The sequence below is a fragment of the Boleophthalmus pectinirostris genome, unplaced genomic scaffold, assembly GCF_026225935.1.
Source record: "Boleophthalmus pectinirostris isolate CB_2022bp ecotype Guang Dong unplaced genomic scaffold, ASM2622593v1 HiC_scaffold_2823, whole genome shotgun sequence".
NCBI classification, from domain to species: Eukaryota; Metazoa; Chordata; class Actinopteri; order Gobiiformes; family Gobiidae; genus Boleophthalmus; species Boleophthalmus pectinirostris.
The window spans coordinates 1,496,184-1,566,518 of NW_026571288.1; the positions used below are offsets into that span (position 1 = coordinate 1,496,184).

General features: G+C 41.2%; 5 protein-coding genes and 2 non-coding genes across 8 annotated transcripts in view; 5 read left to right on the forward strand and 2 right to left on the reverse strand.

Moving 5' to 3' along the window:
- The first annotated feature begins 12,146 nt into the window (after nt 1-12,146).
- On the forward strand, nt 12,147-16,317 carry rpl10 (ribosomal protein L10). The gene is made up of 6 exons (XM_020932442.2): nt 12,147-12,249; nt 13,267-13,325; nt 13,827-13,934; nt 14,193-14,331; nt 14,898-15,060; nt 16,112-16,317. The coding sequence occupies exons 1-6, from the start codon at nt 12,227-12,229 to the stop codon at nt 16,265-16,267; spliced, it is 648 nt and encodes a 215-aa protein (XP_020788101.1). The 5' UTR covers nt 12,147-12,226; the 3' UTR covers nt 16,268-16,317.
- LOC129410879 (small nucleolar RNA SNORA70) lies at nt 13,379-13,510 on the forward strand. Its single transcript, XR_008633032.1, has one exon. It is a non-coding gene; the product is annotated as a small nucleolar RNA SNORA70 (small nucleolar RNA).
- On the forward strand, nt 15,619-15,752 carry LOC129410878 (small nucleolar RNA SNORA70). The gene has a single exon (XR_008633031.1). It is a non-coding gene; the product is annotated as a small nucleolar RNA SNORA70 (small nucleolar RNA).
- Nucleotides 16,318-19,836: 3,519 nt separating the features above from the next.
- Nucleotides 19,837-30,615, forward strand: dnase1l1 (deoxyribonuclease I-like 1). Of its 2 annotated transcripts, XM_055159827.1 has the most exons (10): nt 19,837-19,992; nt 22,426-22,598; nt 22,890-22,978; nt 23,761-23,847; nt 24,084-24,196; nt 24,624-24,736; nt 24,899-25,056; nt 25,926-26,022; nt 26,742-26,835; nt 29,264-30,615. In XM_055159827.1, the coding sequence occupies exons 2-10, from the start codon at nt 22,449-22,451 to the stop codon at nt 29,275-29,277; spliced, it is 915 nt and encodes a 304-aa protein (XP_055015802.1). In that variant the 5' UTR covers nt 19,837-19,992; nt 22,426-22,448; the 3' UTR covers nt 29,278-30,615. The 2 variants fall into 2 exon arrangements, with proteins under 2 accessions (XP_055015802.1, XP_055015801.1); XM_055159826.1 differs by having other exon boundaries at nt 26,742-30,615.
- Nucleotides 30,616-31,211: 596 nt separating this feature from the next.
- Nucleotides 31,212-40,616, reverse strand: LOC129410867 (L-rhamnose-binding lectin SML-like). Its single transcript, XM_055159811.1, has 8 exons — nt 40,592-40,616; nt 39,992-40,024; nt 39,290-39,346; nt 38,820-38,955; nt 34,279-34,385; nt 34,121-34,165; nt 32,228-32,360; nt 31,212-31,317 (listed from the first exon to the last, which is right to left on the reverse strand). The coding sequence occupies exons 1-8, from the start codon at nt 40,614-40,616 to the stop codon at nt 31,212-31,214; spliced, it is 642 nt and encodes a 213-aa protein (XP_055015786.1).
- Nucleotides 40,617-43,149: 2,533 nt separating this feature from the next.
- Nucleotides 43,150-54,341, forward strand: LOC110167147 (L-rhamnose-binding lectin SML-like). The gene is made up of 9 exons (XM_020932452.2): nt 43,150-43,199; nt 43,580-43,612; nt 43,731-43,787; nt 44,777-44,912; nt 45,515-45,621; nt 51,096-51,140; nt 51,211-51,343; nt 52,940-53,054; nt 54,276-54,341. The coding sequence occupies exons 1-8, from the start codon at nt 43,175-43,177 to the stop codon at nt 53,043-53,045; spliced, it is 642 nt and encodes a 213-aa protein (XP_020788111.1). The 5' UTR covers nt 43,150-43,174; the 3' UTR covers nt 53,046-53,054; nt 54,276-54,341.
- A 5,687-nt stretch (nt 54,342-60,028) lies between these two features.
- The window catches only part of dnajc16 (DnaJ (Hsp40) homolog, subfamily C, member 16), an 18,160-nt gene continuing 7,853 nt past the window's right edge, over nt 60,029-70,335 (reverse strand). The window contains exons 8-16 of the mRNA XM_020932440.2: nt 70,296-70,335; nt 68,970-69,141; nt 67,746-67,922; nt 67,193-67,269; nt 66,129-66,209; nt 65,953-66,021; nt 64,006-64,176; nt 62,646-62,867; nt 60,029-60,432 (exon numbers count right to left, since the gene is read on the reverse strand). The exon at nt 70,296-70,335 is cut by the window's right edge and continues 91 nt beyond it. Coding sequence (XP_020788099.2) covers nt 60,225-60,432; nt 62,646-62,867; nt 64,006-64,176; nt 65,953-66,021; nt 66,129-66,209; nt 67,193-67,269; nt 67,746-67,922; nt 68,970-69,141; nt 70,296-70,335 — 1,217 coding nt within the window. The 3' untranslated portion in view covers nt 60,029-60,224. The remainder of the gene's footprint in view (nt 60,433-62,645; nt 62,868-64,005; nt 64,177-65,952; nt 66,022-66,128; nt 66,210-67,192; nt 67,270-67,745; nt 67,923-68,969; nt 69,142-70,295) is intronic.

The window sequence follows — 70,335 nt, forward strand, 5'->3', positions numbered from 1 at the left end:
GGATCTCTTGGACAAATGTTGGACTAAATGGGACTCACGCTGGACATGATGTGACATAACATTATTTACATTTAAATGGAATCTATAACGTAGGACGCAACTTGTCCTGAGTCATGTTTGATGTCTGTGTTAACTGTTTATTTTTTCAGAAATACTGAAAAAAAAAAAAAAAAAAGACATTACTCAAGTATGAAAAAGTATTTGAGGAACTACTAAGAGTATTTGTATGAGTCAGTGTCTGGATGTAACATCTGATCTGAAGCTGGAAATGGAAGAAAAAATGTTTTTTCTTTTTTCTTTTATTTTATTCTCCCCATAGGGAAATGTGTCCTCTGCATTTGACCCATCCTCCAGTGCCTCTAGAATAAACCTGCATTTGACCCATCATTCAGTATCTCTTGAGATTAACCTGCATTTGACCCATCCTCTTCAGTGCCTCTGGAATAAACCTGCATTTGACCCATACTTCAGTCTGAGTTACATTTTCATTTGACCCATCCTTCACTGTCACTGGGGTAAACCTGCATTTGATCCATCCTTCACTGTCACTGGGGTAAACCTGCATTTGACCCATCCTTCAGTGCCTCTGGAATAAACCTGCATGTGACCCATCCTTCAGTGTCTCTGGAATAAACCTACATTTGACCCATACTTCAGTCTCTCTGAGTTACATTTTCATTTGACCCATCCTTCCCATCCATCCTTCACTGTCACTGGGGTAAACCTGCATTTGACCCATCCTTCAGTGTCCCTGGGTTAAACCTGTCAGGAGCAGTGGGTTTAATCTCCAGATCTTGAGTTGGTCTTGGTCAGCTCACCCGTAGCTGGAGGATTTGACCCAGTGTGCATGTTTTGGGTTGATGGGAGTAAAGCAGACACAGGTAGAACATGCAGAGTCCACACAGACACAGGCAGAACATGCAGAGTCCACACAGACACAGGCAGAACATGCAGAGTCCACACAGACAGACCCGGGAGCTGAAGCTGGGCGCTCGTTGCGGAGTTTGTTTTCTAGAACATATTTAGACGTGACTGCTTCAGTTTGGAGAAACACGTCCCTGTTTTCAGTCGAGTCCAAAATGGCGTCTGACTCATCACATCTGTGGGCGGCAACTTCCCATTGTGGTTTTTCGAACGATTTAAGACGTGACATTATTTTTATAGAACAAAGATCAGTATAAACACGAGTACAAATACTGGTAGCAGAGTGGTTAGCTTCACAGCGAGATGGTCCTGGGTTCTATTCTTGAGCAGGTGGAGTTCTCTTACTGCTCAGTGCTTATTATTGCCATTTTAGATGACACTTTTTGACAGAGTCTGATTTTGATTTATTTATTATTATGGGGCGGCAGTAGACAGTGTTGGGAATGTTACTTTTAAAATGTATTCCCTTACACATTACAGATTACATACCCCAAAATGTAGTTTGTAACATAATCCATTAAATTACTTCAAGTGAGTAACGTAATCTGAATACTTTGGATTACTTGATTTGCTGTAGAGAAACAAAGACGAGGAAATTTTCACATAAATTGTGTCTGATAAAAGAAAATGAAAAGCCCAAACTTTACTGAACCAAATTAAAAATATTATTGATAGAAAACAAGGAGACACGTCCACACAGTATGATTTAGTCCTGTTAAATCTTGTTTTAGTCCTGTTTTAGTCCTGGTTTAGACCTGGTTTAATCCTGGTTTAGTCCTGGTTTAGACCTGGTTTAGTTTCTGGCAATGAGTGGAATTATGGAAAAAAAAAAAAAAAAAGAAAAAGGGATATAGCCCAAAATGTGAAAACAGGAAAATACCTCTGTGTAATCCATTTATTTCAACAAAGTAACTGTAATCCCATTATCACTCTCTGAAACAGTAACTGTAACTGAATACAGTTACTCATAATTTGTACTCTGATTACATAACTCCGGTACATGTAATCTGTTACTCCCCAACACTGGCAGTAGCTCAGCTGGTAGAGCATTTGCCCACTGATCTAAAGGTTGGTGGTTCGAATCCAGCTCTTGACATAAAAACATCACAGGTTGAGTGGTCAGATCCACTGACCCACAGGTTGGCTCTCTTGTTGTATCCTTGGGCAAGACACTTAACTGGGAAATATTTTGGTCTGAGGCAAGAAACACGATAGCGTCAAACACAGTGTGTAACCTCGTGTATTTCTCCCCGATAATGGTAAATTCCTGCTGCATTATCGGATGCACAAATAGAAGCACGGAAGAAGGAAAATGTCTTTTTCGTATTCTGAGTGAAAAGAACCACTAACGATGAATTAAACGTCTTTCAAACATCCACAGAGCAAACGTAGAAGATCCTAACAAACAGTGGACTCCAACAAGTTCAACAACACATCGAGACTCTTGGAGGTTTTCATCTTTTCTGCTGTGAATGGCCCAGGAGTTTCCACCAAGTCATTGTGGATATCACCAAAGTGAATATTTGTCCAGGTAGTTGGCGATTCAGACCAGAAATTTGGTTTGTTCCACCTTTTGTCGGGGTTGAAAAGGGTGATTTGTCGTCCGTCGATGCTTATGACCAATTTCTGGTCAAATGGTCTTGGATCCTCTGCCGTTAGAGTGGATAAATAACCGGGATCAATACCCTTTACGTGTTTTCTCGCTCCGTCCTTCATGTTGAATTAGTGTTTCTTGCTGCCGACCAAAATAATTCCCAGCATGCAACGCACGCTTTTGTCAACAATGAAACTGTGAATGTGTGTGAATGATCACAGAACTTATCTACAACTTGACTCACGTATGCAGCATGTTTAAGCACACGCTGACAAACGTCTGGAAATTTTCAGCATGTTCAATATTTTTCGACGACCTTGCCGTATGTGGATGTCTTCCAGTGTGCTTCAGCGTGCTCAGAACTTATACAAAACTCACCTATAACTTATCTCATGTACGCCAGAGTATTTGCCACATTTTTCATCTTCAAGGTGTGACAGCCTCCTAAGGTCTGGAAGCTCAGCTCTTTTAACGTCATCTAACATTTTAAATCATTGTATCATTCCTTTATCAAATGTTTTCTGACTTTTTCTTTTATTTGCTGTTTTTTATGGGTTATCTGTGGAAGATAAGAACAGTCTGAACGAGAGAGTAAAAGTGTGTGGATAAATCTGTGGTGTTCAGATGGAGGATTTGGTGTCTGTGTGGAGACATCGGGTCGTCCAGAAGACTAAAGCCACACTGACTCAGCCTAACCATGTCCTACACTCACAGTTTATGCAAATGCTCTCTGGGAGATGATATGTCCCCCCACAACAACAGACCAACCTCTGCATGAAATCTTTTATTCCCCGGAGGAGCCATTTCTGATTATGTATTTGATTTTTGATTTTATTTATTTATGGATCGTGCTCGACCAGAGATGTGTGAGCTGAATTGCCCTTTGGGATTAATAAAGTTATTGATTGTCAGACTTGTGTGAATGCTTGTAATTAACACAAGAACGGCGTGGCTGGCTGCTCTTGTGGCTGCATGGCTCACACACTGAGCAGTTTTTGGAACTTTTTATTTTTTGAGCTCAGTTTTTCACATCATATCATGGAATTTTAAGAAGTGCAGCAAGTGCAGTTCAAATGACACAAGTACGAGACTCTTGGATTTTGTGAAATGAGCTGTTTGTTTTCTCGTATCCATGGAGACCGAGGCTTGAGGCTAGCTGTGGACATCTGAGATGCTACAGGCTTTTTACACCATATGTGGCAGCAAATGTGGCAGGAGACCTTCCAGAAGAAACACTTTGAGGGAATGAACTATTTGTCACCAACTGAAACACCAGAGCGAAGTAATAACAGCTCCTTTCCTGTTGTTGTGTTCACCTGGCGCCCCCTGGAGGCTGCTGTGATGCTGCAGGACACAGAGGACGGACACTTTTGTCTCTTCCACAGGATCTGCTGACCCTTCATGACCACTGCTCCTGTTACACTGACCTCAGACCTTTGACAGAGACACAAAAGACACTGAGATGTGCAGTGGAAATGTTGCTGCAAAATGTTGCTTTAAGCAGTTTGTCTATTTGTGACAAAGAGGGCCTTTGTCCCAATTTTTTTCACTTTATTTCATTTATATCTATATCAACTAAACAGCTAAATGAGACTATCCCGGGTTTCTTTTACTTAGTCTTTGTTTAGTTTAATTGATCACATTCACACAGTTACTTTAAATTCATTTTATTTGGTTATATCTATTCATTTGTTTAACTTACCACCTTTACCTGTGACTGCACATGGTCTGGGAACAAAATAGGGGGCGTGTCTTTCGGCAGCCATATTTATAGGCTCTGGGGGAGGTGTTGGCCCAGACCATGTGGAGGGAAGCCTCAGATTCGGTTCTTTTGTTTTATCAAATTGGTTTGTAGGATTTTGGTTTCAGTGGTTCTACTTGAGTTGGAGCACTGTTTAGTTTAAAGGGGGATTTAGGCCTCTGATAAGAAACGAATGTAGCACACCAGGAAAACAGGGAAGTTGCAAGAATCTAACCTGTGAGTTGGTGCAAACCCAGAGGGAGGGACTTCCTCTCTGGGCGTTATAAAAGTGGAAGCGGTGTAATCAGTCGGGGGATCACCATCAGTGCAGCCGGGTGCCTGTGGGTTATTTTCTTTTGTTGTGTTACTTTCTGTTGCTTTTGTTTTAGTTAAGCACAGTTATTTTTGTAAATATGTATTTAAATTTGCCCACAACTCTAAGGATGCAATAAATATTTTGTTTAGTGAAGGTAAATTTTTTCACTTGACTCTTACTTTGACCACTTGGGCCAGCTTCCCCACACTATTTTACTGTGTTTTTATTCCATTATTTTTATTCTGTACTTTAGTTTATTTTGTCATGTAGCACATGTTTAAATGGCCTGTATCACTCTGTTTTCTGATCTCTGTTCTGATGTCGTTTCCTCATCACACACAGACCTGGACTGTGTTTTGTTTCATTCACACATGTTTATCACACACACCTGCACATTTAGCCCGAGTTCTTCTCTCAAACAGAAAACACTCTGTTCCACCTTGTGATGTCATGTGGTAATACAGGAAGTGCTCCACTGTTTTTTTAAACAGCAAAAGGTAAAAGGAGCTGTTAACATGAAAACGAACACTAGAGGTTTACTGTCTAAATCAGACTTGGAGAAACTTATCCATGCGTTTGTCTCCAGTAGATTAGATACTGTAATGTTCTGCTCACTGGTGTCTCCAAACGATCTGTGAGACGCTGCAGAACATCCAGAACATCCAGAATGCTGCAGCTCGGGTCCTGACTCGAACTCGGAAGTACGAGCACATAAGTCCTGGTCTCAGGTCTCTGCTCTGGCTCCTGTGGCTCAGAGACTTTAAAGCAGCTCTGTTTGTACAAGTCTCTCCATGGCCGAGCATCAAAGTCCATCTGTGACATGTTAGTGTCATATGAACCATCTCACACTCTGAGGAGCTCAGGGACCGGCCTCCTGCTGGTGCCCAGAGTCACGACTAAACAAGGGGAGTCAGAGTTTCAGGTTCATGCAGCTAAAACCTGGAACAGTCTGAACATGTGAGACAGACTCTTCTGTGACGCTGTTTAAATCCAGACTCTAAACATTTCTGTTTAACTGTGCATATGACTGAAAGGTTTTCATTCCGCACTCTTCTCTCCAATTTATGTCTCTCTTTTTAAATTTTAATCTTCATGATTATTTATGTTTTGATTTGTTTTGATTATGATTTTAATGTATTTCTTATTCTGTAAAGCACTTTGAATTACTTTGTGTACGAATTGTGCTATACAAATAAACTTGCCTTGCCTTGAGGTCTGCACGGGACAGAATTTTGAGTCCCGCTCCCGCCCACTCCTGCACTGTAGAGTCCCGCACCTGCAAAGAATTGTAATTTTCAGTCCCGCTCCTGCCCGCATCTGCAATATTTTGTCCCGCGCCCGCCCGTATGTCCCGCAGGATGGGAACCTTTGCTTTCTTAAACTCTATCAAACACGGAGAAGCAAAAGAAATGAGAGGAGGCGCGGTGGGAGTCCTGGCTAAATCCTGTTTTAGTCCTGGTTTTAGAGCTGTTTTTAGACCTGGTTTAGTCCTGGTTTTAGAGCTGTTTTTAGACCTGGTTTAGTCCTGGTTTAGTTCTGGTTGAGTTCTGGTTTTGTTGCGCAGGCAGCACGACGATGCGGGTGGACTGTTTGCGTGGCGTATGGGACGGGTGGGTCGGTCTGCTGCTTAAAATGTTTTTATTAATGCTAAATAAAATCTCCAGCACAAATTATGTATGATATACTTACATTCATCTTTTTTATACTTTACTTTATACTCATATTTAGTTTGCGGGACTGCAGTTTATCATCCCTCCCACCTGCTCCCACATTGTTTAGCCCCATTCCCGCCCGCGCCAGCAGCGAGCTTTCAAAATATGTCCTGCGTCGCAGTGGTGTGCGTCGGGTCCTGCAGGGCTCTAACGAACACTTCATGACATCACAGAGCATTTTGACCTTTGGAGATGTAGACAGACTGATAATAAAGGATTACTTAAACATGTCTGAATGAAACAAAACACAACTCCAGGTCTGTTTTTGTTTTTATCCATCCATCCTTACATTTTCTTCCACTTATCCGGGGCTGGGCTGATTCTAAACAGGGACTCCGAGAACTCCTTAACATTTAAACATGACTTAAAGCTCACAAGTCAATAGGACCTTTAATAAATACTACAGATGTTGGATTGGTTGAAATAGTCACTTAGATTTATAATTATATTTCCATAACTTCTGTTTTTATATTATATCTGCTTTGTCAGTCTCTTTGTCAGCCCCGCCCTGCACCAGCCTCAACACAAAGGTCAGATTTGGGCCATTGTGATGAGGCATCTGTACTGCAGGGTGTTATAGGACCCCACCCTCACACACACATACAGCACACACACACACACACAGTTCTATTTGTAGAGATGGGTTTGGGGTTGTGCAGGGTGTGAAGTTATGTGTCATCCGTCTCTAAAAGTATGAAGACATGGGCTGATAGCTGTTAGTAAACTGTGTTGTAAAAACTTGATGATTTCGTAATTTCAGAGAGTCCAGAGAGCAGGGGCCAGAAACATTTACTACACACTACTGCACATTCTAGAATCTGAAAACCATCAGAACTCTGGGGAGATTCACTGTTTTTGAAAGAAATGTGCTGATCCTTCTCATTATTTGTTTGGGATGGCTCTGCAGACTCGTCATGTTGCTGTAGGCTGCATGCAAAAAGGAAAACAGAAGAAGCACTGGGGTAAACTCAAACCAATGCCACTTGATTTCTATAGAACATTTCCTAAACAAAACAGTTCCCAAATTGCTGCACAATACAGATTAAACAATGCAATAGAAATCTAAAATAAAACACAACTCGTAAAATCAAGAGCAAAAAGAGCAGACCACACAAAATGAACGACTGATGAACAGTCAAAAAAGCATTTTGTCAAAATGCTGTGTTGTTTGGTTTTCTCAGATCATATTTTAGTGACAAAGTCCATTATCCTGCTGTATTTATCAAAGCACACCTGTACCTGGTTTGTTAAAGAGCCCACACTCTGTTTTCTGATCTCTCTTCTAATGTTTCTTCATCACAAACAGACCCAGAGTTGTGTTTTGTTTTATTCATACATGTTTAACACACAAACCCTACATACTGTATTTAGTTCTTCTTTCAAAGTAAAAAACAAACAAAAACACACAAAAAAAAACACTCTGTTCCACCTTGTGATGTCATGTGGTAATACAGGAAATGCTTCACTGTGTTCTTAAACTCCACACACCTTCACTAGAATCATCTAGATCAGGGGTCTCCAGACTTTTTCCTTCAATGATCTACTTTTACAAAATGAAAATGCCATTGAGCTACAAGTTTTAGTGATCACAAGAACCTGAGCAAATAAAAGAGCCACGGCAAGTCTTAGATGAGGTGCATTAACTGCAGGGCTTGTTGCTCAATTTAGATTTTTTTTGTGTGAAATCTGATGTTTTTTCGAGGTCGTTCACATTTCCAATTAAATGGGACTTGTATGTGACTCCAGTGTGAACATTAAACGGCCCAAAAGTGTCCCACATGTGCACTGGAGACACGACGACGTCAACCTCAGCGAGCGTCTCTGTGGTTACAGAAGTTGTCCAAACATGGACGCAGCAACGAGCACGTGAAGATTTTAAAGTTCCTCTCGTACCAGAGCCAGAACATGAACAACTTACTTGTTTTAAGGAGGAGATTGAGAAGGAGAAGGACGAGGTTTTTGGCCGTGGTGTTTTGTGGTTCAGTCCGTTGAAAGGAACGTGTGGATGTGGAGACGGAGCCAAGAGTGGTGAGTGGAGATGTGCTTCACTTCAGTGACACAGAGTTCATTAACAATTTTCGTATGACAAGAAGAACGTTTGTGTACATTTGTGTAGGTGGATGAATGCGCCTTGGCCGTTCACACTGAAGTCACATGTCAAAAGATCAGATATGTAACGGTTTCAGGAGCACATATCCAAGTGTCCTGGGTCACATTTGAAAAAATTGGATCTGTGTCATTCAGACTGTCATTAAAAGATCAGATACAGGTCACACAGGGGCCAAAAAATCAGATTTGGGTCACTTCAGGCTGCAGTGTGAACGTAGTCTTTGATGCCTATAAAACATAAACCATTATCCATTTATTAGTGCACAAACTTAGGCATCAAAGTGATACATGTACAATGGCAAAAGGCATTTAATTCATCACATTTTATTTATTCAGTACAATATGTAATGATTCAGAAATCCCTTGGCGAGCTGCTTGGAAGGGGGTGAGAGAGTAGCTCCCAAGCTGCAGATTGGAGACTCCTAATTTCGATGATTTCAGATCTAGAATTGTCGATCTCTGAACTAAAGGTAAAAGGAGCTTCGTGACATCACAAGGTGGAACAGAGCATTCTGAGCTTTGGAGATGTAGACAGACTAATAATAAAATAATAGTAAAGGGTATTGTAGTACTGGAGACCGGTTTTGATCTTGAGACCGGACTCGAGACTGTTTTTCTATGGTCTTGGTCTCGAACTCTAGTGCGTTTGGACTTGGTCTCGTCTCGGTCTTGAAGGTGCTTGGACTCGGTCTTCTCACGGACTCGAGGTCTGACACTGGTCGAGCGTGATCACACTTCATTACAGCTGCTACTGCAACAAACTTGTACCGGTGTGTGGGCCCGTGTGGGGCTTATCACTGTAGCTTGTGTGTTTGTATGAAGCCAGCGCGCGGGAGATAGATTTATAAAAACATTGATATCTGTGCCAAAATAACGGTAAAATAGAAATAAATGTAGAAAATTATAAATGTGGTCTTGATTTGGTCTCATTGGGCCGTGGTCTCCGTCTTGTTTCAGTCTTGACCTTTAAAAGTCTCGGTCTTGTCTCGCTCTCGACCTCCAGACGTCTTGGCCTTGTCCTGGTCTCGGGACCCTGTGGTCTCAGACAGGTCTTGGTCTCGCCTAGTGCAGTCTTGACTCGTCTACAACATTACAAACATGTGTGAATGAAACAAAACACAACTCCAGGTCTGTTTTTGAGGAGGTGACAACATTCTTAACTTGGCTTAAATCACACAGGAGTGCATTTTGGGCATATGGGAGCTTTAAAGTGTCCTAACTCCACCTCTGCTCTTCCTCCATGAGCTCATCAGGAAAGTCTGACTCCACAAAGTCAAACACACACACACACACAGACACACACACACACACACACAGACACACACACACACACACACACACACACACACACACAGACTGACGGAGCTGATAAGAGACCAGGGCGCCTGATGGACTTTTAATGGGGACTGTAAACAATATCACAATACGGAGACAATATTTCTCAACCTTAGGATGTGGTGTCATCTACGCTCTATCCATGACAGTATTTTTCCATTTCCCATGACTTATTGATAACTAGGGTTGTCAAAAGTAATAGTAAAATGTAAATGTAAAAGTAAATGAAAATCACATTCTGTTGTCTAAGAAAGTGTTTTGTTTTTTTATTATCATCATACTATTGGAATTAGTATTGTGACTGATCCACCCTCTCTTTGTGAAGGAGACGAGATTGTGCAGCTCTTTCCTTCCTGCTGCTGTCAGACTGTACACTGCACACTGCCCTGTACTACTATGTTCCACCTGTACTTATCACGTACAATACTGGAACACAATGGGAGTCTTTACTGCACTGTTGTTTTTATTCTACTTTGTGGTTTTGTTCACTGTGTTAAATACTTTGGAAACTACTTTTGTTTGTAAAATGTCCAGAAATCGCAGCTCATGGAGGACTTTGTGGTGTGGTGCAGGGCTGACCACCTTTAACTGAACACTGCAAAGACCTAAGAGATGGTTTTGGACTTCAGGAGGAGCAGGACCACTGAGAGGGACACTGTGGACGTTGTAGAAAGTTAGAAGTATCTGGGTTTACATCTCGACCACAGACTGGACTGGTCTGAGAATACAGAAAGGGACAGAGCAGACTGTACTATCTCAAAAGGCTGAAGTCCTTTAACATCTGCCAGAAGATCCTGCTGATGTTCTACCATCTCCCTGTCATCTTCAAAAAGTATCTATCAATCTTTCCATCTAGAAATAGGATTCGAGCAGATGATGCCATTTATGTATTTTATTGAAGTATGTCATGTACTTACAACTTCAAAAAATACTACATAAAATCTTTCCACATTCAGGCAGTCCTCATATGTTCACCACGACTCACTCACAGCTTTATCCACTAGACTGTTAGGATGCTGAACTCTCTCCCCTCTGTAACCACCAGGCAGACAGGAAGCTACGAATCTGTGTCTCCCTAAAGAAGAACTTTGGACTTTTCCTTTTATTTTATTATTATTTAATTTAAAAGATTGAGAGTGAGAACATCATTTAAATTTTTCATATGTTCATGTATGCGTTACAAATAAATGTTTTGAACTGAACTGAATGTCTTGTTTTGGACACATGGACATGCAGTCATTATAAAGTGGGTGATCCCACTGCCCCGTACTCACAGTTAAAACCATTTTGGGACTTTTTTCTGACCAGACGATAATTTTCACTCTTAATGTGTTAAATAAGCATATTATTTCTCTTTGGTTCAAAGAGAAGATAACGTTAGACCTGGATTTATGAGGTCCAAAAACACAGTCTAGACTCGTCAGACAGCTCAGATCATGAAGGTGAGCTCGTATTAATCTGGTAACAGATGAGAGAGCAGATTAAATCTGAGTCCAGATTAAATTCCAAACATGCTTCAACATAAAGACATTTGTTTTGTGTTAACACGAGCCGCTCCAATGACATCACTGCACTTTTAGGGAATGGTTCATGTTTAGGCCCAGTCAAGACAAAAATTATACAATACTGACCCCCAGCGCACAATCTAGGAAGTGCACCTCAATGGTAAATAATTATGAAAAAACAAAAGAACAAAACAGAACAGTAATCTGAACAAAATGCATTTTTCTTATATAAAGATAGCAAATTGTAAATGCTGTGAATCTTTTAATATTGTACTTATTATAAAAAATTAAATAATATATAAAAAATAATATTTATAACATATCTTGTGTATCATTGTGATTAATATCCATTATAAGCCTATTATACTTTCATTTATGCATTTCTGTTTTATTTAACACACTTACCTTGGGTTATAATGGTCTGGTAAAATTTTTATTTTAATTTTTTTTATTTTTTTAAAGCCACAGGAAGTAAATTTTTAGCTAAAAATGATTGATTAAACAAAAAACTGTATTAATATTAATATTAATTATTAATATTAATATTAATGTATGGCATCAAAAATTTCTATCTCCATGAGGAATGTTCCGAAGTATGGTTTTAATGTTTTCAATGACTCGCGCGCGTCCCGCGAGTCAGTGTCCCACTGTACCTTTAAAGAATCACGCTTTGAAAATATGCAAAAATACAAAACCTTATATAAAAATAAATATTAAACAATGGTATGTTATCAATTATAGACTTTTATTTAGCATTTTATATATTTATTTATTTATTTTTTATTGAACATTTTTTTCCCAGCATTCATCCGGGGCTTATGACGCGGCGGAAGTCCATCGCACTTCCTTTCCTCCATTAGGTGAGTGCGTGGTCGGAGCGCTTTTTCCCTGCTCTGTTAAAACTTCATTTTTCTCACATTAAACGCGCTCTTTTACCCGTTTTCTCACCTTATTTCCGTGTTTGTGTGTTTTATTCTGCAGATCGCAAAAATGGGCCGCCGTCCCGCCCGTTGGTGAGTCTAAAATCTGAGTTTAATCTTTAGGCCGGAGCTGCGGGGAAAATGGCAGCGGCGGAGTTCACCATGTGCGCTGGAGCCGGCCCCGACACTGCGATAACACACTAAATCTACAACATGCCCCTGTCTCTAAGCGTTCAAATGTGTTGTTATTTAGAGGCAGTCGTTCTAGCCGTGATTTGCACTGTTTAACTAATGATCTGCGTGACGTTGTGCAAAGCTGAACTGTCAGATCCTCCGCACGTATTTCACATGAGCAGCACTCACGTTCAGCATCATTTATATGATATCTGTTGCATTAAGACTATCGATCGCGATTATCTCAAGTTATGGTGCGTTGTATTCACTATGCTTAGTCATGCTTTGTCATTCGGTGTTCCAGAATGATGAGGCTAAATACACGCTGGTCATTTGTAGGAGTTTAATTTTGCTCAGGGGTGACCAGAATACCCCGTTTACCCGGGACAGTCCCAGTTTTGATCCCTGCTTACCCCTGTTCCAGTGGATTTATTTAAAATCGGTGATATATCCCAGTCTTGTACATGAGATGTCCCAGGTGTAGCTTTCAACAAATGTGACACCCACCAACATTAAAGAAGAGCATAAATTGCCATTTGTCAAAATACTGAAACATGCTTGAATAACCAGAACATACAAATGTGCTCAGTTGGATTGACTGAAGTCTATTTACTAAGATACAAGTGAGTCGTGAAGGATGTGATTGTCATGAAATTACAGGGTGCATAATCTTAGTAATGTCCCAGATTGATAAAAAAAAAAAAAACTCTTTTACATGCAACTCAGTGAAATGAAATTGGTCCCCAGGACCAGCAGCAGCCACACCGGGTCATTGCATTATTTTGAAAGCTTAGTTTATGAAGTTAAACACTTTAAATAAGGAGTAAACAGTGAACAATGCAGCAAAGTAAACATGTTATTAATTTAAACGTGTACTGCAGTTTAGTAGTCTTACTAGTTTTTCTTGTGTCACTAACACTTGATTCTCTCCTTCAGTTACAGATACTGTAAGAACAAGCCCTACCCCAAGTCCCGCTTCTGTCGGGGTGTTCCTGGTGAGTTTTCTGGACTTTTCAGTCATGAAGTGTCTTAGAATAAATGACAAACACTGCAGTCTATTAAGCCGACCAGTCTCGGTGTGTGTGAGGGTGGTGTGCAAAGGCTGCAGACAGAGACTCTCTGGTTGTGTACGACCTCAGCTGTGAGGTGCTGGGGCCTTTAAGGGACCATTGATACAAATCTACAGTGTTTCCCAAAGACATATCCTAAAGCTCTGGTGGCATAAATGATCCATGTTTGAATCATTTTATTGACTGATATTTTGGTCTGTAAATGTATCACTGACTAAGCATAGTTGTACATGTTTAACACCTACAAGCTTGAAGTATTTGTTTTACCAGTTCTTTCCTCAGTTGTAATTAAACTGTGGGGGTCACCATAGTGTATTAAAGGGAAATTAATCTATTTAAATGCTGAAAAAGCTTATTTTAACATTCTGTGTTTCTATTGGTCCATCTTAGACACAGTCCAGTCCTGATTGGTTTGTCTCTGTGCAGATCCTAAGATCAGGATCTTCGACTTGGGCAGGAAGAAGGCCAAAGTGGACGAGTTTCCTCTGTGCGGTCACATGGTCTCTGACGAGTACGAGCAGCTCTCCTCTGAAGGTAGAGTTTTGGGGTTATTGTGATTGAAAATTTAAATGTTACAAATGGGTAAATGTTCAGCTGTCACTTATGAGTGATATTTTACAGCCAAAACAGCTGATAAAATGTTTAATCTATCAAACTAATGTGTGAAGTAGAATTTCTAAACTTTAGTGGAGAATTTATTTGCTAAAAAAACTGTTCATAAAGCATGACTTCATCTATCAAGTTTCTCTTCTGCTCTTCAAAGTATTTGAGAACATTTGTTTCTCTCCTCAGCCCTGGAGGCGGCTCGTATCTGTGCTAACAAGTACATGGTGAAGACCTGTGGTAAAGATGGCTTCCACATCCGCATGAGGCTCCACCCCTTCCATGTCATCCGCATCAACAAAATGTTATCCTGCGCTGGGGCTGATAGGTGAGGAGCTGTTTCTTAATATAATGAAGGTCTTCCTTCTGTCTGGGATGCTGTGTGAGTAGTGCTTCTGATCTGGTGACAGCATCAGTCTGAAGAGTGTACTCTATCATCAACTCACTGTAGACTGTTTCTTTGAGGCAGTGGAAAGATTTTGTTTTAACAAATGTAGCGTTAAAGTCTGGTCTATCTATGTGATCGATAGATAGAATATATATATATATATTTTTTTTAATGCATTGTGTAACCTAGTGTGTCTCGTATGGGTCTGCTCATGTTTGCACTGTCAGCTGCCTCACAAGGGAAACAGAAGAAAATGTATTTGAATTCTACAGCACTTCACGGGCTTTGACTTCATAAAGACTGCTCCAGTATGTCGAGCTCTTTACATCTAAAATCCTGTCTTGTGTGTTCATCACATTGATTAGAAATGGAGCCTGTTTTTTTACACTCATTACAAGTGTGCACTACCACAAAACTGACTAGAGCTTAAGTTTGCGTCAGTCTCTGGTTCTAAAGCTAACATTAGTCTTCAGCCTGAGATTCTAAAGCTGTTTCTTGTGTTCCAGGCTCCAGACTGGTATGCGCGGTGCTTTTGGTAAACCCCAGGGCACTGTGGCTCGTGTGCACATCGGGCAGGTCATCATGTCTGTGCGCACAAAGGCCCAGAACAAGGAGCACGTGGTGGAGGCTCTGCGCAGAGCCAAGTTCAAGTTCCCCGGCCGCCAGAAGGTAAAACGCTACCAAACACTAGAGGAATGACCTCACAGAATAGTGTGGGGATGTCTTCTTCTGATGGGCAGGCTCTTTATCATATCACCTGGACAGATGGAAGTCCTGCACCATTTGGGTACTTTTCAAAGTCATTCAGGCCCAAGCTGAGACCAGAATCCATCTCAACATATCTCAAAGATGACCTGGTTATCTGATTTATTTCTAAATCTCAGCATATGGCTGAGTTGCTGGTCAAATTATTTTTAAAATGACAATCCTTGATTAGATTTTGTGGATACCTTTGTCTAAAGGCATTTTGTAATTGGAATCTTTAAATCATCATCAGTTATTCCAGACATTTTACCTTTTGCCTTTCTACATTCAGCTTTATTAAGACCTAAACAATCTGTAGTGCTGTAGTTTTAAGTGATAGTTTTAAGTCAAACTTCATTCTGTCCAGACATGTCATATTAACACAATAATGCAGGACTATGGAATAAACGATTATACATTTTAATTGCACTAAATCTTGTGACACACTCTAACATTAGTTCTTGTACAGTGTAAATCATGTATTTGCAGTCTATTAAGCCGACCAGCCTCAGTGTGTGTGTGAGGGTGGTGTGCAAAGGCTGCAGACAGAGACTCTCTGGTTGTGTACGGCCTCAGCTGTGAGGTGCTGGGGCCTTTAAGGGACCATTGAGACAAAACACATGTCAAATCTTAAAACTGACTTGCATTTTCTTCTATGTAAAATTGAATGCGTTCACTTCAAATTTTTTCTGCATTATAAAAAAATGTAGAGTTGCCAGTGTTGAAAAGACATCACTGGCAACCACTGAAAAGAACCAAATTAAGTTCCATTTAGTTTGAACAAAATTGCAGTGATTTCAGAGTTCTTTAATGTATAAATGCCTGAGGGAAAATGTCACTTGTTTGATTTTCTTGAGTTCAGTACTATATTTTATGTAAACGCTTGTTTCCAAAAGTCTCTAGGAAGTTTTCTTTGTCTTGCCTCTGGACTTGCTGCCACACATGCTTCAATCAGTTGTATGACTTTTGTTTCCAGATCCACATCTCAAAGAAGTACGGCTTCACCAAGTTCAACGCCTGTGACTTTGACGACATGCTGGCTGAGAAGAGGCTCATCCCTGACGGCTGTGGGGTCAAATACATCCCAAACCGCGGCCCCCTGACCCGCTGGAAGGCCCTGCATGCCAACTGAGCTCACAGCGCCACCTACAGGCAAACAATAAATGTTTGGTTATAAAAGTACACTGGGAGTCTGTGTATTATGTTGAATTCAGCATGCCCCATGCACTGTGTGGACTTTTCATAAATATAAGTAACTACCGTACGCCCTGAATTTAAGTTTTCAGGTCAGTGGTTTGTTTTAAAGCTCTACATTGTAAGACTCATCATGCATCTTAACTCCTTACTGTGAATGAGCTTGCCTCTCCATGTACTTGACCTGTAACTTGGCCCCTTGTTCCATATAAAATTGAATGGCTTAAGTTTGGCCAAACATTTGATCTCCATGGTTTTGTAAAGTGTTTTAGATTTGCTTCAGAGCACTACTATGTGATGTCTCTATGGTCCTCAATATGCTCCTTATAAAATTTACAATCTGAACACTTCCTGTACAAAATATTTATGCACAAACTGCCTCTTGATTGGTGTAAAAGTGATAGTGGAGGTTTTTTCCCAATGGTAAATATGAACTTTAAACAGGAACACTGGGTGGGTGTGTGGCAGGTGCAACGTTTCCATTTCTCTGAATGAGATCTGAAACTTTCAATTTGAAACACTCATGTATGCACTGGTAAAGTATGGATTTCCACTCAGCCTCTTTCACTTTTTCAATGCATTTTCTTGTTTGGAAATATTAGGCTCTGTATTCCGCAAAATTGACACTTGAGCTTTAAGTCTGGAGTTGTTGTTTCGTACATGTGTTTGGAGATGCAGACATGATGGAGGGTTACTCAAAGCACAAAATGCTCTGTTCCATCTTGATGTCATGAAGTGTTTTCAGTTTAAGATGGTCAATTCCAGGGCTCAGTATAAAGGATTAGTGTTAATTGTGTGAATGAAAAACAACAACTCTAGGTACGTTTGTGATGGAAATGACTATCAGTCTTTAACAGATCAGAAAATGTCAAAATATGGACCCTTTAAGTGTTTAATTTCCCAGTGTGTTTCAGATGCTAGGACCACAAGCCATGTTTTACAGGTACATTTTTAAAGATTGTCCATGGGATAATGACTAAGGTTGAGATACATGATCAAATTTCCACCATACAAAACGAGACATGAGGTTGCAACTGGGTCCAGTCAAGTGGTAACGGAGGGAAACAGGCAGATTTTTGACATTCAAATGTCTCTTATTCAGAAACTAGAGGGACTATTGAAATAAGTAAAGTATCAGAATGTAGGAAAGAGTTACACTCCAACAGGGTCAAGTTAAACCTGTGATATTCTTTCAAGTTGTTGACAAAAAAATTTAGAAACTCATGTCGGTAACGGAGGGAATGAAATATGCAGCACTTTTTGGGCAATAAATCCAAACAGTGATAACTCTTGGTTCTCACTTCCATATCCTTAACAAACTGGTTTGAATATTTGCTTCATATAGTTTTCTACCATATGGTACAAGATTAGGTTGAAAAACCTCTTACTTTTTGACTCATGAGAATTTTTATTAAGAAAGGTCATGGTAACGGAGGGAAAAGTAACAGAGGGAAAATTGTGCAAACAAGTAGAAGGTGCAGGATTTTACATCATTTGTCGCTTTTTTCTTCTGAATACTTGAATATTACTTCAAAATGAAACTATTTCTATGAAATATGTCAATCCTTCCAAGAATATTTTTATCATTTAAATTTTTTTTTTCTTTTTGAGAAATCATGAACCTTCAACAGTTCAAAGATGGAATAACACAAGATATGATGAAATACATCCATTTATTTACATGATTTGCAGGTCTTTGAAATTTGGGAAATAATTTTTGTTCCATGTTTCATACATGGTCTGTTTAAAACATATGGAACTTTAGAACCAAAAATGGTACAGAAAAAAGGTCAGCAGTTTCATAAACTAGAGTACATATGTATCTGTTCAATACAGTTTTATATCAGATGCATTCACTTGAATTTTTGGTCTTGCTGTTTACTTCTGCTTGACCAGGACCAACTAAGAACAAGATGATTTTGACATTCTTTATAATAAACAATACAGTTCAGTACCCAGTTTATTTTATTTCTTAGATTTTAGCAGACTTTGATCCACAAGGGAAATTACATTAAAATTTTTTTATTTCATATTTTTGCTGTCATTGTAGCAGTGCTTTTTGGACTACAGCATTTACAAAACGAAAATGCCAGAAAGGAGCTAGTTTTAGAGGTCACAAGAAATGGAGTAAATCTAAGAGCCACGGTGAAACTTAGAAGGGTACATTTTTCTATTGGCTAATGTTGAGCTGGCCTCAGCACGTCCACAGTTGATGGATTTTTATTCCTTTTGGTCATTATAATTACAAGGCTGCTGCATCTCTATAAATCTAGTTTGAACTTTCATTGACAATTTGAAACTAAAAAAAAAAATTGGCTGAGGATTGGCTGTGGAGCTCTCGATCAAACAGACAAAGCTGATCATAGACTTTTGAGAATTTAATCTTAATCTTGATTAAATGTGATTAATTGCACAGTTCTTGTAAATAAAAAGTTACAATAAACTCTTATATTCTTGTCTACATTAAAGGGCCCATATTACGGTATTTTCACATCTGTTATGTTGTTCCCTCATTAAAAACATACCTGTACCTATACATTTACAATGGTAATGGGCATTTAATTAAAATGACCAGATTTTCAAAATCAAAACCTAGGACATCCTGGTGACTTGTGAATCAAGTGTAATTAAGGAGAATTGTTCTGGACTTGGCCCATTCATGATTAACATATGAGTCAGTATAGTCACGTTTTCTTTGGTTTTGGTCGTTTTAAAGCAGCTTTTCTCTATTTTCCCTAAACAAGTGACAGTGTATGTCTCTCTTTACTGTTGACAGGCATCAAATTGGTCAAGAATATGGACATCTGGGACATTTCTTGTATAAAACTGGGACAAATCAATGGTTTGGATAAATCTGCTGGGACAGGGGACACAGGGCTCAAAACTGGGACTGTCCCAGGTCAACAGGGACATTTGGTCACCCTACATTTAATCAGTCAAATTTTACTAATTGAGCACAATGCGTAAAATTCAGAAATCCTTTGGTGAGCTCCTTGGAAGGGAGAAGAGAGCTACTGGTACCTCCCGAGCTACAGGTTGGAGACCCCTGCACAACAGCTTCAAATCATTGAAGATTTTTCAGCCCTAGAATTGCCAATCTCTACTGAATAAAAGGTAAAAGGAGCTGTTCACTTAAACTACTGTTTCATGACATCACAAGGTGGAATAATAAAGAATTACTCAAACGTGTGTAAATGGAATAAAACACAACTCGGTCTATTTCTCAGGTGGTAACAACATTATAATATGTCTTAAAACTCATCAGAATCCATTTTGTGTCATAAAGGATCTTTAATGTCATTCCAGACAAAAAACAAATGACATCTATGCAGACAATTCGTGACAAGACGCGCTTTTCGTTGAACGCTCAGTGAAATTATTCCACTAAATGATAAATAATTTCTTGGAACATGCAGAAAACAAAGAACTGGCAACAGCAAGCACTGCCCATGACGAGTGAGTAACGGAGACCCGCCCACAGACCGTATAACGACTTTATACTTATATACACACGCCCACAGAAGAAGTTGGTTTTATATATAAACGGTCTACGGTCCCGCCCCGAGATATGAATCGTCGGCGCGCCTCGGGTTTCCGTTTTCAGAGGCGGTCCGAGTCGCGTGAACGCACCACAGATGTAGGAAAGAACCCAAGAAACACACGGTAAGTTACGTTTTTTACACTACGTTTTGACTGATCGTAAAATCTTAAACGCACATTGAGAGAAAGTAAAGGTTACAGGCGCGCGTAATGTCCGTGCGTAAAGCTGCCGTGTTCCTAACGGGAGTTGTTTTGCCATTTTAGTTTGGGGTTGGCGACAGTGACAGCCAAAAGACAAACACTGGACAAATGATTAAACCGCCACCGGAAAATCAAGTTAATCAGGCTCCACATTAGAAAATACGTTTTTTAAAGTCATGTTGTTGTGTTTGTGAAACGTGTCTGGGCATGTTTGACATTTTCACGCGTAATTTTGCAATTCAACGTTTCATAAATTCATTACTTCTCTTTTGTCAGCTGTCAGTCTAAAATTAGAAGTTTTGGCAGTCAGAGATGGTAGAGGAGCCAGTGGTCCAATAGTGGTCCAAAAATCATACTCAAGATAATGAATAAATAAATAAATAATAAAATAAATAAATAAAATAGGCTTACTTGGGAAAATTACTTAAGTAAAGTAAAAGTGAAAGTAATTGTCTGGATATAAGATCTGATATGTAATTTGAAGGTCAACACGTGAAATATTTCTCAAAATCTGGTTGACAGACACAAAATGAGACACAATAAAACACTGCAAGAAACTCAAATGTTCAACTCATTTCATATTGTCACATAAAGATTTTGTGACTTTAGACTTACTCAGTGGGAAGAGGAAGACCAACTTTTACTTAAGTAAGAGTGAAAAATATAAATATTGACTCTAGTAACGCTCTGGTTCCAGGTAATGTCTTCAACTTGAATGAAAAATGAAAATCACCAAGTCCAGTTAAAGATTTTATTCATGGGGTTGTTGGTGAATATGAATTGTGATGGATTATGGAGCCGTGTTTTTCAAAAAGGGCAAGAACAAAGGAATTAGTCCAGTAAATGAAAGTGGCAAATAATAAGTGCAACATCATGGTTAAAAAGAATATAAATGTAATGAACTAAATTAAAACTCAACCCAGCTCACTTTCGTTTACACACAATCCATGAGGCAGGTAAGAAACTCCACAAACAGTTTCCTTCAGCTCAGGACCACACAAAGACAAAGAGAAAGAACAGGTGTAATTATAGGCTTGGGGGCAAAGTCTGGACAACAGGAGGGAAGGAAGCAGGAGTGGGAAGGGGGATATTCTACAAAGAGTAAGGAATACAAATCTTACTCAAGTAGGAGTAAAAGTGTACTGCTAGAAGTACAATTTCATTTAAATTAGTCAAGTAAATATAACTGAGTACTACCTACCTCTGGGCTGGTGCAGTGGATGTGTGTGTGTGCGTGTGTGTGTGTGTGTGTGTGTGTGTGTGTGTGTGTGTGTGTGTGTGTGTGTGCGTGTGTGTGTGCGTGTGTGTGCGTGTGCGTGTGTGTGTGTGTGTGTGTGTGTGTGTGTGCGTGTGTGTGTGTCTTACTCTGGGCAGGTTTGCATCCCCACAGACCTGACTCTTATTTCTCCTGTTTATTTCCATGGAAACATTCTGTATGTTTCCATGGGATGTTTTTTTTTTCTAATAAAAATCTTACTCAAGCAGAAGTAAAAGTATGCTGCTTGAAAAGTACTCGGAAGTAGAATTTCTTCCTGATCTCTGTTGTTGACTCATGAGCTTTAAGACATATTGTAATGTAACGACATTATGACATGACTTAAAGTTCTAAAGAGTTAATTTTGTGTTACATAGGACCCTTACATAAAAATAATAAATAAAAAAAACAGTATATGAAGTCAAGTTCTATGAAATACTGCAGAGTTACAAAGAACCAAAACCAAAAGTAGTTTTAACGACCTAAACATAGAGTGAAGAGAGAGAACACACAAGAACATCAGAGCTCTTCCTCAGGACACATGTTCAGGACAGAGGTCAGAGCGATTAGGAGCTCTAACACTATTCATCCATACAGGAGCTTGTAGAAGTTCCTCTCCACACTATTTTCAGAATCCATTCTTTCCAGAGTTTATTATAGAATAATGTCCACCTTTATTAGGAACGATACATCAAATATCAAGGTTTATCACAGTTTATTATTTTGATTACAAACTGTGGAGACTTTCCTGACACAGGACATGCTACCCTTCAACTGCTCTCCTTTTTATGCAAAATTATTATTTTTTTGTTTTTCCCTCATCAAAAACCCAAAGAAGTTTTAGATGCCATTGGTGCATGTTTGAGTAATCTAGTGATCTCTCCTGGGCCCCTCCTTACAGTTAGCAGTAAGACTGTGTGCAGTGCTCTCCCCATAGGACTATGTCAGTCATGCTCCCACACGACACTTCTCCATAAATATACAAAAACACGATCCAACTGGTCCAGCAGTGCATAGATCAGAACACACAGACCATCACTCTTGAATCTTCTGTCACTGCCCAAATGCCTGTGACCCTCATGAGTTGTATTTCTTTTCAGGAGTCTGTTTTGGCGTTGGTGAGATGGCTCCTCTTCCTTCTCTCCTCCTCGTCTTCCTCTTCTCTCTGTGTAACCTCCACCTGACCGTGGCTTTCAGGATCTGTGCTTTTAACGCTTATCATTTCGGAGAATCCAAGTCCAAAAACGGACAGGTGATGAAGACTCTAGTACAGGTAAGAACAAGCTGTTTAGTCGTATATTACTGTGTTATAAGAATATCAGAAGAATATTAGAAGCCTCCGTTCAAGTTAAGCATGTGGGGGACTTTGTGTTAGTGGTGGAGACTTTCAGACCCTAAGATTTATGAACTAAACCAGGTCTAAGACAGACCTGAACCAGGACCATTAACCATGCCATGGTCTAAACTAGGGTTAAACCAGAGACTAAACCAGGTCTAGAGTTCAGCACACAAATTGTGTATTAAAAAAAGATCTGATTTAAATATCTCTTTGTCTCTGTTTCAGATCGTGTCTCGCTGTGACGTGTGCCTACTGCAGGAAGTGAGGGACAGTAAAAAGAAGGCTCTGCCTGCACTGCTCAACCAACTCAACAGGTGTGTGCACTTTAACACAGGGGCAAGAGCTTCACAGGTGTCATCTGGACCATTTTCGAAATCAAGATGTTTTGGCTTCATCCAGAAGCCGTTTCCTATTTATATCTTTTCTATCATATCTTATATGTCCTCCTGGACAAACATGAGATTACATCATCTCACCCTTTTACATAAAAGAAAGTGTGCGTATGATAGATGCTTGTATAAACTGTACTTTCTGTCATAGACAAGGTTCCACTTGCACATATGTGGGGAGACTTTTTAGTAACACTTTCACATCCACTTTAGCCAGGTGTGCTCTGTCTGTAAATATATGTGCACTTCTAAAAAAAAAAAAAAGAAGTGACCCACCCTGGCCACATTTAGATAAATTTTGGTGGTTTTCAGATTGTAGAAAGTGATGATGTCATAGTTCAGTACAGATTTATTTTCCTGTTGATTACACTGTACTTTGCCATGAAATATCGGGAAGGTATGGAACCTGATCATTTCTATTATGGGTTAGAACCAAGACCGTGCTGTATCAAGAATCTGCAGTTGATCAATATTCGTTTTAGCTTCCTCCAATCTGTTTGAATTACTACTGGCCTGTAGAATGTTGTGATGTCATCTGAAACCAGCATCTGATTTGATATCTGTGAGCCTGGAAGTACAAGTAGATTTTCAACGTTGTGCATCGTACATTTTCATTCATTTCTTGGTGGTGGTAAGATGTGGCTGTCTTGCCTCAGATGCCCTGCAGACTGTCTAACCCGAGTCTAACCTCAGTGTGTCTCCCTCAGAGGCAGAGGAGCAGATTATGACTATGTGGCCAGTGAGAGGCTGGGACGCAGTGAGGCGTATCAGGAGCAGTACGTCTTTGTCTACAAGTATGTTTAACCATGTTTGTTCATTTAAGGATTATTAATATAGGGCTGGGACATATATATTTGTGTTTTAACAGTATGTGGAATGTGCTGAATGTGCAGAATGTGCCTGTGAATGTCTTGGTTGAGGTTCAGTATCATACAAAACCTGAATGGAGCAGAATATGTATAGAACAAAATGTAGAAATATGATAATGGTCTGTGTATGACTCTCACACTACATGTTCTGATGTACACAGGACGAGCTCGGCGTCCGTCACAGGGACGTACCAGTATCCTGACAATCGCCCTGGAGACCAAGACGCCTTCGCCCGAGAGCCGTTTGTTGTCCGGTTCAGAGCCCCAAAAACAGGTGTGCTTCCTAAAGTAACCACATATAACCACAGGGGGCAGTACTGAGCTACAGTGTAATCTGACCTGAGTCCTGAAAACTCACTTCATATTATAAATACTGCATATATGGGGCAGTAAGGACACAGATTTACTTAAAGAACACAGTGGGGGTTTTTTTTTCTTCTTTTAGTTTTAATCTAAAACTATACAACTATTGCATTTTGTTCTTTGTAAACCTCAATATTGATCTAAAACAGCTTAATAGAAATGAGATCACAGACTTCCTTCTCAAACGTGCAGAGCTCATAGACCACTCCTCTTCATCCACATTTAACCAGAGCCAGCTGCAGAATACTGAACAGAAGATTTTTGGACCTATATCAAATAATACATAAACAATAAATATATAAAATAATAAAACTAAGTGTTTCTTCCTTTGTCCTCAGATATAAAAGAGTTTGTGCTGATCCCACAGCACACGACTCCGACCAACACCACCAAAGAACTGGACGCTCTGTACGACGTTCTGCAGGACGTCAAGAGGATGTGGAAGACTGAGGTACAGACACAGGCACAAGCAAGTTAATGGTGTAACATGTAACTTTTCTAGTGCAGTGTTAAATGACCAAAAACCATCTCCATGGAGACAAGCTGGCAGACCCTGCCCCAAAAAAGTGACACAGTGCTCCTTTATAATGCCCATACTGTCCCTGTGTGTCAGAACGTGATGCTCCTGGGAGACTTTAACGCAGACTGTGGATATCTGGCCAAAAAGAACCGGAACAAAGTGCGACTCATCACAGACTCAAACCTGCAGTGGCTCATCCCAGACGGATCAGACACCACTGTGCGAGAGAGCACCAACTGCGCCTACGACAGGTGAGATGCCACAGGTGACCAGTGAAGGGTCAAATGGGATAAGAAGTTGTATCTGTGTTTAATGAATTCTTCTGGGCAGGTCCAAAATAAGTGATTTGATTTTTCAATTTGTGTCCATTGTCATTCTAAGATGATTATTTAGTTGAGAACAGTGATGTAGAAGTTTGTAGCAGATTTCTCTTTGCTTGTTGGTGATGAGATATTTATGAGGTCATGTCTGTAAATTGTTCCATGGAATATTGTCAGTAGAGTGTGGCTGCTCACAGCGCACATGTAGGGTTCCGTTTGGGAGGAGAACTTGTGGTGATAGTCCTTTTTCCGCAGCGACTCATTATAAGACAAGTTTAACTGAAGATGAAGCCAAGTAAGTTCCTTTTGAAAAGTTCTTCAGAGTTTGGTGCAGCGTCTTCACTCACGCCTGCTCAAGACGCCATCTTCAGGTGCGACCCTGTCCTGCCGCTTCCCCAGTTTAGGCTCCTGGCTCCACTAATGACATCACTCTGTTGCAGCCAATGAAACAGCGGCAGGAGTGACCCATCACACACGTCTTAAATGCTGAAGGCATCTCCTCTCCAAAACTCTGGATCATTTAGAACTCAATACATCTTATACTCCTATGTGTCTCTTACCTCAGACACATAAGATAGTTCTTTCACTGCTGATTCAACAGAAAACTGCACTCCCTGAGCTGCAGAGGCTGCACTAGCACTGACTGGTGCAGGTGCTGGGGTTTAGGGAGACATTCAGGTCAGAGAGAGACATTTTAGGTTGAAACAAACTGGATTTCAGCATTGAAACTGGCAACCCAAATGAGAGACTCACTTGTTGTATTTGTCTGTAGTATTTGACAAATTATCATGTTTTTACAGGATCGTGGTGAATGGGAGGAAGCTGTTTGACTCAGTGGTGCCCTCTTCTGCCAAAGCCTTTAACTTCCAGCAGGAGTTCAGACTGTCAGAGGATGAGGTACGACAAGAACCATCACAGCCATTTTCGACCAGCTTTAGTCCTTTTACACAAGTGCTTACATTTAGTACTTACACAAAATGAACCTGGTTTTGGTTTAGCTCTTGACACAGAGGTGTTGTTGTTTTACTTGGTATGTTCCACTGTAACTTCTCTGTCTTGCATTTATTCACATACAGGTGTTTTGTGTTGTTTTTACCGCTCTGAAAAAGCGTGCATCCTTACTGTGAGCAGGTTCACCTGGGGTGACCAGACGTCCCTGTTTACCAGGACAGGTCCAGTTTTGAGTCCTGTGTCCCCCAAAACCACTGATTTGACCCAATTTTATACCAGAAATGTCCCAGGTGTCCCTATTTTTGACCAATCTGATCCCTGCCAATAGTAAATAGAGACATAAACTGCCATTTATTTTGGTAAAATACAGAAAAGCTGCTTAAAAATGAAAACACAACATAAAATGTGGCTATACTGACTCACGTTTGTCACGAATGCGCCGAGTGCAGAATAATTCCCCTTAACTAAGCACTTGATTCACTATTTTATTATTACCAACCACCACAAACCGAGGGTGTTCCAGTTTTTTATTTTGAAATTCTGGTCTCCCTAGGTTCACCTCTCCACAGATATGACCTGTATCATTCCAGTAAAATGTAAAGCCAGGATGATGATGATGATGATGATGATGCTAACTCATAATAATTGTATATTTCTGTTGTCAGGCCCTGGATGTGAGTGACCATTACCCAGTGGAGGTGCTGCTGAAGTCCAGGACCTTCAAGAGTGCTGCGGTCAGAGTGCGGTCAGGAACCTTCAGTATGTCCTGCTCCCTGCTCCTGGTGTTGCTCACCCCCCTGCTCCAACAGAGCTGACCCCTCACACCAGCACAGAGCTGACCCCTCACACCAGTACATGACCCCTCACACCAGTACATGACCCCTCACACCAGTACATGACCCCTCACACCAGCACAGAGCTGACCCCTCACACCAGTACATGACCCCTCACACCAGCACAGAGCTGACCCCTCACACCAGTACATGACCCCTCACACCAGTACATGACCCCTCACACCAGTACATGACCCCTCACACCAGGACAGAGCTTGCTTCAGTGAGGAAGTGAGCATGGGCGCAAAGTTGTTCTTCCAGCTCTTTGTTGTAATTGACTTCTAATGAAAACCCGTCCGCCGTCTCTCTGTGTCTGCAGCTGGTCACGCTTCTCATTTTATTTTTCACTTGTTTGTTTGAACTCACTCTACATGATCCTGGGGTTTTTATTCCACTATTTTGTCCCTAAACAAGCTCTGAACATTAATAACTGACCAATCAGGTGCCTTCTTTCCCCTGAGGTCACTGCAGCCGGTTTGATTGACAGTGTTGCTAGAAGCCCACTTCCTGCTAAACCAACAGTGAGACAGAAAGGAGCTTTACCTTCAACAACCTCGCTCCTGATTGGCTCTTTTCTTTTTGCTATGAAACGCACACTCAGAATTTCAAATATCAGCCCTGGTTTCAGATTAATCCTTGTACTGCAAAGCTCAGTTGTGTTCGTTTGTCTGGAGCTGGACAGTGTGACGTCGCTCTGTCCACTTCTGTAAACAGTCTACGCCCAGAACAGCACTGACCACATCCAGAACACTGAGACTCCTAATGTACATGTGAGCAGTCTGACAGAGGATACACAGTCCAACACATGGAGTTGAAACACACACACGACATGAAGCACTGCACTGTTTTAGTTTCATTTCTTTTTGCTTGGTGAAAAGTACAGAACAAAATAGAATGTGAATTATGGTTAGTCAAAACTCTTCCATAAGGCTTTAAGAAAACAAAAATCATATTTGTAGCTTAAGAGAGACGATGAAATACAACGATACAAACAGTTACACATCAAGTTTAACAGGAGAAGAGCTGGAAATCATGTGTTTGTGAAGGGTGACTACCTGAAAAGGGACACAAGTAAAATGGACATACCGTATTTTCTGCACTATAGGGCGCTCTGGATTATAAGACGCACTGTCATTGAATGGTCTATTTTTGAAAATTTTTCATATATAAATCACACTGGAGTATAAGGCACATTAAACCAAACACAACAGTTCGATAAGTCAGTCAAACTTTATTTAACATGTTCACAATAACTCTCAACTTTGTTCAGTTGTAATGTGTAAAAAACTACTGTGTGAGACGCTAAATTGTTTGTGTATTCACAATAATTCATAATAGTTCAAACAGTTGCGTGATTCTGGTGTCCACACGTCCACATCCCTCTCGTCATGATCCGAGTCAGTGTGGTTACTGTTCCCCAGTGATGATTCTGGTCTTGGTGAAAGCTCGGACCACAGTTGATTCTGATCCTTAGTCCAGGTGTCCACGATCCGTTGGCAGATCGTTGCCTAAGTGCCTTGGCGCTGTCTCTCTGTCTTGGTGAATGTGTGTTCTCCTTCTCTCATCCACTGCTCCCACGCAGCTCACACTTTCTCTTTAGAACAGTCTTGAGTTTAAAGTGGGCGTTGTGAGCGTGTCTCTTGACAGGTGCATTTTGATATGAAAAAGAATCACAGTCTGTATTACTCCTGATGCTCCTGACTACGGGAGCCGGAATGCTGCAAGTGGAGCGGCTTTGTAGTTTACTAAAGTCGTACTAAGACACTCCAATAAATTCATATATAAGGTGCTCTGGATTATAAGACGCACAGTCGTTTTTTGATGAAATTAGAGGTTTTTAAGTGTGCCCTATAGTGCGGAAAGTACAGTATTTCTTTTTAAACATATATCATTGTTCCCTGTTCGAGGCTAAAGTGCTCAGGATAATTGTGTGTTCACCTACCCCCTGTCTCCGCCCTCTTACTGCTGCTAGTTAAAAACATTCACACTCCAGGTCGTACATGTTGGGTTCAAAAATGCTCCACTTTTCATTTATTGTTCATTGTTTGATTTTGCACCACATTGTCAAAGAAAATTCCCAGATTAGTAATTTTCAAACAAAGCATCTTTATCATTTTTGAGGAATGACACACATGATATTGGGTAAATGCAGTGTCGTCACATCATCTCAGAACTGTTTCATTGTGCATCTTTCTATTTCCTCATCACAAACAGACTTGGAGTTGTGTTTTGCTTCATTCACACATGTTCAACGCACAAATCCTGCACTTTTAGTTCTTCTCTTAAACTGAAAACACGTTCCACCTTGTGATGTCATCTGGTAATACGTACTTTTTTTTTTTTTTCTTTACCAGAATCATTTGGATAATTTCATCCTTGGAATTGCCAATCTCTACTGAACTAAAGGCAGCTGTTAACTTCATGACATCACAAGATGGAACAGAGCATTTTGATTTTTGGAGATATACACAGACTAGTAGTAAAGGATTACCGTATTTTTCAGACTATAAGTCACTCCAGAGTATAAGTCGCACTTTTTGGAGAAATGTATTTTATAAAATCAGAGACCAGGAAATGACATTTCATCATGAAAGTCAAGTTGTAGTAATAACAATAGAAGAGAGAACAACAGACTGTTAACGTCACATATTTCACAGTTCTTCAGATAAACTATATAACAAACAACAGAACAGAACAAGTTTACCAAACTCTCCATCTCACTCCAAATCACTAAATCCATTCAATTCTTCATCCTCGGTGTCACTTCTGAACAACTCCACGACCTCCGGAGGTAAACAGAGCGCCACTTCCTCTTGTGCGTGTGTCGTCCCGTCCCGACAGGATGGTTTCGGTGTAACTGAAGTCCAGGCTTTGTCCATCCATCCAATGACTTCCAAGGAAAGTTACACTGTGGACCCTCCCCATTACCGTGAAGCTGTGTTCTCCATCCTCGCTTTCCACCAGTCCTTCACAAGTTTCTCGCTGACACCAGACTTTCTTTCTGCTGCTCGATTATTGTTTTTGGCTGCATATTTTACTATTTGCAGCAGGACAGCCACAGTAGAGCCAAATGACAGTGGTACAGGAGTAATAGGAGCAGCAGATACTGACACACAAACCTAGGGCGCCCTCTAGTGGCTGTCAGTATGACAGTTTTTATATATAAGTCACAGCAAACACCCAAACCATGAAAAAAGTGTGACTTATAGTCCGAAAAATACGGTAGTCAAATCAGCAGTTTGCATTTCTGACACTTTTTTAGTTTGAGGTGGTCACCCTTGTTTATGTTTGTATCTGAACTTGTATGAAATAAATGTCTGTTCAGTAATAATAATAATAATAATACATTTTATTTATATTGCACTTTACATAAAATAATCTCAAAGTGCTACAGGTAAAAAAAGTATTGTTTTACTGTAAAGACCACTCCAAGTTTTTTGTTTTTTTTTTAGAAATTCTTTTTAGTTTCACAAAAGTAGTGACTCAAATGGTGAATCAAATGTTAAAATGTTTTTATCTCTTCTTTAAGAATCTGTATTTGCACATATTTTGGATGATACAATTCTGAAATCATAGGCCTAAATGTGCCAAAATAAAAAAAAAAATGCACAATGTAAATATGATGTACACATTTTGTTAAAGTTATTCATGGTCAATTGTAATGATTATTTGATGTAATTTTAAATAAAAATAATGACACTGCAAATGTAATGTGTGTGAACAATCTTTATTTGAGTTTGAGGTGTTTCCTTTGCACCTGCGGAATAAAGAGACAGAATGTTGGTCAGTAAAAGAAATTAAAAATACTTTCAAATCTTTCAGGATGTAAGTCTAGGGACAGTCTCATGAGCTTCTAAAATTGGTCGTTAGGGAGAAAAAGCTGAGGAAACTACATTGACCATGATCCTTTGCTCCAACATTACATAATACAACATATAGTACTAGTCTGCTTAATCTTGAATATAGTAGTATTGACACTAGTTTAAGTGTATTTACTGCAGTACCTGTAGTATTGACACTAGTTTAAGTGTATTTACTGCAGTACCTGTAGTATTGTCAGTAGTTTAAGTGTATTTACTGTAGTACCTGTAGTATTGTCAGTAGTTTAAGTGTATTTACTGTAGTACCTGTAGTATTGTCAGTAGTTTAAGTGTATTTACTGTAGTACCTGTAGTATTGTCAGTAGTTTAAGTGTATTTACTGTAGTACTTGTAGTATTGTCAGTAGTTTAAGTGTACTTCCAGTAGTACCTGTAGTATTTTGAGTAGTATCTGTAGTAGTATTTGGAGTAGTATTTGTCGGTCAGTTGCAGGTGTAGGCGTACTCCAGATACAGAGATGTGTTTGCGCAGCTCTCCTCCACCACCATCTCTGCCGCTCGCACTTTACAACGGTTCTTCCCATCGCACCTGGAGACCAAACATGTCCTGGTTTAGATCCGTCTTAGACCTGCCGTAGTCCTGGTTTAGACTGGGTTTAGACTGGGTTTAGACCTGCTGTAGTCCTCATTTAAACCTGATTTAGTCCTGATTTAGTTCTGGTTTAGACCTAATTTAGAATTTGTTTAAAACTGGTGTAGTCCTGGTTTAGTCCTAGAGTAGTCCTTTAGTAGTCCTGGTTTAGTCCTGGTTTAGTCCTGCAAGGTTTAGTCTTCATTTAGTTCTATAATTTTCCTTATTGCACCCGAATCCAGATTAAGACCTGGACTTAAACCTGGTTTTGATCTGGTTTAATCCTAGAAGTGAGTTAGTCCCAGTTTCAGTCCTGGTATAGTCCTGGTTTAGTCCTTGTATAGTCCTGGTTTAGTCCTGGTTTAGTCCTCATTTAATCCAGGTTTAGTCCTGATATAGACCTGGTTTAATCCTGGTTTAGTCCTGGTTTAGTCCTGATATAGTCCTGGTTTAGTCCTGGTATAGTCTTGGTTTAGTCTTGGTGTAGTCCTGGCGTAGTCATTGTTTAGTAATGGTTTAGTCCTGGTTTAGTCCTAGTAGTGCTGGTTTAGTTCTGTTTTCTGTATTGCACCTGAGCAGGAAAACAGGTAGGCTGCAAGTCCTGGTTTAGACCAGGTTTAGACCTGGTTTAGACCTGGTTTAGACCTGGTTTAGACCTGGTTTAGACCAGGTTTAGACCTGGTTTAGACCTGGTTTAGACCTGGTTTAGATCTATTTTACAGCATTTGCAGTTCTTGCTCTCAGATTGTAGATTTGTTGACCTGGTTTATTCCTGGACCTGTCCACATGAAACAAAAACTGGCACAAAATTCAGCGTCTTGTCTGGCATAAACTCTGTTTCCCTTGGAGTGTGTGTGTGTTTAGTTACATTTGGGCCACAATAGGCACTGGTTTGGAGCAGTCGATCTTTTGGACCAGAGCCGGTTCTCGTCTGAAGGCACAGGTCACATGATCCCTCCTCCCGAAGTCTGCTCCCAGGACTTTAATGGTTTTACCAGCGTCTGAAGAGAAAGCACTGTTTTAAAGGTGTTTTACCTGATTATTACTGTCTAAAAAACAGAACTAGTTTATTTGAAAGAGTTTGCAGTGGTCCAAACTACAGGGGTGTTGTCACAATGCTAAACAAAAGCTTGATTTTGATACAAACAACAGAGATAACCACAAAAATAATAAAAAACACACTTTCTTTAGAAAATAGACTGTGATTTTCAAGTGTAAATCATATATGTGTGTAATCCTCAGTGGTCCAGGTAGGTTCCATGTGTGTATACTAGTCTATGTGCTCTTCTACTTGTTCTGATACGGCTCCACATCTAAACACATGCTAAAAACCTTCAGGAAAACTTCATTTCTGTATTTTCATTGGGACTTTTTTAGTATCGTGTAGCATTAAATGGTTTTAAGACAAAATGGAATTGTGATTTTTCTGGCAGATATTGTGGTTTTGATTTCAGCCACGATTTTTTCAAATCAAGTTTCAGTGCACAGGAACGTTTGCAAACATCACAGGAACTCACATCATACCAGAGTCCTGCACCGCTGGACCATAACTACACGTCAGATCAACAGGGGAAGAGACGCAGAATATGAGTGTTCTTTCTGTGACAGAGGGGTGTGCTGCTGATGGTGAGTCTGGTCTGTGCCTCTATTGCATTGGAGATGGCTCATGTTAAACTTTACACTAGGGGTGGGCAAACTACGGCCTGGGGGCCATATGCGGCCCTTTAATCTTTTTAATCTGGCCCGCCGAACTTGAATAATAATAATTTTCAGTGTTTTAAAAGTAATTTCAATAAATAGTAAATACCATGGGACTTATACAGATATTTTGTTGTAATACTTTGCAATGATTTTCAATTATGGGATATTTCAATAACATGGGATACGTTTTCTACATATCCCTTATTATTTTTTTCTCTTATGAGGTGGATTACCAAAAAACTCCATCCCACTGCTCCTGGTTCGGCCAAATTTTAGAACCCTTTGTGGCCCATGAATCAAAAAGTTTGCCCAACCCTGCTTTACACAAACACCAGGTTTAAATCCTAGTCTCCTAGTGGGGCATAGACCTCGAACCAGATCCATCAATTTATAAATTGGGCTTCAGGAGCACATGGCTTTGACAATCTCAAAATTGTGTTGTCTGAGATCACAATTTTCGGTCCAAAATGGTACATCGTTCAGTTCAGTATCATGCTCAGTTGTTTATAAGCACTTATCTGTTCTGGGGACAGACACGTTTGGCTCAGCTGCATGGAGAAAAAAAACGACTGCAGGAACTTTTAATAGAAAACAATAAGCTCCTTGTCTATAGGATAAAGATTGTTTGAAGATAGAGGGAACTACAGAAAGATGAAACAGGTCAATAGAGACATGTACATCCAATAAAAGCTGTGACTGCAGGTTGGATCCAAAGACAAAAAATGTGCAAAAACAGATAAAGGTTAGCACTGCAGTACTTTGAAGCTCCCACATTTAGATTTTAATGACACCACAATGTGATGTTTGGGTCAAGTCTTTCTTCGGACATGAGTGAAGAAGAGCGTCACATTGTGATGTCATTAAAATCTAAATTTGGGAGTTTCAGAGTGCTGCAGTGTTAATCTCTTTCTTCTGTATAAAGATGAACCAAGAGAGTGTTTTAGGTCCAGTATTTTGTCTGAAAATGTCATCTTGATAATGGATCAAAAATAAAAATATTAAAATAAATATCAGAACAGTTTTAGTGTAAAATGAGCCTAATGAAGGAAAACAGACTCACCGCACTGCAGATAGGCCATGGAGTGCTCACACACCACACGATGGACTGTGGACCAGACAGAAGACACTTTATTCAAAGGCACAGACACACCCTGTAGACTAAAGAGAATGAGTAAGGCCGCAAGCAGCAATAAAGGCCCTGGCCCCGCACAGACTCACTGGCCGGGACGCAGGAGTAGGACGTCTCCAAGTATTTGAACGTGCCGCTGCAGGGGTCCTCCAAAAACACATTGGCGTTCAGCTCACACCATTTTTTTCCATTACACCTGAGAGCAGAGACGAGAGAAGGAACAGAGAGAACAGAGACGAGAAAGGGAACAGAGAGAGAGGAGAGACAGGGAAGGTGTGTTTTTTTAAATACATTTTAATAGTAATGCTTTAGTCTTAGTCTACGTTCAGACTGCAGGGCTTAACGCTCAGTTCAAATTGTTTTGTGAAATCCGATGTTTTTGCGAGGTCGTTCACATTTCCAATTAAATGTGACTTGTATGTGACTCCAGTGTGAACATTAAATGGTCTGAAAATGTCGGAAGAGCATGTGCACTGGAGACACGACGACGTCAACCGCAGTGAGCGTCTCTGTGTTTACAGAAGTTGTCCAAACATGGACGCAGCATTGAGCACCTGGAGATTTTAAAGTTCCTCTCGTACCGGAGCCAGAACATGAACAACTTACTTGTTTTAAGGAGGAGAAGGAGAAGGACGAGGTTTTTAGTCGTGGTGTTTTGTGGTTCAGTCCGTTGAAAGGAACGTGTGGATGTGGAGACGGAGCCAAGAGTGGTGAGTGGAGATGTGCTTCACTTCAGTGACACGGAGTTCATTAACAATTTTCACCTACTTCAGCGCAGAATAGTGACGTTTGTGTCTTGTTGATAACGTGTAGGTGGATGAATGTGCTTTGGCCGTTCAGACTGAAGTCACATGTCAAAAGATCAGATATGTATCAGTTTCAGGAGCACATATCCAAGTGTCCTGGGTCACATTTGAAAAAAATTTGATCTGTGTCATTCAGACTGTCCTTAAAAGATCAGATACAGGTCTGTAATAGCCTGGTGGCAACCTTAGCAGTTTTAGAGGAACAGAGTCAAGTTGAGCCGGTTTACAGTGCAGATCCCAGTGCATTTATTCCAGACAAAAGACAAAAAAACTATTTACAAAAGTTCCAAAAAAGGTTAAAAACAGGCATGGCAGTTACCTGCGCTCACCCAGCACCTCTCCCTGAACAAGGTGAGCCTAGCTTCTTTTAAAGGCCCTGTCCTAATTGGGTGAGCCCACTTTAACGACTAGGTAAGCTCCATATACTTTTATATTTAATATCTAAAATCTAACTATCAACACAGTGCCCAAACAATATCCAATTACATTAATTACAAATATATATATATATATATCTTTATTTAAATTAGCAGTGTTTAATGATCTAAAATACTAAATAGAAAAAAATTTAAATTTGTGCTCATGAACCGGAAGATATAGGTCAAAAAAGCCGCTAAGAACTGTTGCGTTGGTGGAGTAAACAGCGTCTGTGCGTCTGTGGACTGTGTGACAGTCGTACGTAAACCAGGTAATGGCAGCGCACAGGCAAGTCAGTTACACTAGAAACGTAGGGAGTTTGATTGACAGCCTGTCAGCTCACAGATAACGAGGCAGTGTCGTTATCTATTGGCAAATGTTTAGCCCCACCACGTCCAGAGTTGATGAATTTTTATTCTCTTTTTTTTGCTTATCATAATTACAAGGCTACTGTACCTCTATAATCTATCACTGACAATTTGAAACAAAAAAAATCCTCCATACAACCTTTAAGGTGCTCCAGCTGCCCGGGGACTCTTTTGCCTGGAGCACCTGAGGCAGACCGCACCAGAGGGTAAAGTACGATTACTTTAACACAATCACTTAGATTTAAATGCACTTTTACTTTTTACTTATTTCCTTTTCTTTTACAGGTAACTTCAATCTGCACATAATCAATTTTCAATAAACATTTCTAAAACTTTGTTTCAGTTCCTCATTATTTTACCTTTTAATTAGCCCTAGGCCCATGTAATGGACTGGCTACATTACAAGGTCACATAGAGGCCAAAAAACTGGATTTGGGTCACTTCAGGCTGCAGTGTGAACGCAGCCATACTCTGCCACTTTTTTTTTTTTTCTTTTTTCTTTTTTTTTTTAATGCATTTATTTTGGGAAAGTAAACATTTACATTTATATACAATGGAACATATGACATAAGTGAAATCATAATAGAAATGAAAATAACAACAACTACTAATAAGTATTATTATTACTATTTTGCCCAAAAAGGAGTTGGAAGAAGAAAACTTATTTAATCCCACCCCTACTCTTCATAATCTAACACAATAATCTTATTTTGCGTTTTTCAGACAACTCTGCCTCTCTGCCACTCTGCCTCTCTGCCTCTCTGCCTCTCTGCCTCTCTGCCTCTCTGCCACTCTGCCTCTCTGCCTCTCTGCTCTCTGCCTCTCTGCCTCTCTGCTCTCTGCCTCTCTGCCACTCTGCCTCTCTGCCTCTCTGCCTCTCTGCTCTCTGCTCTCTGCTCTCTGCCTCTCTGCCTCTCTGCCTCTCTGCTCTCTGCCTCTCTGCCTCTCTGCCTCTCTGCCTCTCTGCTCTCTGCCACTCTGCCTCTCTGCCTCTCTGCCTCTCTGCCTCTCTGCCTCTCTGCCTCTCTGCCTCTCTGCCACTCTGCCTCTCTGCCACTCTGCCTCTCTGCCTCTCTGCCACTCTGCCTCTCTGCCTCTCTGCCACTCTGCCTCTCTGCCTCTCTGCCTCTCTGCCTCTCTGCCTCTCTGCCTCTCTGCCTCTCTGCCACCACCAACACTCACATAACATTTATACAGTGGAGGCAGGGCACCAACTCGAGGCCACAGGTACAAACCCTCTTGGGCCCACACCAGGTTTGTTTCTATAAAATGCACATACAGGTCTGTGGTACTGAACAAATGACCCCACAGTGACCCTCACACACACACACACACACGCGCACACACACACACACACACAGACTCACACACACACACACACACACACACACACACACACACACACACACACACACACAGACTCACACACACACACACACACACACACACACAGACACTCCCCCCACAAGGAGTCACTGTGATTTTAGAAAAGCAGAAGTGTACATGTGTGTGCACGGGGCAGGGGGAGTAGAGGTCAGAAGTGTACATGTGTGTATGGGGCAGGGGGGTAGAGGTCAGAAGTGTACATGTGTGCACGGGGCAGGGGGGTAGAGGTCAGAAGTATACATACATGTGTGTATGGGGCAGGGGGGGAGGTCAGAAGTATACATACATGTGTGTATGGGGCAGGGGGGGTAGAGGTCAGAAGTATACATACATGTGTGTATGGGGCAGGGGGGGTAGAGGTCAGAAGTATACATACATGTGTGTATGGGGCAGGGGGGGTAGAGGTCAGAAGTATACATGTGTGTATGGGGCAGGGGGGGTAGAGGTCAGAAGTATACATGTGTGCACGGGGCAGGTGGAGTAGAGGTCAGAAGTGTACATGTGTGCACGGGGCAGGGGGGGTTGAGGTCAGAAGTGTACATGTGTGCACGGGGCAGGGGGGTTGAGGTCAGAAGTGTACATGTGTGTATGGGGCAGGGGGGGTAGAGGTCAGAAGTATACATGTGTGCACGGGGCAGGTGGAGTAGAGGTCAGAAGTGTACATGTGTGCACGGGGCAGGGGGGTTGAGGTCAGAAGTATACATGTGTGCACGGGGCAGGGGGGGTTGAGGTCAGAAGTGTACATGTGTGCACGGGGCAGGGGGGGTTGAGGTCAGAAGTGTACATGTGTGTATGGGGCAGGGGGGTAGAGGTCAGAAGTATACATACATGTGTGTATGGGGCAGGGGGGGTAGAGGTCAGAAGTATACATACATGTGTGTATGGGGCAGGGGGGTAGAGGTCAGAAGTATAACATACATGTGTGTATGGGGCAGGGGGGGTAGAGGTCAGAAGTATACATGTGTGTATGGGGCAGGGGGGTTGAGGTCAGAAGTATACATGTGTGCACGGGGCAGGGGGTTGAGGTCAGAAGTGTACATGTGTGCACGGGCAGGGGGGGTTGAGGTCAGAAGTGTACATGTGTGTGTATGGGGCAGGGGGGTAGAGGTCAGAAGTGTACATGTGTGCATGGGGCAGGGGGGGTGAGGTCAGAGTGTACATGTGTGCACGGGGCAGGGGGGTTGAGGTCAGAAGTGTACATGTGTGCACGGGGCAGGGGGGGTTGAGGTCAGAAGTGTACATGTGTGCACGGGGCAGGGGGGGTTGAGGTCAGAAGTGTACATGTGTGTATGGGGCAGGGGGGGTAGAGGTCAGAAGTATACATACATGTGTGTATGGGGCAGGGGGGTAGAGGTCAGAAGTATACATACATGTGTGTATGGGGCAGGGGGGTAGAGGTCAGAAGTATACATGTGTGTATGGGGCAGGGGGGGTAGAGGTCAGAAGTGTACATGTGTGCACGGGGCAGGTGGAGTAGAGGTCAGAAGTGTACATGTGTGTGGGGCAGGGGGGTTGAGGTCAGAATGTGTGTATGGGGCAGGGGGGTAGAGGTCAGAAGTGTACATGTGTGCACGGGGCAGGTGGAGTACAGGTCAGGTCACATACAGGGTTTCTGAGCTAATCCCTCAGTCTGACATAAACAGTGCTGTTCACCTGCTCTGGAGCTCCTGCAGTGCGTCAGCGTGGGAACAGGCCGTGTTGGCGACCTCTTCTGGTGACTTTCCGCCAGCGCAGGTGTCAGTGTCAGCACGACCGTAGAACGCTGTGTCCACACTGATCACTCCACTGTCTGAAGCAGATGCACCACAGGGTTTAGTAATCATACAAAGTCTGGTTCAATGTTTGGAAACTTTCCTTTATGCACTGTAAACGCTTCTACAAATTTCTCTTCAAATATTAAAATAAATTATAAAAAATGTTGACCTTGAAGAGTCACCTTGTGCTAAATCAAACTTGTTTTTAGATTTGTGCATCTTTCTTTTATTAAGTCATCTTAGATATTGTCTTATATTACCAACATGTTACCTAATGACCCACACATAGGTTCAAACAACAGCAGACTGCAAGTGTGCATCTCTTTTGAATAAAAGCATAATACCATTAAGTCGAGGGCATGTTCTTACCACAGTTGAGGCGGTGCACGTGGGCCCCACAGGTCACAGTTTTATCTGTGCACGCCCCTGGAACAGAACAACACAAGGTACTACTCCAGAAATGTAGTTAATATTATTAACTGAGATTCAGGAGCAGGACCACGCCTCAGCCGCCCTCTCCTCTCACCAGTGAACCACAACTCGACCCCACCCTCCCACCCCTATTTTGTTCGTCTTTCAGTCATAAGACCCCTACAAGCGGGATACTGTTCCTGCTGGGCCAATTGTAAATTGAGACGGAGCCCCCACCCAGAGTCTCAACCAGCCATCTCTGCCTCGCTTCGTACATTATCAATAAACGTCTTCACACTATGTCATTGCTGGCGTGGTCTGAGCTAGTGAAACTACATTTAATTACTTCAATACAGTTTATTGTCCCAAATGTAAAGTGATTTTATGAGTTTGTGTCCCTTGAACTGGAGTTTCTCATTCCTAAAGTGTGATTAGATGAAGCTGCTCACAGACACAGGAACACTCCTCACACACACTGAATGACAGAGACAGAGAGTTTCACTGCTGTTCAGTCACTCAAGAATCTGGAATCATAGTAAACTCATAACACTAAAATCTGACGTTGTGACATCTTTAACTTAACTCTAACTCTCTTTCAACCTGGTTTAAACAAAATTGAATCGTTTTTGAACATAAATGTGAAGTGTGAAGTTGTTTTACCTGTGTGAAGAAGTAGAGCCGCTGTGGCCACAACTGAAAAGAGCAACCAGATTATTCCACACAGTTCTAAAGTGTGTTACTGTTAATCACATAATCTCATTCTTTTTAAATAAATACTGTAATTGAACTCATGAATTGTGTGAATGATGTGGACACTCGTCTAATCGGCAGAGCTGCTTTTGTCCATGAAGATGCTGTGGAACTTTCCAGGCAAAGACATTGTATCTCTGTGGAGACGAGCAGTTGGCAATGGACTTTTTAAAGAGTTTAAGATATTAAACACTCAACTCTGCGCTCATTCAAAACTTTTCTGACATTGTGGAGTGATATATGTATTTACAGAAGTGATCCACAGGTTTATCAGGCTGTTTTACTCTTTGTAAAGTTTTGTATTTTTTTAAATAAACTTTTTAATATAGTTTTGGTGAATGCAGCTTTATGGAGTTTATACTCAAATAATGTGGTCATCTCCAACCTGTATGCAGACTGTGGAGACACCCTGAAGAACAATATCTGTGTCTGTGTGCGTGTATGTTTGTGTGCATGTGTGTATGTGTATGTGTATGTGTGTGTGTGTGTGTGTGTGTGTGTGAGACTCACAGAGGCAGAGACAGAGTTGGTCCATGGTGAAGATGCTGCTGCTGCTGCTGCTCTCGTGGTTTATATTCACACACGTTATGAAACTGTTTCATCACACACATACATATACACACACACACACACACACACACACACACACACACACACACACACACACACACACACACACACACACACGTCCTCAGCTCCTCTGACTTTGGCCATTTATTATTGACATAATCAGTCTGGACCCATGTTGTGGGGTTATTCAGGTTTTACAGTGAACGACCTTCACAACATCTCCCCACAGACTCCTGCTGGGGTCAAAATTCATCTGTGCCAAAGATACACTTTATTTAGTTTATTATTATTATTCAAAGGTGTTAGAGACTAAAAGAGCTCCCCCCATTAACACACAACTGTCCTCCAGTGAAGTTTTCTCCCCATTTGTAAAGTGTCTCATTTGTAAATCTGTATTTGATCCATTCTTCAGTGTCTCTGGGTTAACCCTGTCAGGAGCAGAGGGACTCATCTCCAGATCTTGAGCTAGTCTTGGTCAGGACTACTTTAGCTGGAGGATTTGTTCTACTCACAGACTTCGTGTCAGACTGGAGTGAGCACGTGCGGCTGCAGAAGAATGTCTCTAACACTGGACTAGCAGCACAGATCTCCACAGGGCTGTGTACTCTCCCCTCTGCTCTTCTGTTCACCACCTCTGCACCTCCAGCACTGCACCACTCTGTCTCCATCTTTCATGTCTATCCAGATGTGTCCCTGAGCACAGTAGGCAGGAGCTCCAGACAGGTTTAACCATTGGTCAGATGATGGAGGATGGGTCAAATGCAGAGAATGAATCAATAAAGTGAACCTTACCCAAAGTTCCTCTGTGCTCCTGGTTTATCTCCTGATCACGTCTGCTCTGGTGATGTTTAAATCGAGGCTCTATGCTCTTCTGTTTACGGTGATGACTGAAAGGTTCTGTTCAGCTGCATATTTAATGTTCTTATGATTATTTATGCTTTTATTAATTTGCATTGTGCACTGAATGTCTTGCTTATTGTGTAAGTCTATTTGAACTACTTTGTGTACAAATCGTCCTAAACAAATAACCTGAACTCAACTCAAAGTGTTGTATGGATGTAATATGTGCCAGGATTGTGTGTGTCCTGGCTCCACTCGCCTCTTTTCCCAGCAATGATCATCTGTATTTATTTTTCCTGAGAATAAAAATTGTGTGTTTTGGAATCTGTGAAATCAACTTTGAACCTTAATGTTTGGAGCAGAGTTCCACAGGCCCAGTCCAAACAGAGGCAGACCCAGACACCAGGTCAATGGCATTACATCTGCCACCGACCCTCTGGATACTTAAAGCAAACTAAGTTAGCACGACTATGTTTAAAGACATACTGAGGAAAACCCAGGCAAAGCACTGACGTCTCCATGGCAACAGATCCTCCCCATAAAAGGTGCTCAGTGTATCTTTAAAGTTATAGTACGTATTATTGTGAAGTCACCATGCACTGGTGTAAACAGCAAAGACGTCTTGGCTCAGATTCACTGACCATGTTTGGTCTTTTTATTATAGAGCTAAAACCAGAGGGCCAATCCTGCAGCAGGTACTTCAGGCTCACATCTGGTCCACTGCTCCTGACAGGAAACCCTGCACAACAAGATGGAGTCTCTGAAGGAGTGTGCTGCTGTATGGTCAAGTGGGCAGGTGGACCAATCATGTTGCAGCATTGAGGTTTGTGCAGAAACCAAAGGCAAAGTGCAAAACCAAACCACAGCACATGGTGACACAGACAGACGTACTTCAGCCTGTTTCAGACTCCCTACAGACTGTTTAGTTTGTGAAAACAGAAGGAAGATGTTTGTGCATCTGTGGAGGAAAATGGCAGGACTTCTCTCTCACTTTTAACTCAAGTTTGATTTTTCAACTTGTTGAGACGCTTCGACCAATCAGATTCAAATATTCATCATGACGTTCTGCAGTTTCTGATCTCTTTTAGTGAGTTTCAGATTGACTATGGCCCTGTTTCAAGAAGCAGCTTTAGTCCAAACTCAGACTTTGTGCTCCTCTACATGTCTTTTATAATAAACTTGACTGATCTGTCAAAGCATGTTCTGCAGTCACATGACTCCCTCTGAGATGGAGGCCTCCTCTGGTTTACTGCTGCCACAGTGAATCCTTGTGTCTTCTGTTAAATCCAAGGTTTCTAACTCTATTCCAAACCTGATGGGTGAAAGAGAAATCTCTGAGTTGTCTGTCTCAAGGGAGATTAACCCTGAGTTAACTCTTAAATCCAGGGTTTGTTGAGCCTCTTTGTGAAACACAGCCAAAGTGTAGAACTCCCTTCAGAGTGACACACAGGTGCAAGCTCACATACAGGAGCATTCTCTTTTTCTGTCATTATTCATTGTGGTGGTAAAAACAGTCATTGTCAGCAAAGCACCGTGACCCCCTCACCCTCTTGGACACTGTTACAGTGGATCCAGGGCGTCGGGGTCAGTGTACACACACAGTTACGTAAAGTGAGGACAGAGTTGTATAAAGGCTCAGTGTGTGTTCCTAGTTCAGTTCATTCGTTCTGCTCCAAACGCACCATGAACCGCTTCACCCTCAAACTCTGTGAGTAAAAGAATACTCTTTTATTTCAGACCTGCTTTAGTCCTGGTCACTGCAGACTTCCATATTTAACCTGTTCAACGTCAGCTCATTTGGACCTGGTTGGAGTCGGTGTTAAAGACAAAACTTGTTATAGTTATAATAGTTTCTTCTCATTGACCCTGTGAAGTTGTATTGTGATTCGTACATGTTTGACAGAGCTGCTAAATCATTTTGGCACAAATTATTAAGTTATGAAGTTACAACAAAATTATTATGTCATTTTAGATCAAATTTTTCAATAATATAAGTAAATAAACAAATAAAACATACATACATGTGTTTTCGTTGTGGTGTGAACATTTTGAGAATGACACAGGTCAAATGTGTCTTGTGTTTTTCAGTTGTGGCAGTGGCCTGTCTGCTCCTCGACGCAGGTAAAAAACAACTCACCTGGAGACTCGGGTTTGTGGGTCCAGGTCCAAGGACACATGATCCACTGGGGAAATGACTGGGACACAGTTATAATTGTGTGCTAATGCTCTATTTCTGCAGGAGTTTCTGGGTTTAAAATGACAACCTGTGGCCCTCACGTGCACCGCCTCACCTGTGGTAAGCCCCGCCTCCAAATGTCCACCAGTCCAGTTTGTGATCTCGATAGGGCTAAGGTGGCTTTAAGTATCATACCAAATCATGTTTTTGTACAAAGCAACAAAACTGATTCAAATGTGAAATATTCCAGCTGTGTACAGGCTGAATCTCATATCTACAAAAGCAGGAAGTGAGATGTTAGCATGCTAAATGTTGCTAACTTTATTGTCACAACAAACTCCAGTCTCGCACCTCTTAAAAAAAAAAAAAAAAAAAAAAGTGCTTATAAAGTCATCTTGGTGAATAAGTAGGAAGCTCTGAATGCATGAGGGACGTGAGGAAGAACTTGCAAACTGTTTACAGTCAACTAGTTGTTTTTTTGAAGTGCAATCATAAGTGTACATCTGTCAAGTAAATGTGCAATCAAAAGTGCACATCTGTCAAGTAAATGTGCAATCAAAACTGCACATCTGTCAAGTAAATGTGCAATCAAAACTGCACATCTGTCAAGTAAATGTGCAATCAAGGAAATGTGCAATCAAAAATGCACATCTGTCAAGGAAATGTGCAATCAAAAATGCACATCTGTCAAGGAAATGTGCAATCAAAACTGCACATCTGTCAAGTAAATGTGCAATCAAGGAAATGTGCAATCAAAACTGTGGATACTGTAGGTCAAGGAAATGTGCAATCAAAAGTGCACATAGGTCAAGGAAATGTGCAATCAAAAGTGCACATGGGCTTAGGGAGTGTGCAATTATGACTAGAATAGAAGCTTGTGAAGTGCTTTCCTGTACAGAGTGATTAAAGGTCCTGTTGGCGCGTCACTCGTGCTCAGACTTAGTGTTATATTTACTTCTGTTCTGTGGTGGATGTTTGTTTGCTGCTTGTGTTGTGTTGTCTCGTCTTTGTGTTAAAGCTGTGATCCCGTGTCCCAAGACAAATTTATCCCATGGGAGAGAATAAAGAATGATCTTATGTTTTTGAGTGATACACTTTAACTGTTACAGAGACTGGAGTGATAAACGTGACCAGTGCTTTCTTCGGACGCGCCGACATAGGCACCTGCGCTGGCGCAAAGGAGCCAGGAGAGGTCACCAACACACAGTGCTCCCTGGACTCTGCCATGGACCTGGTCACCAGAAGGTGCAGAGGGAATAGCCCACAATGTCATCTGTAAAACTGTCTAAACCTGTTGATACTTTGCACTGACTTTACTCTGGGGGTGTTCTACATGTATTTCTATGAAGGAATGTTCAGCAATTAATGATGCACTCAAGAGCAAACACAGTAAAAAGAGTGTTAAGATCATCTGAAAACTCATAAAACAATACAAAATGGATTTAAAGAGCACATTTTCAGGAGCCTGGGATCAATACGAGCCTGTTTAGAATTTTGATTTTCAACAAAAAGGTGAGAGTGACTAACTGAGAAACTGTAAAAAGAAGGTTCCAGGTTCAGTCTCTTGGTTGCACAGGCCTTTCTGTGTGGAGTTTGCATGTACTCCCCGTGTACATCCCTCCAGGCGCTCCATCAACCCAAAACATGCACCATGGGTCAAATCCTCCAGCTAAAGCAGTCATGACTAAGTCTCACAACAAGATCGTGATGGGTCCCCAGGCGCCCCATGTGCTGCCCACTGCAGGGTCCACAGTTAGGATCACACCCTCAGGGAATGTTGATGAGTTCAGCTGCAAAGTATCAGTAAATAACCTGTAGCACTCACATACATGTTTGTACGAGCTCAGGTGCACTGGAAAGAAAGTGTGTGAGCTGAACGCCAACTGCTTTGACCACGACCCCTGCCCCGAGACCTTCAAGTACATCCAGAGCACATACACCTGCATCCCAGCCAGTGAGTCTATTACAACTATTACATTTTATTTTTGACCAAGATTGTGCAAAATGTACTTTTTACACCGTTCTATGGATTTATATTTGTGTCTTCTTCTCATTTACCCGGTGGATGATGCATTTAGAGTGATTCATACATGTTTGAGTCGTCTTTAATCCACGGGTGCCAAACATTATTACTACAAAACAGTCTTCCTTAAAGAGATATTTTACAAAATCAACTTTGTGGAGCATTCTATATCATGTTATAACATAGTTCATACTAGGGTTTTATATTTTCGTTTGTGAAAACCCAGACACCTTGGGGGGGAGGGGGGACTAGTCAGGACTAATCTTGGACTTAAGAGAGAGAACGCCGAGCAGTTTGTCCGCAAAGCGCGATCGGGCAATTGCTGCGTTTACCTCCGTGAGGTACGGAGCTGAGCCGCTCCTTTCTCCTGCGTCACCTCCAAGCCCGTCCTGACAGTGAGTCCTGTTTCAGTTCTGGTTTAGTCCTGGTTTAGTCCTAGTTCACTGGTGGATTAGTTCTCCTCTTCAGTCCTGGAATCAGTCCTGGGTTAGTCCTGGTTTAGTCTTGATTCAGTCCAGCGCAAAAGTTTGATATAATCTCGGGTTAACGGGCAGGTGCGGTCCTGTACTGGCAGGTGCGGTCCTGTACTGGCGGGTGCGGTGTTGTACTGTGGGTCTCCAAAAATGGAGCAGTGCAGGACTCTGCGCTGTCGGCTCCATTACAGAATAAATGAATCTTCAGTTTGTTACATAAAGAAGGAGGAAAATGACAAAAGGACGACAGCAGCAACAAGTTTTAAGAAGGAAATAAAAAGTGTTGTAAGTGTCCTGTCTGAGAAAAGTGTATAAAGTTTGTGCTGAGGGGTTTTACAGTATTAAAACTATTATAGAATAATTGTAAAATATAAAGTTGATACTTTGTGGATTTCACCTATTGCGGGTTATTTTTAGAACATAACCCCCGCGATAAACGAGGGACACTGTCCTCTCACCTCACAAACTGTGCACATGACCTCACACTTGTCCTGACCGGGATGGGAAAGGGAGAATTTCTTGTACAAGTCATTGTTAAAAGCGCTTTTGTGCTTCGGAATCTTGCAGACTGACCGACTGTTTGTGTCTCGCTCCTTCTGAGTTACAGACGCTACGAGAGACGCTCAGTTTAATGAACGGTACAGAAAACCCCGGACATTTGCATCACTTTATAAAAAAAACAACTGGGAGGCCCAGGACAGGACGCAAAATACAGACATGTCTGGGGAAAAACAGATGTTTGGTCACCCTAGTTCATCCAAAACATGCCTGAAGAGGTTTTACATGTCATCCGTTCATGTTTGATTAATCTAGCGATCTCTCCTGGGCCTGACTCAAACCCTCCTCACTTTTAGCTGTAAGATTCTGTCCAAAGCTCCACCCACAAGCCTACGTCAGCCGTGCTCCCACATGGCCATTTTTTATACATATACTAAAGTAGGAAACAAAACAACACACGACAACTTGACAAACGTGATGCGATGTGCAGTAGTTTCATGAGCAGAATGCACACACACTGATTATGCTTTGAAAGTGCTCTGAAGCAATGTGCAGTGATAATGCCACACTTTCTTTACTGCATAATAAGTAGGTGACAGGCTTGTAAATCAGCTTTGAGGCCTCTAGAATCGTTATATAAAAGCCGATCAAGGCCCATAACAAGAAAAGTCGTCTCTTCCATCATTGTCATATTCTTTTGAAACATAGTATTTTAAATTTTGAAAATCTGATCATGTTTGCAAATGTTTGTCTGCTGTTTAAGATCATTCACGGTACTGCTGCTCCACCGCTAAAACTGTCTGTTTCTCTGAGCTCTGAAACCAGCTCCAAAGCCGCTCGATCCACTGTGCAGAACCACAAACGCAGAACAGCATTTGGAAACTCGGCCTTTTCGTGCGCAGCCGTCCGTCAGTGGAACATGCAGTGTTGGGAAGGTGACTTTTAAAATGTAATCCCCTACAGATTACAGATTACATACCACAAAATGTAGTTTGTAACATAATCCATTAAATTACTTAAAGTGAATAACTTAATTTGAATACTTTGGATTACTTGATTTCTTATAGAGAAGCAAAGACTAAGAAATATAAGATGTTTTGTCTGCTAAAAAAAAATGAAAAGGCCGAGTCTTTAAAAATATTATTGATAGAAGAGGAGGAGACACGCAGCATGGTCTAGGCCTGTTAAATCCTGTTTTAGTCCTGCTTTAGTCCTGGTTTTAGTCCTGGTTTTGTCCTAGTTTAGTCCTGGTTTTAGTCCTGTTTTAGTCCTTGTTTAGTCCTGCTTTAGACCTGGTTTAGTGCTGGTTTTAGTAATTGTTTAGTCCTGGTTTTAGTCCTGGTTTAGTCCTGGTTTAGTCCTGGGTTTAGTCCTGTTTTAGTCCTTGTTTAGTCCTGCTTTAGACCTGGTTTAGTCCTGGTTTTGTCCTAGTTTAGTCCTTGTTTAGACCTGGTTTAGTCCTTGTTTAGTCCTGGTTTTGTCCTAGTTTAGTAATGGTTTTAGTCCTGTTTTAGTCCTTCTTTAGTCCTGCTTTAGACCTGGTTTTAGTCCTTGTTTAGTTCTGCTTTAGTCCTGGTTTTAGTCCTGGTTTAGTCCTGGTTTAGTCCTGCTTTAAACCTGGTTTTAGTCCTTGTTTAGTTCTGCTTTAGTCCTGGTTTTAGTCCTTGTTTAGTCCTGGTTTAGACCTGGTTTAAACCTGGTTTTAGTCCTGCTTTAGTCCTGGTTTAGACCTGGTTTAGACCTGGTTTAGTCCTGGTTTAGACCTGGTTTAGTCCTGCTTTAGTCCTGGTTTAGACCTGGTTTAGACCTGGTTTAGACCTGGTTTAGTCCTTGTTTAGTCCTGGTTTAGACCTGGTTTAGACCTGGTTTAGTCCTGCTTTAGTCCTGGTTTAGACCTGGTTTAGACCTGGTTTAGTCCTGGTTTAGACCTGTTTAGTCCTGTTTAGTCCTGGTTTAGACCTGGTTTAGTCCTGGTTTAGTCCTGGTTTAGTCCTGGTTTAGACCTGGTTTAGACCTGGTTTAGTCCTGGTTTAGACCTGGTTTAGTCCTGGTTTAGTCCTGGTTTAGTCCTGGTTTAGACCTGGTTTAGTCCTGGTTTAGTCCTGGTTTTAGTCCTGGTTTAGACCTGGTTTAGTCCTGGTTTTAGACCTGGTTTAGTCCTGGTTTAGTCCTGTTTAGACCTGGTTTAGACCTGGTTTAGTCCTGGTTTAGTCCTGGTTTAGACCTGGTTTAGTCCTGGTTTAGTCCTGGTTTAGTCCTGGTTTAGACCTGGTTTAGTCCTGGTTTAGACCTGGTTTACCTGGTTTAGACCTGGTTTAGACCTGGTTTAGTCCTGGTTTAGTCCTGGTTTAGACCTGGTTTTAGTCCTGTTTGTTTAGTCCTTTTAGTCCTGGTTTAGTCCTGGTTTAGTCCTGGTTTAGACCTGGTTTAGACCTGGTTTAGTCCTGGTTTAGTCCTGGTTTAGACCTGGTTTAGACCTGGTTTAGTCCTGGTTTAGACCTGGTTTAGACCTGGTTTAGTCCTGGTTTAGACCTGGTTTAGTCCTGGTTTAGTCCTGGTTTTACCTGGTTTAGACCTGGTTTAGTCCTGTTTAGACCTGGTTTAGACCTGGTTTAGTCCTGGTTTAGACCTGGTTTAGTCCTGGTTAGTCCTGGTTTAGTCCTGGTTTAGACCTGGTTTAGACCTGGTTTAGTCCTGGTTTAGACCTGGTTTAGACCTGGTTTAGTCCTGGTTTAGTCCTGGTTTAGTCCTGGTTTAGTCCTGGTTTAGACCTGGTTTAGTCCTGGTTTAGTCCTGGTTTAGACCTGGTTTAGTCCTGGTTTAGTCCTGGTTTAGACCTGGTTTAGTCCTGGTTTAGACCTGGTTTAGTCCTGGTTTAGACCTGGTTTAGTCCTGGTTTAGACCTGGTTTAGACCTGGTTTAGTCCTGGTTTAGTCCTGGTTTAGTCCTGGTTTTAGTCCTGGTTTAGACCTGGTTTAGACCTGGTTTAGTCCTGGTTTAGTCCTGGTTTAGACCTGGTTTAGACCTGGTTTAGTCCTGGTTTAGTCCTGGTTTAGACCTGGTTTAGTCCTGGTTTAGTCCTGGTTTAGTCCTGGTTTAGTCCTGGTTTAGTCCTGGTTTAGACCTGGTTTTAGTCCTGGTTTTAGACCTGGTTTAGTCCTGGTTTAGTCCTGGTTTAGACCTGGTTTAGTCCTGGTTTAGACCTGGTTTAGTCCTGGTTTAGACCTGGTTTAGTCCTGGTTTAGACCTGGTTTAGACCTGGTTTAGACCTGGTTTAGACCTGGTTTAGACCTGGTTTAGACCTGGTTTAGACCTGGTTTAGACCTGGTTTAGTCCTGGTCAGGTTGGGTGAAACAGCAGCTCCTCTCAACCCTGCAGCTGCAGCTGGAGTGTGACTGATGAGTGTCTGATGAGTGAACAGAGACTGATGCTCTGGAGTCTGGAGTGAATGAAGTGAATGATGCTTTTGATAAGGACGATGTTTTGAAGATGCTGAGAGAAGTGGGAGTGAATGATGTTACAGAACTGTTCTGATGCTCCAAACATTATCAACACATTCTCTTTGTATGTTTGATTTTATGAACTAGAACATCAACCTGTCCAGAGACGACAGGTGGAAATGAACACTGACGCTACAACCTGGTCAGTGTTGGGGAGTAACAGATTACATGTACCAGACTTATGTAATCAGAGTACAAATTATGAGTAACTGTATTTGGTTACAGTTACTGTTTCAATGAGTGGTAATTGGATTACAGTTACTTTGTTGAAATAAATGGATTACAGGGTGGTATTTCAGTTTTCACATTTTGGACTATATCCCCCTTTTTTGGGGGGGGGTAATTCCACTCATTGCCAGACACTAAAACAGGTCCAAACCAGGTCTAAAACAGGATTTAACAGGACTAAATCCTGCTGTTGGACGTGTCTCCTCGTCTTCTATCAATAATATTTTTAATTTGGTTCAGTAAAGTTTTATCTTTTTATCTTCTTTTTGCAGACAAAACATCTTATGTTACGAAATCCTGGTCTTTGCTTCTCTACAGAAAATCAAGTAATCCAAAGTATTCAGATTACATTACTCACCTCAAGTAATTTCATGGATTCCGTTACCAACTATATTTTGGGATATGTAATCTGTAATCTGTAATCTGTAATCTGTAGGGGAATACATTTGAAAAGTCACTTTCCCAACACTGAACCTGGTACATGCATCTCTCCTGTTAATGTAGATTGTGCACTGTCCCTGTCTCATGAAATAAATAAACTAAACTAAACGGAGGGAGATGGACTTCGCACGGTGAGCACAGGGAGGGGAAACGTATCAAACATGTGAATACTGCACATTGTTTTCAGAGTGATCGAAATATGTCGAGATCTAATAGCCTGTCTTTAATGTTCTGTTCTGTCCTGTGCTCATGTCGTCTCTTCCAGTCCACATGATCGTGTGTGAACAGTCCCTGGCCCACCTCGAGTGTGGTAAGACTCTCGTTTACCACTGATGCCCTCCCACCCTGATGTTACGCTTGAATATGTTTTTTACTTCCAGATAACGGCAAGACGATACACGTGATTGGAGCAGACTTCGGGAGGAGGGACCACGTGACCTGTGGCTTCAGACGAGACCCGGCTCTGGTCCGAAGACTCGACTGCACCAACCCCATTGACTTTCCAGGACAAAAGTAAAGAACGGAAATAAACCAGGACTAACCCAGGACTAAAGCAGGACTAAACCAGGACTAAAGCAGGACTAACAGGACTAAACCAGGACTAAAAACTAGACTAAACCAGGACTAACCAGGACTAAACCAGGACTAACCAGAAACCAGGACTAAACCAGGACTAACTACCAGGACTAAGGACTAAAGGACTAACCAGGACTAAACCAGGACTAAAAGGACTAACCAGGACTAAACCAGGACTAAAGACTAACCAGGACTAAAGGCAGGACCAGGACTAAACCAGGACTAAACCAGGACTAAAGGACTACTCAGGACTAACCCAGGACTAAAAGGCAGGACTAAAGCAGGACTAAACCAGGACTAAACCAGGACTAAACCAGGACTAAACCAGGACTAAACCAGGACTAAAGGCAGGACTAAACCAGGACTAAAAGCAGGACTAAACCAGGACTAAAGCAGGACTAAACCAGGACTAAACCAGGACTAAACCAGGACTAAAAGCAGGACTAAACCAGGACTAAACCAGGACTAAACCAGGACTAAACCAGGACTAAACCAGGACTAAACCAGGACTAAACCAGGACTAAAAGCAGGACTAAACCAGGACTAACAGGACTAAACCAGGACTAAAGCAGGACTAAACCAGGACTAAACCAGGACTAACACAGGACTAAACCAGGACTAAACCAGGACTAACCAGCAGGACTAAAACCAGGACTAAACCAGGACTAACCCAGAACCAGACTAAACCCAGGACTAACTCAGGACTAACCCAGGACTAAAGCAGGACTAAACCAGGACTAAACTCAGGACTAAACCAGGACTAACCAGGACTAACCAGGACTAACCAGGACTAAACCAGGACTAAACAGGACTAAACCAGGACTAAACCAGGACTAAACCAGGACTAAACCAGGACTAAACCAGGACTCAGGACTAAACCAGGACTAAAGCAGGACTAAGGACTAAACCAGGACTAAACCAGGACTAAACCAGGACTAACTCAGGACTAAACCAGGACTAAACCAGGACTAAACCAGGACTAAACCAGGACTAAACCAGGACTAAACCAGGACTAAACCAGGACTAACCAGGACTAAACCAGAACTAAACCAGGACTAACTCAGGACTAAACCAGGACTAAACCAGGACTAAACAGGACTAAACCAGGACTAACTCAGGACTAAACCAGGACTAACTAAACCAGGACTAACTCAGGACTAAACCAGGACTAAACCAGGACTAAACCAGGACTAAACCAGGACTAAACTAAACCAGGACTGAACCAGGACTAAACCAGGACTCAGGACTAAACCAGGACTAAACCAGGACTAAACCAGGACTAGACCAGGACTAAACCAGGACTAAACCAGGACTAAACCAGGACTGAACCAGGACTAAACCAGGACTAAACCAGGACTGAACCAGGACTAACTCAGGACTAAACCACCTGCTTGTTTTGATGGAGGGAGATACGTTTAATGCCAATCACATCTCCATGGAGACAAGCAGGTGACAGACCCTCCACCTGAAAAGTTACACAGTGAAGCTTTTAAACGTCTCTTGTTCCTCTCTGACCCTGTGCTTTTCCTGCAGGTGTAACAGGAAGTCCAACTGCGAGTTCCGAGCGAGCAAATCTGTTCTGGGGTCCGGATGTGCTGTAACATCTCAGTACCTGGAGCTGGCCTACACCTGCCAGTAATCCAGTCAAGTAATTACAACTTTTTTCAATTTAAAGCTCCGATGTTACACAAAATGGACTCTTTGTAAGCTTTTAGCTATGTTATAATCAGTGTTGGGAAGGTGACTTTTAAAATGTATTCCCCTACAGATTACAGATTACATACCTCAAAATGTAGTTTGTAACGGAATCCATTAAATTACTTAAAGTGAGTAATGTAATCTGATTACTTTTTGGATTACTTGATTTTCTGTAGAGAAACAAAGACGAGGAAATCTTCACATAAGAAGTTTTGTCTGATTAAAGAAAATAAAAAGCCCAGACTTTACTGAACCAAATTAAAAATATTACTGATAGAAGAAGAGGAGACACGTCCACGCAGCAGGATTTAGTCCTGTTAAATCTTGTTTAAGACCTGGTTTTAGTCCTGGTTTAGTCCTGGTTTTAGACCTTGTTTAGACCTGGTTTTAGACCTTGTTTAGACCTGGTTTTAGACCTGGTTTAGACCTGGTTTAGACTTGGTTTAGTCCTGGTTTTAGTCCTAGTTTAGTGTTCGGCAATGAGTGAAATTACTGAAGAAAAAAAAAATAGGGATATAGTCCAAAATGTGAAAACAGGAAAATACCTCTGTGTAATCCATTCATTTCAACCAAGTAACTGTAATCTAATTACCACTCACTGAAACAGTAACTGTAACCGAATACAGTTACTCATAATTTGTACTCTGATTATATCACTCCGGTACATGTAATCTGTTACTCCCAACACTGGTTAGAATGCTGTTACCTTCTCAAAAACAGAGCTGGAGTTGTGTTTTGTTTCATTCACATGTTTGACTAACTCTTTATTTTTAGTCTGTTTACTTGTCCAAACCTCAAAATGTTCTTTTCCACCTTGTGATGTCATGAAGTGGTAGTTTTAAAGATGACAGCTCTTTTTACCTTTAGTTCAGTACAGATTAGAAATTCCAGGTCTGATCATCCAAATGACTCAAGTGAAAGTGTGTGGAGTTTAAAAACACAATGAAGCATTTCCTGTGCACACATGACATCACAAAGTGGAACAGAGTATTTTCTGTCATTGAATCACTAGAATCATTTGGATTATTTCAACCAAATTCAAATACTCCAGGTCTGTTTTTGAGGACTTAAATCTCACAAGAGTTCAGTTTGTTTCATGTAGGGGTTTTATTTTTAAATATTCACTGAGCTGTGGAATTTTCAAAACACTGTATTTTTTTTTTCTTTCTAGAATAAAACCAAATCAAGAGGGCTTCAAAGAAGTTTGCAAGCACTTTTGTTCTTCGATAACCTTTACTCAATAAAACATGTATTTCTTAATGATCAGTGTATGTTTTACTCAAAAACATAAAGAGGTTTTAGATGTCATGTTTGAGTAATTTAGCAATCTCTCCTAGGCCCTATTCAAACCCTCCATAAGGTTAGTCCAATGAGCAGTGTGGGGGAGTAACAGATTACATGTACCAGCGTTACGTAATCAGAGTACAAATTATATTCAGTTACAATTACTGTTTCAGTGAGTGGTAATTGGATTACAGTTACTTTGTTGAAATAAATGGATTACAGGGCGGGATTTTCTTGCTTTCACATTTTGGGTTAAACCAGGACTAAACCAGGTCTAAACCAGGTCTAAACCAGGTCTAAACCAGGTCTAAACCAGGTCTAAACAATATGACACTAACAGTAGAGTGAACATAATTTAAGGCAGCAGTGATCTCATATAAAAATCATTTCTCTGTCAATAATATTTTTAATTTGGTTAAGGAAAGACTGGACTTTTTATTGTCTTTAAACAGACAAAACATCTTATGTTAAGATTCTAGTCTTTGCTTCTTTACAGTAAAACAAAAGTCTGTTCATGGAGACTTGGGCTCAGCCAATTTGAAGAAAACAAACATGAATTTTCAGGATGTGGTTGGTACATTCATGTAGTTTTGAAAAGCATGACAATATCAAGTAATCCAAAGTATTCAGATTATGTTACTCACTTTAAGTAATTTAATGGATTATGTTACAAACTACATTTTGAGGTATGTAATCTGTAATCTGTAGGGGAATACATTTTAAAAGTCACCTTTCCAACACTGCCAGTGAGGTTCATTTGATCTTAATTTATGTTATTCAGTTCTTTTTTCAGACCAAGAGTTTGTTTTCATGCTGACAGTTTGTTTCTGCTCCTTGTGCTCTTCCTCAGAGTCTTCCTCAGAGTCTTCCTCAGAGTCTTCCTCAGAGTCTTCCTCAGAGTCTTCCTCAGAGTCTTGCTCAGAGTCTTCTCAGAGTCTTCCTCAGAGTCTTGTGATGTTGCTGTGACGTGTCGCTCATCTGATTTAGTCATAACATTTTTATTGAGCCAAAAACAGAGCTTTTTGGTATATAAAAGTTAAAATAAAAATGAATCTCACAAAACTGAGAACAAACATAATAACAGCCTGCAGAGGAACAGATATGTGTGAATTTGGGATGTTACTCACATAGTTACACATTCTAAAAAATCAATAAGAGTTTGCCACACTTTCTTAAATGACTGTAGTTTATCCTTTAACAAGTATCCTATTCTCTCTAGATGTAAAATGTTAACAAGGTCTCGTAGCCACATTTTAGAGCTTGGTACTGACGGCCCCGTCCATGACATTATATATATTAAGAGGAGTTTCTTAGTGTTATAAGACAATAGGAAATGAACTGCTTTTGGGCTGATGTCAGGCTGATTTTTTTTTCAGTTTCAAATTGTCAGTGAAAGTTTAAACTACAATTACAGAGATGCAGCAGCCTTGTAATTATGATGACCAAAAAAAAAGAATGAAAATCTATCAACTGTGGACGTAGTGAGGCCAGATAAACATCAGCCAATAGAAAACGAGGCTGCCTCATTTTCTATTGGCTGTTAGGTTGTCAGTCAAACTCCCTATGTTTCTAGTGTAACTGACTCACCAGCGTGCAGGGATTATGTGGTTTATGCAGCGGTTCTTAGAGGCTTTTTCAAACTGTAGCTTCCTCGCAGTTCGCACAAAGTTTGTTGCGATGGCGGATGAGAATCCATGACCAGTTCACCGCAAAAGAAAGTCCATTTTTGAGGTCGCTGAAAGAAGAAGAGAAGGGCAAAAGGAGCAAAGCCAGAGAAGAAGTGAGGAGCAGGGAGAAGAGCGGAACGAGGGAGTGGGGAGAGGAGCAGGAAGGGGTGCAGAGAGGGGTGCACGGAGATTCCGTGCGAATGAATTTACTACTGCTACAACACGCAGCTGCAAGCGGACTCTTTCTTTGCATTGAAAACGACGTTTTCAGACATAGGATATCACATTCGTGTCCTGAAAAACGTTTGACTAGCTCTTGGAAATAAAATATGTTTTCATAATAAGCAGAAGTTTCCTGTCCAGGAGTAATTTGTGGACCAGTGCGTCAGTATTTAGACCCTGCGTCTGCTTCAGTCGCGCCATCGCTGGAATGAATCTACAAGAATCACCTTAGTTTGGCTTCGCTGCTTTTCCCCTTGTTTTCTTCTTTCAGAGACCTCAAAAATTGACTTTCTTTTGTGGCGAACTGCTCCTGGATTCTTGTCGCCATTGCAACAAACTTTGTGCGAACTGCGAGGAAGATATAGGTCAAAAAAAGCCGCTAAGAACTGTTGCGTTGGTGGAGTAAACAGCGTCTGTGCGTCTGTGGACTGTGTGACAGTCGTACGTAAACCACGTAATGGCAGCGCACAGGCAAGTCAGTTACACTAGAAACGTAGGGAGTTTGATTGACAGCCTGTCAGCTCACAGATAACGAGGCAGTGTCGTTATCTATTGGCAAATGTTTAGCCCCACCACGTCCAGAGTTGATGAATTTTTATTCTCTTTTTTTTGCTCATCATAATTACAAGGCTACTGTACCTTTATAATCTATCATTGACAATTTGAAACAAAAAATATCCTCCATACAACCTTTAAATACTTCTGATGTACCAAGGATAATTAACAAGGGTTCTGGCAATAATGTCATTTTAACAATCTGCAATATTGTATTAAACACATCAGACCAGCAGGTCACGAGAAAAATGCATTATATAACATTGCATTAAAGGACTGAGATTTACCACAAGCCGGAGAGACACTGGGGGAGTCGCTCACCTGATTTAAACAGGTTTTGGCGCTGTCTTCTTACCGGTGGAGGCAGGATGACAGCACCAATTTTGAAAGAACCAACATTATAACAGATGAATAGGAGAAGCAAGAAGAGGACAGACACATCCACGATACTCTGAAGCAACGCCAGTACCCAAAATGTGCAATAAACAAAAGAAAACAACAGGTCAGAGAGAACGAAAAACAACAATAAAAGTGAAAAAGAGCACAGGCATGGTAACATGACCGTACATCAGGGGCATAACAGAAAAAGTGCAGAGGGCGATGAGAAAACACAATATGAACACATCAGTGAAACCGAACAGAAACTCAGACAACTACTCGTCCGTCCGAAAGACAAAATAGAACCAGAGCATAAATGTAACGTCATATACAAAATACCTGCATGTCCTGCAATAAAACACACACCGGGGAAACAGCGAGGGTGATCAGTCCATGAAAAAAAGGAACATGAAGGTGAAACATGAGCAACAAACACAAAGCAGAACAGGAACAACACAAATCGTCCGTTTATGACACTGTAAAAGAGAGAAGCACATTCTGGACTGGGACAGAGGAAAATAAACACCAACGCTGGATTAAAGACACAATCAAAATACAGAACCGTGCCCACTTGACTGTAAACTGGGACAAAGGGGCATTTTTACTCTCACACACCTGGGATATTGTCCTGAGGAAGTGGGACTGCAGGTGGCGCTGTTGTCCCGCCTCCACCGAGAGGAAGACAGCGGCAAAACCTGTTTAAATCAACTGAGCAACACGACACAGCAACATCACGAGACTCTGAGGAAGAGCAGGGAGCAGAACAAACTCTCAGGGATGAAAACAAACTCTTGGTCTGAAAAAAGAATATAATAACACACTCCATAAAGTTAGCTATAAGATTCTGTCCAAGGCTCCGCCCACAAGCCCATTACCCATGCTCCCACACGACAGTTCACCATGAATATACAAATGCATAATACAAAACTGTACACAGTAGCTTGACAAACCTGATGTAATGTGTAGTAGTTTCATTCGAGCAGGGGTGTCCAAACTTTTTTCATCAAGGGCCACATGTCAAAACCCCAATGAAGCAGAGAGCTGATCGAGGGCCATGGACTGGTGGTCAGTGCGGTGAATAATTGAAATATGTGCATTTTTAACATGTTAGAATGAGCCATCAGGCCTCTATAGGCGAGTTTCATTGTTGACAAAAGTGCGCGTTGCATGCTGGGAATTATTTTGGTCGGCGGCAAGAAACACTAATTCAACATGACGGACGGAGCGAGAAAACACGTAAAGGGTATTGATCCTGGTTATTTATCCACTCTAACAGCAGAGGATCCAAGACCATTTGACCAGAAATTGGTCATAAGCATCGACGGACGACAAATCACCCTTTTCAACCCCGACAAAAGGTGGAACAAACCAAATTTCTGGTCAGAATCACCAACTACCTGGACAAATATTCACTTTGGTGATATCCACAATGACTTGGTGGAAACTCCTGGACCATTCACAGCAGAAAAGATGAAAACCTCCAAGAGTCTCGATGTGTTGTTGAACTTGTTGGAGTCCACGGTTTGTTAGGATCTTCTACGTTTGCTCTGTGAATGTTTGAAAGTCGCTAATTCATCGTTAGTGGTTCTTTTCACTCAGAATACGAAAAACACATTTTCCTTCTTCCGTGCTTCTATTTGTGCATCTGATAATGCAGCAGGAATTTACCATTATCGGGGATAAATACGTGAGGTTACGCACTGTGTTTGACGCTATCGTGTTTCTTGCCTCCGACCAAAACATTTCCCAGCATGCAACGCGGGCTTTTAATAACATTGACGTCAGCTGAAACTCGCCTATTCAAGCCTACAATCTCAAAGGTGCACACTAAATATTAGATATTGGCTTTATCAAGGTAGATTTTCACAAAACTTGTAGTAAAAAGTACCGTATTTTCCGGGCTGTTAGTCGCTCTGGATTATAAGACGCACTGTCATTAAATGGTCTATTTTCAAACTTTTTTCACAAATAAACCGCACTGGACTTTAAAGGAAACCCAACAGTGTGATGGGTGAGTGGTTTTGTTTGTTTGTTCGTTCACGGTGACTCTGGGCTTTGTTCAGTTGTGGCGTGTAGGGAGGGTGTGTCTGGGACCAACGGATTGTCGGCGTGTTCACAGTGACTCAGTTGTTCAGTTGTGTCTAGAAGTGGCACATTGCACTCGCTTTTTCGGTCCGTTCCTCCATTCTGTTCCTTGTCGGTGTGGAGTGATGAGTGTGTGTGTGGGTGTTTTTGGTTGTGCGGTCACTGTCTGCTCCGTGTGTGTTTGCGTGTTCTGCGGGTGGTGCGGCTTTGTAGTTTACTGAAGTCGTGCTGGGACAGTGGATTCAGGTATGGGGCGCTCTGGATTGCGGTTAGAGATTTAAGAGTGCGTCTAATAGCCCGGTAAATATGGTACTTAAGGTTATTTGGGTCAGTTCACCTGGAAGCCTGAGGGCCAAGAATAACTGATACGAGGGCCGCATTTGGCCCAAGGGCCATAATTTGGACATGCCTACATTAGAGGAACACGTTCTGATTGTGATGTGATGGTGCTCTGAAGGGGGGGTGACGTAGTAACGAGTAACGGGAGGGGAAACTCAGAGGGTCAGTGTTTTTGGCGAGTATAGATTTTTCAAAACAATAGAAGGTAACGTGGTTCGCAGGGAAGAGCACACACAAGTAAAATACCCCGTCTTTAAACACGTACCTTGCATTTATTGAATTACAAGTCTGTTTTTTTGTTTGTTTTTGGTTTTTGAATGAAAAAAAAACATAATTTTTACTAGGCATGAATAAAGAGATACATGGATAATTCAATTCACTATAACTATCACTGTAAAATGTCTCTGTGCAAAAAGTCAGGTAAAGTCCAGCACTGACCAGCAGGTGTCGCTCCAGGTTACGGGCTGATGGTTCTGTCTTTTGCCTAGGCTGTGTCGTTCTGTTCTGGGGGAGCAGGGAGCATCTTTTGCCCAGACTGTGCGACTCATTTAGGGGCTGATGGTGCCGCTCTTACTCCGGGCTGTGTGCTTCTACTTGGGGGTGATGGTGTGGATCCCGGGCCAGGCGGGGAGGTAGTATCTGGGCAGAGTTCCCTCCAGCAGCCTCTCCATCCACAGCCCCAGTCGGTCCAGTTTGTGGTGCAGCTGGAGGGTCCACTGGGTCCGAGAGCGACTGGACTTTCTGTGGTCGTCCCGAGACTTGGACCTCGCAAAACTGCCCTCGTCTTCTGCAGATTTACTGAAAGAGGAAGCAAAAATGTGTTTAAAGATTGTGCTTTTACACTTTTTCAACTGTTGACTTTTTACAAGATTTTTGGACAGATTAAAGCACAAAATGGGAGAGAAGAGTAGGGGGAGACATTCAGCAAACTCTTACAGTCAGGATGGAAATGATCACAGTGAGGTTGGCACAGTGCTGCAGCCTAAACTAAAGGAACATTGTGAAAAGCTGAGTTTTATAGAGCTTGACTCCCTCATTTAAGCCTGTATACAACACAACCACACTGAATAGTCCAAAGAGATTCATTTGGTCTTCCGATATTTTATTTTATTAGGTTCTTTTCTCAGACCTAGAGTTTTGTTTCATACCTGACAGTTTCGACTGCTCACTAGCGTCTTCCTCAGAGTGGTCACATGATGTTGCTGTGACGTGTCTGGTCAACTGATTTAAACTGCTGCGCTGTCTTTCTACCGGTGGAGGCAGGACGACAGCGCCACTCTGGGGAAGAGCACTAGTGAGCAGTCGAAACTGTCAGGTATGAAACAAAAGTCTAGGTCTGAAAACGGAATCTAATAACATACAAAAATACTGAAGTTTTTACTTCACCCACTGGTGCTTCAGCAGGTGGAGTTCTTGCACCCTCTGCTGGTGCTTTTTAGGGGTAAAAATCATGAGTAGGTGGACCTTAAAGCAGACCAAAATCAACTTTTATAAGTTGTCATATGATAGCAATACATGTTTGAGTAATCCTGTAGTGCAGCGGTCTCCAACCTTTTTCCTCCAGTGAGCTACTTTTACAAAATACCAGACAGATATTCATTTTAGTGGTTGCAAAAATGTAATAAATAGAAGAGCCACATTAAGCCTGAGATGGGTGCAGTCAGATGCCTTTGAAACATAAACAATTGTCCATTTATTACTGCACACAGTGAGGCATCAAAATGACCTTTACAATGGTATTAAGCATTTCATTCATCAAATCTGAGTTGTTTGCCACCAGTGTTGGGCAGTTGTTGTAATGCGTATAATATACAAGTTATTACTGTAATGCGTTGCTTTTTGCTGGAACACAGTAATGTAAGGCATTACAGGGAAAAAAAAAAGTGTAATATTTTACTTGGTACAAATGTCAGTAACGCACGTCACAATGCTTTTTAACCTGGATTGAAGTGGTGAGGTTTTTCGTTTATCTTCAAGCAAATTTGCTAAAATCACCGCGATATCAGCGGAGGTGAAACGCCGGAGATGCACCCGCATAGACCGTGAGGTAACCACGAGCGAAAGGACCGACGCAGAACTCCACACTCCATGGGGCAAACCACAGCTGATGCCTGATCGAGCTTCCAAGTTCTAGTCCAAGATTAGTCCCGGTTCAGTCCTGGTTCAGCTCTAGTTTAGTCCTAGTTTGGTCCTAGTTCAGTTTTGGTTTAGTCCTGGTTCAGTCCTTAATTCAGTCCTGGTTCAGTCCTGGTTCAGTTCTGGTTCAGTCCTGGTTCAGTTCTGTTTTAGTCCTGGTTTAGTCCTGGTTCAGTTCTGGTTCAGTCCTTGGTTCAGTCCTGGTTTAGTCCTGGTTCAGTCCTGGTTTAGTCCTGGTTCAGTCCTTGGTTCAGTCCTGGTTCACTTCTGGTTCAGTTCTGTTTTAGTCCTGGTTTAGTCCTGGTTCAGTCCTGGTTCAGTCCTTGGTTCAGTCCTGGTTCACTTCTGGTTCAGTTCTGTTTTAGTCCTGGTTTAGTCCTGGTTCAGTCCTGGTTCAGTCCTTGGTTCAGTCCTTGGTTCAGTCCTTGGTTCAGTCCTGGTTCAGTCCATATATGGTGCAAAACTTCAGCATCTTCACAGTTCTTTTGGTGAGAGTAACTTAAAAGTGCTGCAATAGTAATGTAATGTTCTACATTTTAAATACATTAATATTGTAATGTAACTAATTACTTTGAAATGACAGTAACAAGTCATAAAGAACACATTACAGTTTTAAAGTCACTTGCCCAACAGTGTTCGCCACAATAAGTATCATTCAGAAATCCCTTGGTGAGCTTCTTGGAAGGGGGTGGAGAGCTACTGGTAACTCTCGAGGTACAGGCTGGAGAACACTGCTGTAGGCCTTTATTTGAGGTTTTCAACTCCCTCCTATCCCCGCCCACATCCCTTTAGTTATTTCTGATTCTTTGAAAACTGAAGCCTTGTTGTTGTGTGTTGCTGTGTTAAAAGAGGAGTATAAACACAAGTTCTCCCACCTGGCGTCCTCCCCGGTGTACACAGGTTTGAACAGGCATAGATACTTCTTATGCCCGTTAAGAGCCATCACAGTCCCGCTGTAGTCCGGTCTCTGCTCCGGTCTCTGCTCTGGTCCTTCTTCCAGGTCTAAGGGTATGGGGTCTTGGGCGTGGTCCAGCAGAGCTCTCATCCACGTCATGTGTTTATCGATGTTCAGGAAGGAGAAATGTAACATCTCACTGCTGAGTTTCAAACACACAGGTTCATTCATTAAAGACGGGCTCTTACACTTCTGTGGACTATCATCTGCTCCATGTTACATTTTATTCTTTTGGAAATGCTAAAAGAATGTATTAACATGTTTTATAAGTTTTGTTTTTTAACCACTCCCTTCAGAGCGCTATGACAACACAATCAGTTTACATGCCGCTGGAGTTGGAGTGTATTCTTATTTTTGTAAAAGGCTTTTGTATAAATAGCCGTAGTGGAGCATGGGTGACTTAGGCTTGTGTATTGGACAGGATCATACTGTGAACCATAAAGAGGGTTCAAATAGAGCCCAGGCAGTGTTGGGAAGGTGACTTTTAAAATATATTCCCCTACAGATTACAGATTACATCCCCCAAAATGTAGTTTGTAAAGTAATCCATTAAATTACTTAAAGTGAGTGACATAATCTGAATACTTTGGATTACTTGATATTGTCCTGGTTTTAGTCCTGGTTTAGTCTTGGTTTAGTCCTGGTTTAGTCTTGGTTTAGTCCTAGTTTAGTTCTGGTTTTAGTCATGGATTTACTCCTGGTTTTAGTCCTGGTTTTACTCCTGGTTTAATCCTGGTTTAGTCCTGATTTAGTCCTGATTTTAGTCCTGGTTTTAGTCCTGGTTTTAGTCCTGTTTTTTTGTCTTGGTTTAGTCCTGGTTTCAGTCCTGATTTTAATCCTGGTTTAGTCCTGATTTAGTCCTGGTTTAGTCCTGGATTAGTTCTGGTTTTAGTCATGGTTTTAGTCCTGGTTTTAGACCTGGTTTTAGTCCTGATTTAGTCCTGGTTTAACCCAAAATATGAAAACAGGAAAATACCGCCGTGTAATCCATTTATTGCAACAAAGTAACTGTAATCCAATTACCACTCACTGAAACAGTAACTGTAACTGAATACAGTTACTCATAATTTGTACTCTGATTACGTAACTCGGGTACATGTAATCTGTTACTCCCCAACACTGAGCCCAGGACATCACTAAAATACACAAACATGCATGGATGACATCTCAAACATCTTCAGTCATATTTTTGAGGAGGAAATAATGTTATAACACGGTAGAAAGCTCCATTTTGCCTAATAGCTCCTGTTTAAAGTGCCACATGTTTTGCAGAGTCTCACCCGGAGAAGGAGTGGACCTCTTTGGCGAACTTGCTGAGGAGGATGTTCTTGGAGGCGTCGGACAGAACCAGCACGATGTTCAGGTGCCCTGGTCTCAGTCGCACTAAATTACTGATGTACGTGACGTCTGTGAGCTCCGTCACCTCCACAAAGTTCTTCTTTGGAGCTCGGCTGGAATCAAACAGGAAACAAGATTTTGACTTAAACCAAACAATTAGTCAAAATAAAATAAAAACAGCAAAATGACTAATTGGTTAAATGTAAATATAGAGAGTTTTGTGACAATTGTTCATTCACTCTAGTAAGATACTACCCATGTGAAAAAAAAGGAAAAAAAATATATAAGAGTTGACCAGTGTCTTTGTAGTAAATCTTTAAGGTTAATATGTCATGTGTGGTTTACTGAAAAGTCACTCCTTTTGCATTTTTCTCATACAACTATATTAAAGATAAAGATGTAAAGATAAAGTGAACATTTTGCATGACATTTACAGGTAATGTTCATGATCAACTACATTTTCTGTGTATGTTCCATGTAATGTTTGTATTCTTTAATTATATGTTGCAGGAAAAAAAAAATCTAAGTCTAAAGGGGGATTTGAACCCAGGTCTCCCATGTGGAAGTCCAGTGATTTACCAATTGACAGATCAGTTGAGCTACTTAACTACTGACTCCACAGGGAACAACAGCAGATATTGAGGACAAGTACAAGTACTCTGGTATTTGTAAGTGATATGACGTCTTGTCAGTTGAGGCATGTGAAAAACACAGAAGTGTGTAGCTGCTTTTTGGAATATTACAAGTCAATATAACCTTTGTAATCATTAGGATTTTGCAGAGTAAAAATATTTTTACAGCCTGATGTTTGTTCACTGTGACATCAGTGGAAGATGCTTTTTAAGGTTTTAATGCAATATTTACATTACTGTGTTTACCCCCATGATAACACACACACACACACAAACACACACACACACAAACACAGACACACACACACACAAACATGCACACACACACAAACACAAACACACATGCACAAACATGCACACACACGCACGCACACACACACACACACACACACACACACACACACACACACACACACACACACACCACACACACACACACACACAACACACAGACACACACACACACACACACACAACACACACAACACACACACACACACACACACACACACAAACACACACACACACACACACACACACACACAAACACACATGCACACACAAACACACACACACACACACACACACACAACACACACACACACACACACACACAAACACAGACACACACACACACAAACACACACACACACACGAACATGCACACACACACAAACACACACGCACAAACATGCACACACACGCACGCACACACACACACACACACACACAAACATACGCACACACACACACAAACACACACATGCGCACACACACAAGGAAACAATCATCATTTCACTTGTTTTTCTTTGATTCTGTGGTAAAAACGACCTTTGTCCAACACTTGTGAGGACATTGTGTGTGGGATTAGTGTCATATTCAGCTCTTGCAGGTTACAAAGTTTGATATGTTTCATGCTGCACATATTTACCAAAGATCTTATAACTGTTTTCACTGTCATATACAAATCTTTTAGGATTCATTTAAAACATGTTAAAATGGTGTATGATTTGTCTATATCTTTTCCATATGGGTATTGTAGCCACAGCTGCCCTGGGACAGAAGTGAGGCTGCATTTAACACTCTATCAGTCTTCTTCTGCTTTATCTGAGTCCCCACACATGACAGAGCCTCTCACTCTCCCTCTAATATATTGTAATTATACACTGATATTATTATGACCCATTACAAAGTTACTGTATTTTCAAATTGGGTAATAAACAGAATATATTATAAATACAGTTTTTTTTTTCTTGCCTTGATGTGGCACTGGTCACTGGTGTCTCCTTCGGTTTTATCTTGATCTGTTTGTCTTCACTTGAGTCGCTTAAACAAACAAAAACACGTTCATATTTACTGAGTATTCCTAAAGTATTGATTGTTACTAAAGCATAAATCCTGTAGTCGTGTATGTTTGTAGAATGTGTTTGTACCTGAACGCCTGAACCACCACCGTCCCAAACAGGATGAACAGAGCAGAGAAGATGAGGGACAGAAGCGGCATCATCTCTCTCCTGGACAAAGTCAGTAACACTCAGTAATACACACAGCATACATACTGATTAAAGGTGTACTATGTAACTTCTCTCCTGGGGGACCACCAGCTGAAAATACCATGGAAATGTTATTGTGTTGCCTGGAAAATCCCACGATATGGTGTTACTTTTATGTGTCTTGTATTTTTTGTTCAATTACAGGTGTTGTTATTGCTAAAATACCTAAAACAAACACTGGGCCTCATTGATGAAACAAATTTGTACTCAAGGGCTTCTTATAAACATTTTTAGCATTTACAGCATTTTTTTTCAATTGAAAATGTTCTTCTGGAAGAACAAATCCTACAAACAGTCAGGAGAAATCAGAAGAACAACAATTCTGTTGTTTTAGAATATTATTACTCTGATAATGCAACAAAAAATTTGAATTCCTCCATGATTGTAAGTTATGTATTTTCTTAAATTATTTCATATAAAAATGTTATTTGTATAAGTTTATGACTTAAGTATTCCCTCTCTTAGTGTGTTCATGTGACATTTGAAATCACAGCTGAAGTTGTAAAACAGCTGTAGTGTGTAGACCTGACCTCCTCATCACTCTCTCCTCACACTTTCACACATCATAATAACAAAACCCACTTCAGCCATATTTGAAAGTTCAGAGGGCGTTTCTAACCAAATACACATTAACGTTAATGTAAATAAAAGGTAAATGAGTGTTGTGGTGTTCGTAGCTGGGTGTTGGTGAATTAGGTGCAACTGTCACTTAAGAAGGAATTTGGGTGATTAAGAACATTTTGTGAATCTGAAGAAGATATTCTCTGAGCATCTTCTGACCTGGCAGTGTCACCCACTTATCACCATAGAGATAAGTTTAATACAGTACATTTGAGGTGAAGCAATAACCTCTCCATTGAGGTGAGCAGGTGGCAGGTGGTGCACCCTCCAGTGAAGTTCTGTAGTGTACCTTTAAGGAAACGGTCCTGTTACTGTGTTCTCACCAGTTGTTGTGCAGAATGTCCTCGATGACATCAGAGAGGTAGTCACATGACGCATAGATCCAGCGCAGCACAAACACCTGCAGAGCCATGAAAAAGAAATGAGGTTCAGGAACCAAAGAGACACCTGCTTTAAGTATGAACAGCACATGAAATATTTCAAGGATTTAGGAAATCTACTGCAGTATGAGCAAATATCGTGACATCTGATTTATAATTTGAAGCTAGAGTAAAGACAAGACATTAAATAAATCACAAAATCTGGTCTTTTCAAAGGACAGACACAACTAAATCCTCTGTGAAGGAGCTGCAACAAACACAAATGTTCAAATCATTTCAGCTTGTCACATAGAACTTTTGTCACTTTAGACTTTCAGTGGGAGGAGGAAGCACAGCTTTTACTCAAGTAAGAGTACTGTTACTTTACTAAAATATTACTCAAGTAGGATACTGTACAATATATTACTCAAGTAAGAAAGTAAATGTACTTGAGTAAAGGTAAGTGAGTTTTTAGGGCACACAGTGTAAAGTAGAGCAGGCAGACACATGGACTCACAGAGGCAAACTCATTGTTGAGTTGGGGCAGTGTGGTCTCGTGGCTCAGGATGGACGGGTCTGTCTGGAGCCTCTGCAGCGCCCCCTGTAGGTGCAGTTTGTCCTGGTCGCTGCCATTCCACTGACACACCGGTTTAAAGAGGACTTTACCTGCAGCTCGCCGCTCCAGAATCAGCACCTACCAGTCAAAGTTTAGACACATCCCCCCCATTCAATTTTTTTTTTTTCTTCATGTTTATTACTTTCTACATTTATGATACATAGAGAAGAGATCAAATATGTGAAGCAAGATGGAATTATGTAGCAAGAAAAAAGTTAAATACGTGAAATAAATATATATTTTTTTATATTTTATATGCAGATCCTCAAAGTATCCACCCTCTGCTTTGTAAACTCTTGGCCTTCTCTCACTGAGCTTCATGATGAAGTATCCTGAAATGGTTTTCACTTCACAGCTGTGCAGCACCTAAAACAAGTTTTGAATGAATTTGTATTTTTTGTTTGCTACATTCCACATGTGTCATTCACAGTTTTGATGCCTTCAGTGAGAATTCACAGTGTAAATATTAAATAAAGAAGAAACAAATTAAAAATTGCGTCCAAACTTTGGATTTTTCATGTAGATGTATTGGTTTTTATGCAAACTATGTGGGTACTCTGTGGATATGTGGATACTATGTGGGGATAGATCATCTCTGTTCATCGGGGACTTCAGATCCAGCCGTGTGTGGCAGCTGAGTGTTTTCAGCTGTGTTTTCAGCGACACAACTCTAACCACAGTGCACAGTTCTCAGATCAGCCACACCCAGCCCCATGGAGAATACACAGTTATAGCTCATCTCAAACACGACTTTGAAGTAACAGAATCGCCTCTGACCACAGCCACCCTGCTCATCAGCTGGGCACAGTCATGCCCTCCAGGAGGCGCTGCAGGTTCATCTCGTCAAAGTTGGTTAGATTCAAATCTCTTTCACACAACCATTCATCCTTTCATCAGCCCTCATGTGGCCTGTTTTTGAGGAAGCAAATGGTGAAAGGACAGCATTATAACATAGTTAAATGCTCAGACAAGTTGATTTAGCAGAATAGAATATCCTTTGTCCTTAAATGAGTTTGGTCAGAGGTGTTGTATCCCCTGTGCTCAATGTATAATGTGAAGTGAAACTGAAACCAAAGCATCTATAATGCACAGTAAGATCCATGATTCTATAAGAGTATATGTCACCTGAGGAGGAGAGAGGGCGCTGTTGAGCAGGAGAACCTCACAGAGCGGCTGCTGCAGACGCTGATAAACATAAGTGAACCTGAGCACTTCCTGTGAGTTTGTGGAGGCGAAAGACACAAACTCCTCAAGTCCATTAGAGTGTTCCTCATCAGTGATCAGCAGAACACAGAACCTGAGACAGAGCGGCCAGGGGAAACAACAGTTAACAAAGGGTTCAGTTACATTTACTTGTGTAATATTTAAATGAAATTGCACTTTTCCAGCAGCACACTTTTGCTCCTACGTGAGTAATATTTTACTGACGTAACAGTACTCTTGAGTACAAGTTGTGGTTACTCTTCCCACTGTGAGTAAGTGACAAATGCTTTACAATTTATCATTTATTTACCGTCTGAAATCATTTGAACATTTGTGTTTTTTACATCTTCATGTCTAACTTTGTCTCGTTTTGGTCTCTGTCCTTTGAAAACACCAGCTTTTGTAACTTATTTAATGTTTTGTCTTTCAAATTCCATTCATTTCAAATTATAAATCAGATGTTACGTCCTGACAGTTACTCTTACCTGAGTAGTACTTTTCCCAAGTACTTTTTTACTCGTACTTAGTAATTAGTAGTACCTAGTCATTTTTTAGACCACAACCTTTCTGGTGAAGGGTCTTGTCTCCATGGAGATGTTATTGCTTTAACTGGAATGTTCCATGGTGTGACATTAAATATATCATCTAGCATTTATTCACTCTGGGTGTTTCTATTGCTCAAAAAAACAATCATTATTCATCTATACTGTGGAACATTCTAGACAACACAACAGCATTTTCATGGAGACAAGTAGGTGACATCACCAGATTTCCAGAGGGCCATGGGCTCCAGACTGGAGAGAAGCACATGATGATGCTACAACAACAACCACTTTATTTAATATCATCGATTTTTGTTTTACTAATATTTCTCTGCCAAATTCACCCACCAGTTTTGAATAAACTAGAAGACAAGGTTGTCCAAAGTCAGATACTAATAATACTAAAACCAATATCAAAAACAGATACTTTCTCATCATCTAGAGACACATTTTTATTTGATTTGTTTTAAATAAGGAAAATGGAACTTGGGCCTGATTGTACCCACCGGCTGTAAGTTTAATAAGTCTGCCCTATAGTTTAGAGTGAGCTGGAGGACAGGTCAGGGGTCTGTGGTAGAATGAGCTCGTTGTTGTTTTGTCATTGCAGATTTGTGGAGCTGTGCTGTAACATGTAACTGTCTGACATAAAGAACCTTAAACAGGATAAAAGTTCCAGTCTAAATTAACATAATGACACAGTTCTCACTTCCTGCGGCGGTGGAACTGTTTGACGGGACACAGTTCGT

What these genes read in the sequence shown, in the direction of transcription:
- LOC110167147 (XM_020932452.2), top strand. Translation starts at nt 43,175, where the DNA reads ATGAACCGCTTCACCCTCAAACTCT. An exon ending in CGTGCACCGCCTCACCTGTG is followed by an intron (nt 43,788 to 44,776) that starts GTAAGCCCCGCC and finishes TAACTGTTACAG; the next exon opens with AGACTGGAGTGATAAACGTG. An exon ending in ATTGACTTTCCAGGACAAAA is followed by an intron (nt 51,344 to 52,939) that starts GTAAAGAACGGA and finishes CTTTTCCTGCAG; the next exon opens with GTGTAACAGGAAGTCCAACT.
- dnase1l1 (XM_055159826.1), top strand. Translation starts at nt 22,449, where the DNA reads ATGGCTCCTCTTCCTTCTCTCCTCCTCGTCTTCCTCTTCTCTCTGTGT. An exon ending in GTTCAGAGCCCCAAAAACAG is followed by an intron (nt 24,197 to 24,623) that starts GTGTGCTTCCTA and finishes CTTTGTCCTCAG; the next exon opens with ATATAAAAGAGTTTGTGCTG. An exon ending in ACCAACTGCGCCTACGACAG is followed by an intron (nt 25,057 to 25,925) that starts GTGAGATGCCAC and finishes ATGTTTTTACAG; the next exon opens with GATCGTGGTGAATGGGAGGA.
- LOC129410867 (XM_055159811.1), bottom strand. Translation starts at nt 40,616, where the DNA reads ATGGACCAACTCTGTCTCTGCCTCT. An exon ending in CGTGCACCGCCTCAACTGTG is followed by an intron (nt 38,956 to 39,289) that starts GTAAGAACATGC and finishes CATCTGCTTCAG; the next exon opens with ACAGTGGAGTGATCAGTGTG. An exon ending in CTACTCCTGCGTCCCGGCCA is followed by an intron (nt 34,166 to 34,278) that starts GTGAGTCTGTGC and finishes TCTGGTCCACAG; the next exon opens with TCCATCGTGTGGTGTGTGAG.
- rpl10 (XM_020932442.2), top strand. Translation starts at nt 12,227, where the DNA reads ATGGGCCGCCGTCCCGCCCGTTG. An exon ending in TCCTGCGCTGGGGCTGATAG is followed by an intron (nt 14,332 to 14,897) that starts GTGAGGAGCTGT and finishes CTTGTGTTCCAG; the next exon opens with GCTCCAGACTGGTATGCGCG. An exon ending in AGTTCCCCGGCCGCCAGAAG is followed by an intron (nt 15,061 to 16,111) that starts GTAAAACGCTAC and finishes TTTTGTTTCCAG; the next exon opens with ATCCACATCTCAAAGAAGTA.